General features: G+C 45.3%; 2 protein-coding genes, 1 long non-coding RNA gene and 1 pseudogene across 5 annotated transcripts; 3 read left to right on the top strand and 1 right to left on the bottom strand.

Annotated features, from left to right (window-relative positions):
• Window positions 1-5,242: 5,242 nt before the first annotated feature.
• Window positions 5,243-10,783, top strand: LOC125515526 (G-type lectin S-receptor-like serine/threonine-protein kinase SD2-5). Its single transcript, XM_087529155.1, has 3 exons — window positions 5,243-5,416; window positions 8,048-8,251; window positions 8,353-10,783. The coding sequence occupies exon 3, from the start codon at window positions 8,369-8,371 to the stop codon at window positions 10,781-10,783; it is 2,415 nt and encodes an 804-aa protein (XP_087385281.1). The 5' UTR covers window positions 5,243-5,416; window positions 8,048-8,251; window positions 8,353-8,368.
• Window positions 10,784-12,630: 1,847 nt separating this feature from the next.
• Window positions 12,631-27,913, top strand: LOC125513070 (G-type lectin S-receptor-like serine/threonine-protein kinase SD2-5). 2 transcript variants are annotated; one of them, XM_087529154.1, is made up of 3 exons: window positions 12,631-13,413; window positions 15,287-15,350; window positions 24,134-27,913. In XM_087529154.1, the coding sequence occupies exon 3, from the start codon at window positions 24,452-24,454 to the stop codon at window positions 26,885-26,887; it is 2,436 nt and encodes an 811-aa protein (XP_087385280.1). In that variant the 5' UTR covers window positions 12,631-13,413; window positions 15,287-15,350; window positions 24,134-24,451; the 3' UTR covers window positions 26,888-27,913. The 2 variants fall into 2 exon arrangements, 1 of the variants encoding a protein (XP_087385280.1); XR_007285651.2 differs by lacking the exon at window positions 24,134-27,913 and adding an exon at window positions 15,665-16,128 and having other exon boundaries at window positions 13,100-13,413.
• A 316-nt stretch (window positions 27,914-28,229) lies between these two features.
• Window positions 28,230-31,624, bottom strand: LOC125515524 (uncharacterized). The gene is made up of 3 exons (XR_007287048.2): window positions 31,400-31,624; window positions 29,843-31,297; window positions 28,230-29,719 (listed from the first exon to the last, which is right to left on the bottom strand). It is a non-coding gene; the product is annotated as an uncharacterized LOC125515524 (long non-coding RNA).
• Window positions 31,625-35,205: 3,581 nt separating this feature from the next.
• Window positions 35,206-39,473, top strand: LOC125513067 (G-type lectin S-receptor-like serine/threonine-protein kinase SD2-5; annotated as a pseudogene). Its single transcript, XR_015609096.1, has 3 exons — window positions 35,206-35,548; window positions 35,649-36,906; window positions 38,251-39,473. The product of XR_015609096.1 is annotated as a G-type lectin S-receptor-like serine/threonine-protein kinase SD2-5 (transcript).
• Window positions 39,474-72,089: the final 32,616 nt, after the last annotated feature.

Raw genomic sequence — 72,089 nt, 5'->3', positions numbered from 1 at the left:
AGAAGGTCCTAGAACTGTTCTGTTGCTGTCTATAGAACCATCGCAAAACCACTCATGTATAACAGCTATTGGGCTGGCCCACTCTGGTGAACTCACATTCAAGACCTACAGAAAAGGACCTTCAACAGACTGGTTATTTGGATCCCGGTTAGAGCTATCGTTTCGGTTAGGCTACAGTAGCTACGGCTTCCGTCATCACCAGAGAATTTTTGGTCCCTTCGCCTTCGGCTGCCATCTTGGCACCGGGAGATTGCGGACCTTGCATCTCCAACAGTTCTTTATTCTTCGTCATCGCCTCTCGTTCTTTTGACGGCGCCATGAGGTTAGAGAGTTTTCCATCCTCACAGGTCCATTTATTTGGATCTGATGAGCAGGGACGGAGCCAGGATTTGACCATAAGGAGGGCGAAGACATTAGCACAAGGCATTTTTTTCCTTTAGGTTAACCCGCTTTTCACTAAGTTCTTAATAGAATTAACCGGCCTATTACAGTGATAAGAGGAAACAGAGATCTGATCACTGATAGAAAGACAACGGCACAAGACACGTAGATTCATGGAATTTTATTTGTGGCATATATAATTTATTGATTAGAAGCTTGCATATCGACTAAATTAATTATGGCCAGGCTATTACCTTGGTTTGTAGAATAATAATCAGATATCACGAAATTTTAAATGTCTGAAATTAAATAATTCTTGCTTACCTCATGGCATCAATGGAATTCTTTAGCGTTAGTTAGGATTAGGCTTGTTCGCTTCACTAGATTGCACAATAGCTTCATTTTCTGATGGCTGAGAACATGAACCAACTGGTTTGAAAAAATAACGAATTGATTCATCTCTCTACATCTTCATGTCTACAAAAACACAAATAAATAACTAGAATGTTATAATTGTTGATTAATGCCTATAGTTTGTGTATGATTATACTTCTATATATAGTTTTTAAAGGCACAAACTAATCTGATGAGAAAACAAATTACCTTATTTTCCTTTGCGTTGTTGCCGCTCAACCGCCAGGTGTCCCGGCTGCCGGCAACTTTTCCGTGGATCCGGCGCAGCGGCGCCTGCATGTCCCGGCGTCCGCTTCCATCTTCGCTTCTCGATGGCGGCGAGAGGGAGAGATCTGATTTGAACGGCCAGCGGGTATCGTATCAGTCTCGATCGCAGCAGTGGGCAGCGGCTTGGAAACGAACAGACTAGCGACTTAGCGATATGTGGCTTCGTGCTATGACTAGCGGGGCCCTTTTTTCCACGATGGCCTTCTTGGCATTTTTGTGCTTCGTAACTAATGGGCTCTAAGCTTAAAAAAACTAATGGGCTATACCCGTACATGGGAGGGTCCACGTTAATTACGAAGGCAGAACGGAATAGGGGGGGGGGGGCGATGGTGTGTCAAATTTTTTCTGTGTGTTTGATTCTTTGTGGAGTTGAAATATTTTATTGACATCATGGTGACGATATTGTGATCCGACAGTCTGCATTTCTAGGGAATCATCCCCGGCTCAAGTACGTTCATCGGTCAAGGCCTCCCATCTTTTTGAATGGGCGACTTAAGGCGCTTTCAAAAACGATTAACGGTAATGTTCATCCAGGTGAAAGAGTGACAACATCATTGCTTCGATCCAACTGCAGCCCTCTTTACCGAAGTCTTTGGTATATTTCTTCTAGCAGAGATTGATACTTAGTCACATGAAAGACTGTGTTTTGAAGATATTTAATTGTAATTCTTAGTCACATGAGTTTTTTTTTAAAGGGTAAGATTTCATTCATCAGAGGATAGAAACATCATTTACAATTAAGAATGAAATGAAATCAGGCGGGTCATTATCCCACACACACGAACTTCTCCTTCTGTATGCTTCTTTAGCTAAGGCGTTAGCAACCTGAATAGCCCCACGATTGCATAGAACAAACTGTATCTGACCAAACTCATTTTGGCTATCTGCGCACACTCAGACGATAGTTGTTGATTGTGTTGCCAAGACACTAGAAGGGTCTTTAACTGCTTCTACCACCAACTGTCAGTGAGATTCAGATTCCAGTTTTGAGCATCCTTTATTAGCTCCGAGGTTCAGACCATTCCGGAGTGCTAATGATTCGGCCGTGGCTACATTTGAAACGTTCGGGATGAACCATATTGCCGCTGCTATGAAGTGTCTCCATGCATATCTAAGGATTGCTCCTGTTGCTCCAGCCATCTCCTCTACAATAAAGGATGCATCTACATTAACTTTGAAGAAGTCATGCCTGGGTTTTCTCCATTTGTGTTGTTCTTTTTTCCACTCTATTTTTGTATCTGCTACACGCCAAAAGTTTGGGGTATCTTCACAGATGACTATTTTTTGGCACGTCATAGAACTCTTTGATTTGGGATCAATAAGTTTTCATTATTTGAGCGAACACGGATAGAATAAGAGACTTTTTACGGTGCATCGTACTACTCAACATATTAGGTAGTATTTAGTTGATCCAACGGCCAATATGGATTGATCAAATTTTCGTTCAAGGATATATTGGTAATTCCCAACCAGACGTAGATCTGTTCTTTCCTAATTTAGTCCGAATTATTAATCTAACTAATTAAGTTAATCTCATCTCATCCGACGCAGCACCGTTCCTCTGCTACTAGCGACACCACGCCGCCGTAAAATCTCAATGCATGCGCGCCGGCGTGAGGACCTCCGCTAGCTATACCTACGCCGCAGCAGCCACTACATAAACATAGAATAACTATTTGGTGTGGCGTGCGGCACGCTAGCCGCTATGATTTTCATTTGATGAGCAGCAACGGCAAAGTGGCAGACAGTGCGATGGCGAGCGAGGCGGCGCGGGCGTGCGACGGCCGCTTGCGGCGGTGGGAGACTCCCTGAGCATCCTCGCGTGCGTACGTGCATTACGAGAGCAAACAGTGATCTGATTGTTGGGTACGTGCGTGACGTGATTGTGTAATCTGGCCGGCGGCGAGTCTACCGGTGATGTTAGCTTTTCTACATCGCTGTGTCCTGTGTACGTGGGTTACATACCAGCTTGGCAGCTTGGGGCACCAAGCTAGGCCATCAGCTTCGCTCCGTCATCGCCCGAAGCATATCGCAGAAAAATACATGGCGGCGTGGACAGGCCAAGAGATGATGGGAGGAAAGGTTGGTCATGGCGGGGAAGAAACCTGCCTGCGTGATTGATATATAGTTCCAAAAATGCCCCCAACGAGTAAATATACTACCGAAAAACTGGTGTAGTATAGGCTAATCTGGGCCCTAGAAGACAAAGAAATGAAGGGCCCAGGTTGATTTGATGTACCGTAAAATGTCTCTAGAATAATGTCATGTATAACATTGGTAACCTTAATGAGCAGATTAAGATAGCAGCACTCTTCATATCTTGGTAGCATATGAAGACAAGAGCTGTGGACATCGTGATATGGAAAATCTGCTCATCATCTACCACTCGTTTTGGTTTGTCTTGTTACAAAATATCACGATGGCTTCCACACTTGCTGCCGAACTATCTCGAGTCAGTCAAGATCAACGTTTTGGTTACCAAATCCCAAGAAAATACCGAGGGTGGGCGATAAATGCGGATACAACGGTTACCGTAAAATTCCGAGGAAACCCCGCTTGAATTTTTTAAACGTAATTTGAATTGAATTTTTTCTGAGCTCGGAATATATAAGTACTAAGCTCAATTGCTTCACAAAGTCGCTGTTGGCGCAGTGGCAGGTTCTCTCTGCCCATCCTCAATGTATGCGAGGTCGTGGGTTCGATTCACCTACTGTGTTTTTTTTCCGCCCGGTACCCAAGACCCTCAAGATGCAGAATTTGACACTGTTTTGTCTGTCAACAATTTCAGATAAGATTTCCAGCTAGAACCCGACCCGCCATTTAAATGACACGGCAGAAAACGAAGAAAGAGATAGAGAAATGTTTGTATTCAGCCGACTGATTTTGAAGGCCGCGTCGGCCGCCCGCTGCGCCGTCCGATTGACAAATTCGCTTGTTCGGTCGCGCGTGGTAGAAAGCGCATGAGAGGGCTGTGCATCTTTGCACTGCACGTGGTTAGTCCCCCACAACACGTTATCTTGATTGTTTTGGCTTTGCTCGTCCACACGAGTCGCTAGTGTTTGAAACTTTGAATGCAGGGTAGAGCACATGACCAGCCCACGGAGACTTTAGCGTAGGCTCCACATTGTCTAGCAATAGCATGGAAATGAACTGCTCTCTGCAGGCACAATGAAGTTCAGGCACAATAGTCAGGTTCAGAATTGCACATTGACGCGGAATGAAGTTCAGGGATACCCATACGGAAGCAGATGAGATGCATGGCACTGTCAACTATGCACCGCACTGCACTGCATTGTCATCCAAATGACATGTTTGCTACTAGTCCCACATATGAAAGCGTGAATATATTGGAAAATACCAAAAAAGGCTTCGCTCTGCTTTATAGATAAACCACCAGAACCAGACAACAACATCCACACAAAGCACATGTCCAAGTACAACAGACACCCTACACACACTAACGAAAAGTACGAAGGTTATGCTGAGGGAACAACTTAACAACCCCAAACAAGAAAAAGAAAAGGACGCCTCAAGAGGGCGTAGCAGCAGGACCTTGGAAAATAAGGTTTAATTATCCATTCCGAGACCAAATCACAGAACCACGTAGATTCCTGCGGGTAGCAAGTACATACATGCAAGATTTTGGTTTGGCTTCGACGCAGTCAACAAGTTCAGAGTTAGTTACGGATTGTCGCAAAAAGAAGTTCATAGATGCCCACGGCATGCAAACACAAACTGAAGAAGTTGCATCCCAACACAAACATCTTGTCATATATACAAGTGCAGGCTCACACCTGTCAAGCATGATGGAGATGCCCATCCTTACTGCCTTGAATGATTTTCGCTGACTGGAGCACATCATTTCCTGGCTAACAGGGAAGAGCCACATGACGAGTCGGCAGAGACTTGCACACACTAGTCATGGAAATCTTGGCCCAGTATAGTACAGCTAGCCAGTCAGCAGACCAATACAGATTCAAAATGACAAAAACACTCTTCCCCGCAAGTGAAGGCACCCAACACCGGCATCTTTTTCCGGATCTCTTCTTCTCAATTGGCGGCTCCGTATCATCACTGAATGCTCCTACTGACTGGAGCACATCCTTTCCTGCGTAACAGGGATGAGCCGTGGGTGGTAGACCACACAACAGGCCCGCGGAGACTTGTTGACTTGTACAAACTACAAAGGAAATCTTGGTTCAGCAGAATACAGCTCTCCAGTCAGAGACACTTGGGAACTAGCCAGACCAGAATATCCATCTCCAAAATCACAAAACACTCTTCCCGGAGACCCCACGCTGCCCAGGAAACATTTTCTCTTCCGGCGATCACATCGACGGCTCAGTATCATCAGGTGCGACCTTGTGATCTTGTATTAGTAATCTGCTAGTTCATCGCCAGTTTATGCTGGCTGCTGCATATCCCCTCTTCTTCCTAGTACTTACGACTGCGGCGTTGTTTCTCTCTACGGCGCAGCCCTTGAACTATCACATGGCCAGACCTTCGATGGTGTGGATCAACAACGCCCCCTCCTACTACTATGATTTACCTGTAGTGGACCCAATTGTCACTTGTTTTTTTACAACAAGCAGCTTACCCCCCCCCCCCCCCCCCCCCACACACACACACACTCCTTCGTGTTTTCCTTTAGTGCAACGTTCGTCACCCTGATTCTCGCCAGCTCCACGCATGCAGTAGCATGTACCATGGGTCCCAGCTCTGGTGGCAACGGTCGATGAGCTCCTAATGTACCTTGCCTCAACCCTCAGTTGCCGGCTGCAGCAGACAAACTCGCCTGTTGTAGCAAAAAAAATTGCCGGTTCCAGCAAAAACTGTTCGCCGTCATTAATCCCAGCAAAAAAATGGCTCGCCCTGATTCCAGCAAAATTACTCGCCGATTGTAGCTTACTGTTGTGCCGGTTGCAGCATCTCGGCTCGTGCTTGAACCGTCGCCTCCAAATGTTGCTACGTGTTGCAGTTGCAGCCGACTGAGGTGAGAAAGCTGCAATCACACGTGGCAGGTGCTGGGTCCGGGCAGCAAAAAACTGCAATCACAAGTCGTCGATGCTGGAACCGAATTGCAGGAAAGCTGTGACGGGAGGGGTGTTTTGTACCGACCGACGGGAAGTTTTGCTACAACCATCCAAGTGCAGCGTTGGTGTTCTTGTAGTTCCAGCTCATGACGACCGTGGTTTCATCTAGCCCCGTAAAGCCAGCAGTAGGCTGTGCCGTGTCGCCGATCGGGTCAGTGATACGGTCAGCTTCTCTGGCGGCACTTACTGCAGGAGGGGAGAGAGAGGCGAGGGTGGGGGTGCAGCGCTCTCTTGAGAAGAGTCCGGTGTGAGAGAGGAAGAAGGCGAGGTGGGTCAGGCTCATGGAGGGCCACCAAGTCAAGGAGCTCATGCCAAGCGGCAACCTCTGGCGGCCCAAATGGTCGCCGGAACGCGAGACGCCCTAAGTCAATAAGGGCCGACTCGACGGAGATCCTAGGTTTGACCGCTATGGAGAAGAGGTCAGGGAACCGGGCCGCGAAAGGAAGATCCCCGGCCCAGTGGTCGAACCAAAAAAGCGTGGCCGAACCGGTGCCAACCACGATGGATGTCCCAATGCGAAGGACCGGGAGGAGCTGAACAACAGACTGCCAAAACTGAGAGCCACCCGTCCTAACGCAGAAAGCGAGGGGCTGGTCGCGCAGGTACTTGCGACGGATGATTTGCAGCCACAAGCCACCATCGCCGTTTGCAATGCGCCACAGCCAGCGAGTGAGGAGGGCCAGGTTCATGCGTTTGGAAGACATGATGCCGAGACCGCCCTGGTCACGGGTCTTGCAGATGTCCGGCCAGCGTACCATGTGGTATTTCTGCTTCCCGCCCTCGCCAGCCCAGAAGAACCTAGCTTAGATAGAGCCAATCTCGTGGTGTAGCGTTTCGGGGAGGCTGTAGAAGCTCATGATGAATAGGAGAAGACTGGAGAGGGACGAGTTGATGAGGACCGTGCGGGCAGCCTTAGAGAGCCACCTGCCCTGCCATGGCTCAATGCGGTGTTGCAGCTTGTGGACCGCGGGACGGAGGTCGGCCACAGTAAGGCGCAAGTCACTAATGGGGATCCCCAGATAAGAAGTAGGGAAGGTCCCCAGCCGACAGTTCAGGCGGTTAGCAATACTCTGGCTCTCAGAGGGGGAGTAGCCCAAGACAATCACCTCGCTTTTAGCGAAGTTAATTTTGAGGCCCGACAAACGTTGGAAGCAGAGTAGGAGAAATTTGATGTTCGCGATCTCAGCCTCTGAGCCCTGCAACATAATGATGGTGTCATCGGCATATTGAAGGAGGGAGACACCCCCTCCCTCCACAAGGTGCGGGGTGATGCCGCGGATGTGACCTGCGGCCTTGGCTTTATCCAGGATAGAAGCCAAGGCATCAACCACCATGTTGAACAGGAATGGAGAAAAGGGGTCACCCTGTCTAACCCCACAAAAGGTGGGGAAGTATGGGCCGATCTCTCCATTAATGTTTACCGCGGTGTGGCCGGATGACACCAACTGCATGACCCGGCGGACCCAACGATCATCGCTGCGGTTGTACCGCCCCCTTTGTTTATTTTCAGGGCTTGTTGAGCTGTGCCCTCAGCAGAACCCCTTGTACTTCGTGTTGTGATACTCTGTGTGTGGGTGAACCTTGTTGTACTGTATGGCTCTGGTGGTTTGCTTTATTTATAAAGCGGGACGAAAGCCTTTTTCGGTAAGAAGGCGAGGTGGGGGTGAATCTGAGAGGAGCGTGTGGACGGTGAAAAGGAAGAAGAGATCGGAATCATTTACCTTTCAATTAGGACAAGACCAACCGCAATTAAGTCAGACGGTGAAAAAAAGACGAAGAATGGTTCAAGAAAACTGAGTTTATCACACTGGTTCCATGCGAAAGAAATTGCAGAAGATACATATGTACGTGCTGACATGAATTTTGTTGTTGAATGCTTCTGTGTTTAACAGGGATGAACGGTGAACCACATAACCAGCACACGGAAGCTTGCTGTCATCGCTGATGTACACTCCACAGTCCAGCTGCTAGCAAGCTAGCATGGGAATGCAAAAGAGCACAGCCAGTACAATGAACATATTCAACTAGTCAGACCAATCCATCTCTGAAAACCTCGGCGAGTCCATCCAGGCCATCATTTCTGGCCAAATATTGAGGTGCGAATCCATCCTGCTTCTATTCCGCAAGCCCATCCTGAGTTTGTTGCTGCCTTCTCGCAAGCTGGGAATGAAATTATTTTTCTTGATTATAATTGCAGTTTCCGCTAAAGCACCATGGGTCTTGCCGTTCTCTTCCTCCTCGTGCTCTCGGCTGCAGCACCCGTGCTCTTTGGGGCGCAAACCATGGGCGACAATTCCACATCCAAACCATCGAATGTTTGGATCAACAACAACGCTTACTTCGACAGCTCCAGGTACAGCCGCGACATCATCATCGCAAATCCACAGACTCACTCCGGCGTTGCAGCTTACTTCGCCGCAGGGTTCTTTTGTGTCCCCTCCTTGTCCCTATGCGACGGGTTCCTCTTTGGGGTATACGTTAGCATTTATGATCCGCAGGTAGTCTGGTCTGCCAACCGGGATCGCCCTGTTAGGGAGAATGCCACCCTTGAGTTTACCTCGGATGGAAATTTGGTCCTATGTGATGCTGATGGTAGCCATGTCTGGTCAAGCAACACATCAAACAGGTCTGTAGCCGGGATCATGATCACCGACATCGGTAATCTGGTGTTGTTTGACCACAAGAATGCAACCGTGTGGCAGTCATTCGATCATCCTACTGACACAATGGTTCCTGGACAGACACTTGTGGAAGGTATGAGGCTCACATCAAATACTTCTGCGACAAATACGACTGAGAATCAGTTCTATATCATGGTGCTCCCAAAAGGGTTATATGCTTATGTTGAATCCACACCACCACAAGTCTACTTTGAGTATACCACTGGCTATGAAAGTGAAGGAGAAGACTACATAGAAAATTATTCAAGAAATGTTACATTCACGAATGGAAACTTCACCCTTCGTTGGCTATTAGATGAAGAAGTATATAGTAGCAGTAATATTTCCCTGCCAACAGTTTACTCCCCACAATACATGAGATTAGATCTAGATGGACATCTAAGGCTGTATGATTGGTCTGGTTTCAGCTGGAATGTGGTTTCTGATGTACTGCAGGGAATAATGGATACTTGTGATTACCCAACTGCCTGCGGGGAGTATGGCTTATGCAACAAGGGGCAATGTACTTGTCCAGTTGATATTAATTCAAGTTCAAGCTACTTCAAATTGGTGGAAGAACGAAATCCAAATCGTGGTTGTTTCCCAATAACTCAAATCTCTTGCCAAGAAAAACGTCGGCATCGACTATTGACCCTTCCCTCCATTTCTTACTTTGATAAGAACTATACAGTTGTGAACGCAACAAGCGTCAACGACTGTAAGAAAGCCTGCTTGAATAATTGCTCTTGCATGGCAGTTATGTTCAGAGAAGGAGAATGCATGTGGGTAACGAAGGTCTTCTCCTTACAATCAATGCAGCCTGGTTCCGACTCCACTGCCTACCTCAAGGTGCAGATTGATGAAAACAAAAAAAAGTCGATTTTAGGTGCTACACTTGGATCTGTTATTGCTGTTGTATTGCTTGCCATTATTGCTGGTCTTTATCTGAAGTGGAGGAAGAAAAATGGAGATAAAGATGAATTTGATTTCGATCAATTACCTGGAATGCCGATGAGGTATTCTTTTGAAAGGTTGAGCGAATGCACTGAAGGCTTCATTAACAAGCTCGGAGAAGGTGGGTTTGGGTCGGTTTTTGAAGGAAAATTAGGTGAAGAAAGTGTTGCAGTGAAACGTTTGGAAGGTACTAGGCAAGGAAAGAAAGAATTCTTGGCAGAGGTCGAGACTATTGGTAGCATTGAACACATTAATCTTGTTAGTTTGATTGGGTTTTGTGCAGAGAAGTCTGAGAGGCTTCTGGTATATGAATATATGTCAAGAGGGTCGCTAGATAGGTGGATCTATTACCGTCATAACAACAGTCCTCTTGATTGGTGCACCCGTTCTAGGATCATATTGGATATTGCCAAGGGCCTGTGTTATCTCCATGAGCAGTGCAAGCGGAAAATTGCTCATCTAGACATCAAACCACAAAATATTCTCTTGGATGACAACTTCAATGCCAAAGTGGCTGATTTTGGACTATGTAAGTTAATAAATAGGGATCAAAGCAAGGTAGTTACCGTGATGAGAGGAACACCTGGATATCTGGCCCCTGAATGGTTGACATCGCGGATCACAGAAAAAGTTGATGTCTACAGCTTCGGAGTTGTTGTCATGGAAATAGTAAGTGGAAGAAAAAATATAGACCATTCTCAGCCGGAGGAGGAAGTTCAGCTTATAAATGTACTGCGGGAAAAAGCTCAAAATGACCAATTTGTTGATCTGGTTGACAAGCATAGTGATGATATGGTTTCACATCAGGAAGAAGTGATTCAAATGATGAAGCTTGCAATATGGTGCCTGCAAAATGACAGCATTCAAAGGCCTTCAATGTCAGTAGTGATCAAGGTATTGGAAGGTTCTATGAGTGTAGAAACTATCGATGCAAATTCAGTCATGCCTGTTCAACATAATGCTTCAACATGTTCAGTTCCACCACAAGCATCTGTATTATCTGGCCCAAGGTGAAATGAGTGGTTATGAGTAGAAATTATTCATCTTACGCACTCTAGCTTTTGTATCCTATTATATTTATACTTTGGAATTACGTTTGATATGGCACAAGAATAAACTTTTCAAGCCAATACAATGTTTGATTGTTCAATGAAGTTGTACCTCATAGTCTTATGGCTTTAAAGCTGGAAACTGGTTCTCCATGAAGAACTCCACGACAGCTTGTTCCTCACTTGGCCTGCCTAGGGGTAGGGGGTGCAGGCGCAAGTTATGCTCTACTAATTCAAACAGAAAAAAATATAACGGATTAGGATTCAGGACAAATGCAAGTATAAACTACTTGCATGTCAGGAAAAAAACATCGAACCTTACTCACGCAAGCAATCCCCATATGATGTGATGGGGCAGTACGACATGTAGTGCATGAAATAACAGAGAGTAGAGTTTGATAACTCTGATGGACTGAGTCAACAAGCTCCACAATTTTTCTCATGGTGCAAGGGAGCGTTTGCTCGAGACCAATAAGGTGATAATGAAGGTGATCCAAGAACCTGGCCAGTATCTAGGAAGTTGAGAACCCCTAACCCTGTCGTACTTATGAAGAATGATAAATACACACACTGAACTAAACTTCATTAACAGCGAGCAGAATAGTAAACTCTCCTTCACAAGGCACAATATAAATCGTGATGTATTGCACTGCCTCCTCTGTTTTCCCTTACCAGTTTTGTCAAATTTGACGACATGCAATTTTTCATCTGTGCTGTCAGGCGCAACAACATTATCTCCCTTCATTCATAAGAATGGCTACAGAACATGAAAGGAATGGTATATCCTACAAAATGGAGTCTGAATTAAACAAATGCGCCCAAGATGCTTTAATATTTAAGGCGTATCTGAAAAATGTTCAACCTGTGTTTGGAAAATGTTTAATATATATTTTAAAAAATTGACATGTAACTGAAAGAAGAAATAAAATAAGAAAACAAAAAATGAACAGAAAAAAGAAAAATAAATAAAATATTCCAACCTGATTTTAGTGAGCAAATTAAGATAGCAGCACTCTTCATATCTTGGTAGCATAAGAAGACAAGAGCTATGAACATCGTGAAATGGAAAATCTGCTCATTATCTACCACTCGTTTTGGTTCGTCTCAAGGTTTTGGATTCCGAATAGACGGATTTTCGGGGGGGGGGGGGGGGGGGGGGGGCGAGATTCTCGGTTACCACGGTTACCGAAAAATACCAAATATATTTCGGACGAAATTTATTATTGAAGTACATGGTTACCACCACGCCACAGCTAACTCTGGTTATACTCTTGAGATGTAGCTCTATACTACTATAGATTGGAGGTAAAAATTAAAAAAATTCGGGATTTTTTGCTCGGGATATGCCTTTCTCGTGGGGCGGCGAGAATCTCGGTAACCGCGCGGTAACCATTTTTCTCGGGCGGTACCCAAAACCATAGAGTTTCCTGTGTGAACTTGCTGGGAACTCTCCCAAGTCCCGAGTCAGTCAAAATGCAGAAAATGACATTGTTTTGTCTATTAACAATTTCAGATGCGATTTCCAGCTAGCACATTTATATCGCACGGCGGAAAACAAAAAGAGAATATACCAATAGTGGAGTGCAGCTAGCACATCCCATGTTTCCGTGTCCAACAGGGAAGAGCGGCAAACCACATGACCCGCCCACCGGGACTTTGTCGCCGTAGGCTCCACACTGTGTAGCTAGTTATCAGCGTGGGATGCACTGGGCCACTACAATGAAGCTTTTGCACTAGCCAGTCAGGCCGATCCATCACCGAAAACCCCAAGACACGTCTCCCAGTTGCCGGCGAGGCCATCTTTTTCCGGCGATCACATCTTCTCCATACATTACATCAACATTCAGTTGCCACTTGGATTCATTGCATGCAACTCGGACAGAGCAAAACAAACAGTGAGTAACTCATTGGGGAAGCTCAAGTTCTGGAGTATGACATTTCGGTTCGCTGTTCTGTTCTCTGCAGCCACGTACAAAAATTCAGTTAGGTTCAGAGTCGCACATTGCCACGGAAAGAAGTTCAAGGATAACCCACAGAAGCGGATCGGATGCATGGCATTGTCAATTATGCACTGCACTGCATCGCCATCCAATGTTGGAAAATAAGGTTAAATTATCCAACCCAAAACAAAATCACAGAAGCAGGCAGACTCCTGGACGCAGGCAGGTACATGCAAGATTTTGGTTTGGCCTCGACGCATTCAGCAGGTTCGGAGTTAATTCGCCATTGCTGTAGAGAGAAGTTCAAAGATACCCACGGCATGCATGCAGACACAAATTAAACTGAAGTTATGAAGAAGCTGCATCACAATAGCACGTCCTTTCCTGCCTAACAAGGATGAGCCGTGGGTGATAGACCACACAACGAGCCCGCGGAGACTTGTTGACTTGCACACACTAGTGCTACACGCCACAAACTACCATGGAAATCTTGGGTCAGTAGACTACAGCTAGCCAGGCAGTGACGCTTGAGAACCAGCCAGATCAATCCATCTCCAAAATCACAAAACACTCTTCCCGGAGACCCAGCGCTGCCGAGGCCACCTTTTCTCTTCTGGCGATCACATCTTCTCCATCGGCGGCTCAGTATCATCAGGTGCGACCTTCATCTTGTGTTCTACTCTGCTAGTTCTTCATCCCCAGTTTATGCTGGCTGCTTTATATCTCCTCTTTTTCCTAGTACTTACAACTGTGCGGCGCTGTTTCCAGAGGCGGATCTGGAGCTAATGTTACCCTGATGCACTACTTAACCATGACGTAAAATTTTCAAGTAACAATGCACTAATAAAGATGTGTTTCACAACTTGTAACATGAATTGCCAAATATAATAGATGTCAATTTATAAAAACAAAAGGCAATAGTCAAACTGCTTAATATAGTGCGACAAAATTACTTGAAAAGGATGTCATGGATACCTAATTGCGAATGTGATGGTGCCTTTCTCTTGAGAAGAAACTTGTTCATATCATCTGCACAATTAAAATTACAAATGAGAAATCAAAATTGTTAAGCCAATGAAGCATACCTAATTACAACTTAAAACAATAGCTGATGCCCCATGTTTTGCCAAAACACATACATTTATATATATTTCAATATAAGGTTTAACTTTCCAGCCCCAATTTAATACATACAATTGCTGCGACCTATAAAGGTATATGGAAAAAACAACACAAAAAAGGATACCGAGCAGAATTCGAATCAAGTAATGACAGTAATCTAAACAAAAAATTCAAAAACGTACTACTAATTAGCTAACAGAGGGGAAGAGAAATTCCAGCGTGCGCCGTGGCCATGACTCGTGAGGGAGGTGTGGTCACGTCGGCGCTGCAGCCTGCACCATCAATAGTTGATCAGCAGCCTGCGGCCTGCCGGTTGCCGCCCACCCATCAGGAACGGATCGATTCGTTCGATCGATCGCCGCCGCTGCGCATCGATTTGCTCGCCTCGCTTGCTCGGGACAGAGTACAGGAGACGAGGAGACGGATCGAGATCTCTTTTTTAAGTGCAGAAAAATGTGGGATTGGGAAGATGGATCGCGAGTTTGTTACAGACTTACAGGAGATTAGGAGAAGGGAGATGGGTCGATTCATCTAACGCTAATCGCGTGTGCCGATGTGCGTGTGAAGGATCGAGCATGTACGTGGGTAGTGGGCTGTTGGAAGCGAAGCCACGAGCCTCCCGCAGCCGCGCGGGCTGGTTTCATCAGACCTGTGGCACATTTGCTGGGCCACCCTGTTGCCTTGGGCCAAATGACTGTTAGTTAGCACTAAAAAATTTCTTGGACCCTGTAGCTTGTGCCACAGGGTTGGCCCATTGGGCTCCGCCCCTTCTCTCTACGGCTCAGCCCTTGAACTATTACACTATTACATGGCCAAACCTTCGATGGTGTGGATCAACAACGCCCCCTCCTACTACTATGATTTACCTGTAGTGGACCCAATTGTCACCTGCTTTTTACAACAAGCAGCTTACCCCCCACCCCCCCCACCCCCAGGGGCGGACCCAGGAAAATAATTGAGAGGGGGCAAAAATATATGGCCATATTCATAAACCAACAAGGCAAAAACATCCATGTAAACTAAAAATGCATATATAATCTCTTTATTATCCACATGGTAACCAAGTTCATTGAAAAGTGAAAGGAAACTCACCATTTGTCAATATAAAAATATCCTGTTATGAAGTTGCAAAAGAGCACATCGACACATTGTTCTAACACTGTAATCTGCAACCTGCAACAACAACGAAAAACATGATCAAAATTGAGGGGAAGTGCAAATGTTGAAAAAGGCTGGTATTAAAAAGGCAAGAGCTTTAGGAAGAGCATTACCTTCTGTTTCATCCCACAACGTTCTTTCACCGCATGAAAACATTCAACTATCACTTCATTTGGAATTTTTTGTTAACCGCATGTTCTTTCACCGCAATTCTTTTTCATTAAATCTTCACTAATTTTGTTACGTAGAGCATTCTTCACAATCTTCATAGCTGAGAAGCATCTCTCAATGGTTGCAGCTGCAACAGGCAAAGTAAGTGTTATAATCCTTTTCCTTTTAGATGGATCCCTATGAAGCTTGTCCTGATCAACTAGTTCAGGCATCGTGGAAGTTGTTGATTTCTTGAAAAACCTCTCCATTAGCTGTCCTGTAATATATTAAGTGCCAAAATTCAAACATCAATAGAAAAAAATGTTTGAACTGATCTAATCACACAAATTGATAAATTATACACATGAGTTAACAAGACTAAGATGGTTTTTAACATAGAAGCAAAGTAATAACAAGTTTGAAGAAAAATGTTCTAGGGATTTACCTTGATGTCAACTGAAGTTAGGGAATTGCAGAACTGGAGAGATGAGAAATGAGATCACCGTCGCCGTCGCCGTGCCGGTGTGCCGCCGCCCGCCGGCCAGGAAAACGAGCAGCAAGGGACGGACTATGGGGAGTCGACGATTCACGATTGCCGGCGGCGCTGCAGCGAGCCGGTGACTGCGCTGCGGTTTTAGATTGAGGCGACAGGCGGGGGCTTTCGTTCCAGTCCCGTGCGGGGCTGATGCGTCCGTGTTTTTTCTTAGGTTTTTTTTTTTGAGAAATGTGTTTTTTCTTAGGTTGTGTATAAAAGGCAGGGTTCAGATTTACGACGCTACGGGCTATGGCCTTTTACTGGGCTGTTTTTTGTCTTAGGTTGTGTATACGTGTGTAGGCAGGGAAAAACCTATGTGATGCTCTCTGCGTCAAAGTGTCGACCAGACGCACAGGGCCGCGATTGATTGGGCCGGACCATCTACATATCTGGCAGTTCTGGTTTTGGGAACGTTCCAGAAGATTCCTAGCTGGTTTTCTAGGTTTTGGGATCCTTTCAGAAGAATCCTGAACCGTTTTCTTTTCCTTTTTTTCTGTTTATTTTCTAATTTTTCTGTTTCTCTTTCTGTTTTTCTCTTTCTTTTTCCTTTTTGTTTTTCCTGATTCCTTTTCCTTTTCTTCTTTTTTGTTTCTTTTAGTTGTATAATTTCAAAATTGTTCCAAATATTCATCTTTTGTTTTCGTTTCCAATTTTCTTTCAGTATTTTCAAAATTGTTCGAAGCTTTAAAAAAATTTCGTGTAATACAAATGTTTTTTTTAATTTTAGAAAAATGATTTCCTTCTCAAAAAAATCGCTTAAAAATCATAAGATTTCGAATTGTATGAGATTCAAATTTTTTTATGTATTTGAAAAGATGTACCCATTTTCAAGTTTACTCACCAATTTAAAAAATGTTTGCATTTTCAAAAAATGTTCCGGAATTGTTTTTTCTCGCATTTTACAAAAAATGTTTGAAGTTATCGAAAAATGTTTCTATTTTCAATATTTTGTTCACATATACATAAAAGCTTCGGGATTTTCAAATTGTTCTCAGGTTCAAAATTTTGTTCTTCTTTCAAAAGTTGTACCTGTTTTCAAAATATGTTCATCAGTTTAAAAAATGTTTGCACTTTCCAAAAATGTGTCGGCATTTGAAAATTTGTTCACGTTTTACCAAAATGTTTGCATTTTCAATTTTTTTTGTTCACGTATACAAAAAAATCTTCATGATTTTCAAATTGTTCTCAAATTCAAAATTTTGTTCTGCATTCTAAAAGCTCTACCTGTTTTCAATTTTTTTCACCAATTTAAAAAATGTTTGTGTTTTCAAATCATTTTCTCCAATTTGGAAAATTATTCATGATTTATGAAAAAATGTTCGGTAAATTTATAAAATGTTTGCGTCATAGAAAATTGTTAGGATTTTCAAAAGATCTACAATTTTTTTAAGTTTTTGTACAAATTCATAAAATCTTCAGTAATTTAAAATTTATTCACAGTTTCGAAAGATGCTTGGAAATTTTATATTTTGTTCGCGTTTATCAAAAAGTATTCTTAATTTCAAAAAATTGTTTACAGTTTTCTAGTAATGCTCAATTTACGCCGTTGTTTTTAGGTCATTGCCGTGGAGCCAAATATTTACAACGAAGGCTCAGTGGCTGTCTTGGCTATTAAGATGCGTGCACACACGGCAGGTCTGCAGTTCGAATTGCAGCTCTGGTAATGCAGTTTTACGTTTACGAATTTTTGCTGGCGCGAGTTTAATCTTAATGGGCCGGCCCTGTCGCGCGCATCCTGTGCGAAGGTACGTCTGTTTGACGCAGAATGCGTCAAATAGGTGCTCCCTGTAGGCAGGGTTCATATTTACGCCGCGGGCTGTGGCCTTTTACTGGGCTGTTTTTCTTATGATTGGGCTTTTACAATATCCAACAAATTAGGCTTAGTGGGGGCACTAATGAATCACGTACGCTCTTCTATGCGTTTTCCCTCACGTTAGGGTTTGTCGTCCTCTCGGCGGCGTTTCTCGTTGCGCGTTGAGATCTCCTCTTCCCGACCCCAACCTACCGTGATCCCGTGACTCGGATCGACCAAGGGGTGATCTTAGTATCGCTACCCGATCTTGGGCAGGGTTTCGACGGGCGGCTGGAGGATTAGGGTTAGGTCACAGCTCGGCGGAAAGTTCCATCGGGCTAGGGAACAAGACTATGGCATCCAAAGCTTCTGGTTCGAGGGATACGGAAGACCTGGAGGTGATGATGAAAGAGTGGGGCTCCCGGAGGAGGACCTCGATGACGTGGAAGTTGATCAGAAATCGCTACCGCCGGAGGCTATGCGGTGGATGGCGATAGCTCGAGTCAATATTGACAGACCATACAGCCAGTTCTGGTTCTATAAAAACATGCGCGCGGCGTGGGATCTCGCCCAGAAAGTCAATATTCGCCCTCTTGAGGAGAATCTGTACACCCTCCAGTTTTCTTGCCTGGGGGACTGGGAGCGCGTCATGGAGGAGGGACCGTGGGCGTTTCAGGGTGATGCGGTTGTTCTTGCCCCTTACGATGGATTCACCAAGCCGTCGACAATCAAGTTGGATCTCCTGGAAATTTGGGCACAGATTCATGACTTTCCAGATGGCTTTGCATCGCAGATCCCATCTCTCGCAGCTAAGATTGGGGAGTTAGTATATGCTGAACCGGCCTCGCATGACTTTGAGGGAAATTTCTTTAGGGTTCGTGTGAAGATCGATGTCAACAAGCCACTGAAGAACGCCGTCTCTCTCAAGGTTGGGGAAAGGAGGTTGATCTTCCGAGTCAAATACGAACGCCTCCCGAACTGGTGTGCTGTGTGTGGCCGACTTGGCCACATGTACAAGGAACACGGGGATGGAGTGCATCCTCCGTCAGCGTTAGTTTTCAAGAACCTGAAGGCGGACTGGTTCAGAGGTGCTGGTCCAGGCCCGGGAGCAGCTAGAGGCAGAAACAAGGCTGCACCAACTGGAAAAAGGAAGCAGCAAGAATGTGCGAAGGAGGGAGTGGATGAGCAGATGATGGATGCGGCAAATAACAGGGAGCGAACCCAGGCTGCTGAGCCGCATGCTGCCACACTGTTGGCTCAGGGGACAAAAGGGACGGGAAGCAAGAGGAATACGTTGCTGGCTCTACCACCGCCGTCTCTTCCGGTGAGTCCACCACCCAAGCAAGATCCAAAGAGGCCCAAAACAGTTGACTCTAGTGAGAAGAACAACGCGGCGAGGAACAACAAGTTCAATGAAGCATTATCAGCGGACTCCCCGGAGGAGTACCGCCGGGCGCAATGAGTATCCTTAGTTGGAACTGTCGCGGTGCGGGCAAAGCTGCGACGGTTCGTGAGCTTCGCGAATTAGCGAGGAAATTTGCCCCTACCCTCTTATGTATTGTGGAAACTCAACTTGATAGAGTGAGGGTAGAAAGGTTAGCTAGCACTCTTGGTTTTGATAATGCTTTTCCTGTTAGTAGTCAGGGCCGCAGCGGTGGCCTGGGAATTTTTTGGAATAATTCAATAAAGGTGGAGATTTTAGGGTATTCTGTGTATCATATTGGTTGCTCGATAGAGGACCTCGGCTCAAGCCCATGGAGGGCCTCATGTTTTTACGGCGAGGCACAAACCAATCTAAGATACCGGACATGGGACACTTTGAAGGGGATTGCTACTTTGAGCAACCTCCCTTGGGTCTGTATAGGCAACTTCAATGAAGTGCTACGTCCGGAAGAACATGACGGGATTGGAGAGAGAAGTAATGCCCAGATCCAAGGGTTTCATGATGCGGTTGATATCTGCATGCTGATGGATTTGGGTTACATGGGCAATTTCTGGACCTTCGAGAAAAAAGTGACTGGAGGCAGTTACACCAAAGTAAGGCTGGACCGTGCTTTAGTATCTACGGAGTGGAATACTTTGTTCCCAGAGGCACACCTGAAACACTTGACGGCTGCTAGTTCAGACCACTGCCCAATTCTTCTGTTGTTACACGAGGAAGAAGTGCGGCCTCCAGCAAAACCTCCTTTTCGGTATGAGGTGATGTGGGAATCCCATGAGAGTTGGAAAGACACAATCACACAGAGTTGGGGTCAGAATCAGCCGGCGGCTACCATGCAACTCTTAAAGGAGAAGCTACAGGCTATATCAGGAAACCTTGGGAGATGGAACAAGGACACCTTTGGTTCGGAACGAAGAGAGATAAAAACACTCACGAGGGAGTTGGAGCGCCTTCGAAGCGATCCATTGAGGGTCGGCCCAACACATGCAGAGATTAAAATCAATGAAAAACTGGTAAAATGGTATCATCGGGAGGAATTAATGTGGAGGCAACGCTCCAGAATCGAGTGGCTAATAGCGGGTGACAAGAACACAAGATTCTTTCATTTGAGGGCTAGTATGAGGAGGAAAAAGAGCATGATCAAGGCGCTAGCAAATTCATTAGGAGCTATCATTGTTGACCCGGCCGAGCTAAAAGTGATGGTGGCAGATTTCTACAAAAAACTTTATACGTCCGAAGGGGTAACTGATGTTGATCGAGTCATCCAGCATGTACCAACAAGGGTTACTCAACAGATGTATGAGTCTCTTATGGCACCATATACTAAGGAAGAAGTGAAGACGGCTCTCTTCCAGATGTTCCCCACAAAGGCCCCGGGTCCAGATGGGTTTCCTGCACATTTTTATCAAAGGCACTGGGACTTATGTGGGGACGAGGTCACCAATGCCGTCCTCAGAATTGTGAGGGGGGAGGAAAGTGCAAAGTGTGTTAATGAAACAGTCCTTATGTTGATTCCAAAGGTGATAAATCCAACCTTCCTTACCCAATTTCGTCCCATTAGCTTATGTAATGTCATATACAAAATTGCCTCGAAAGTGGTTGCAAACAGGTTAAAGGAGTTTCTCCCGGAGACCATATCAGAGGAGCGGTCAGCTTTTGTTCCTGGCAGATTGATAACAGACAACATCATTTGTGCCTATGAGTGTCTTCACTTTATGAAGCGGATTAAAGCAAAATCCAACAGTTATTCTGCTCTGAAGCTAGACATGATGAAGGCTTATGACAGATTCGAGTGGCCTTATCTTCGAGCTATTATGTTAAAGTTGGGTTTTAGCCGGCAATGGGTAGATACAGTGATGAGCATGATCAGTTCAGTCTCCTTCTCTGTATAGTTCAATGGTGAGAAGCTTGAGAGTTTTAAACCATCTCGGGGTATACGACAGGGAGATCCGATCTCCCCCTATCTTTTCTTGATTGCAGCAGAGGGCCTTTCGTGCCTCCTAAAAACCAGTTCTCAATCGTCAGCACTCGGCGGGATCAAGGTGGCTCAAACAGCTCCGGTTGTAAACCATCTCCTGTTTGCGGATGATAGCCTGTTGCTCTTCAAGTCAAGTGTGGAGGGGGCAGTGGCAGTATCAAACTTGTTGGAAACGTACTCCAATGCCTCGGGGCAGCGAGTCAACTGTGAAAAATCTTCCATTTATTTCAGCAAGGACTGCCCTCAAGTATTAAGAGATAACATTAAAAACATTCTGAACATACAGGATGAATCGTTGAGTGAAAGGTACCTTGGGATGCCAACAGATGTGGGACATCAAAAATGGGCACATTCAAATATCTAAGAGATAGGGTATGGGAAAAGGTTAAGGGCTGGATGGAGAAACTCCTATCGTCTGCAGGCAAGGAGGTCTTGATTAAGGCAGTGGCACAAGCACTGCCGGTGTTTTCGATGACATGTTTTAGGCTGCCAAGGGGTTTATGTGAGAATATCATGGCCATTATTCGACAGTTTTGGTGGGGAAGTAAGGGTGGAAAAGAAAGCCGAGTTGGGTTGTGTGGGATGTCATGACAAGGCCAAAACATATGGGCGGACTCGGTTTCCGTGATATGGAGATTTTTAACTTGGCTCTACTGGCAAGACAGGCTTGGAGAGTAATGGAAAATCCTAACTCCCTTAGTGCTAGAATTCTGAAAGCGGTGTATTTCCCTAATGCTACACTGTTGGAGGCCGAACTAGGAGGAAGACCATCTCAGATTTGGCGGGCAATGTTAGATGGGAGAGATATGCTCAGACTGGGAATCATCCGGCGAATTGGGAATGGAAGGACAACTGAGATATGGCAACATAATTGGCTCCCAAGGCAGGGGATGATGCGACCTATCACTTCCTTGATGCAGAACCCTCCCAGATTTGTCTCGCAGCTTATCACACCGGCTACGCCCGCTTGGAACGAGCCTTTTGGTTCGGTCAGTCTTCTTGCCAATTGATGCAGAGGCAATTCTGCGTATCCCGTTATGCACAAGAAATATCAACACTAGTGCAGAATTGGGCAATAGCACCGGTTCGTAAGGCCTTTTAGTGCCGGTTCCGTAACCGGCACTAAAGTGTGGGCACTAAAGCCCCCCCTAGTACCGGTTCAGCACGAACCGGTGCTAAAGGGCAACCACGTGGCACGAGCCAGCTCCGGGGGCCGGGAGCCCTTTAGTACCGGTTGGTAACACCAACCGGTACTAAATGTTTGTGGGTTTTTGTTTTATTTTTTATTTTTCATTTAAATTTGTGTTATCAATTTAATTTAGGATTGTTTTACGTTATAATGAGTTGTTATACTTGATATGGATATGGATTTGGAATATATATATATATATCACTTAGCTAGCTAGGATCCATCCAGTTCAAACTAATTTGCGGTTTCTTTCATAAATGATATATATAATATTAATAACTCATCATCATCGTCATCATCACATATTAATAAATAAACTCTAGCTAGCTAAAAATCATCGTAGTCGTCATTAATTACCACTATTTAATCATCATAGTCATTACTGCTATCTAATCATCACCAACACTGGCTAGCTTAAAGAAGAAACATTTGCTTGTAACAGAAGCAAAAATATCATCGAGTTCAACATAATCATCACCAACATCGAAGTTCAGGACAATACGGATATGAAAGAGGACAAGTACTAAGAGCATGAACTAGCTAAATCACTCCTGCTGCTCCCTCTCAGGTAGAATAGCATAGAACATGTATAGCTCTCCTGATTCATCATACTGGAGCATGCAGATGAATCTGTCTTCTAATCTTGGGTTGCGCTTCTCCTTGCTGTCCCCTAGTACTTCTCTGCGATCGTTAACAATTTTGCTTCAATCTTTCACTATTAAGCATTCTTTGCTTTCAGAAATCCTGAATGCACTCATGTGCAATGTAGGAAATCTTGGTCGTAAGCTAACCATTGACATGCGATCTTTTGTCTCGATCCAGTGAGGCACAACTGTCATCGGAAGTCCCTATTGAAGAACATCATATAGTAATTAATATACTTAGCAATGAAAGTTTAACTTCAAAAATAATGTATGCAAAAGATGCACTAATTAAGGACAAATAGTAAAAATCTTACCATCTTTCGATTATAGATGTGACCGTAGTTCAATACGATCACCATTGGTTCCTAACGTAGGTCCGCCCCCCCCCTCTCTCTCTCTCTCTTCGTGTGTTCGTCACCTGATTCTCGCCAGCTCCGTGCATGCGGTAGCATGTACCATGGGTCGCAGCTCTGGTCACTGTTGGCGACGGTCGATGAGCTCCTAGTGTACCTTGCCTCAACCCTCAGTTGCCGGTTGCAGCAAACAAACTCGTCAGTCGTTGCAAAAAAAAATGGTGGTTCGAGCAAAAACTGCTCGCCGTCATTAATCCCAGCAAAAAATGGCTCGCCCTGATTCCAGAAAAATTACTCGCCGATTGTAGCTTACTGTTGTGCCGGTTGCAGCATCTCGGCTCGTGCTGGAAGCCTGGAACCGTCAGCCTCGAAATGTTGCTACGTGTTGCAGTTGCAGCCGACTGAGGTGAGAAATCTGCAACCACACGTCGCAGGTGCTGGGTCCGGGCAGCAAAAAAGCTGCAATCACAAGTCGTCGATGCTGGAACCGAATTGCAGGAAAGCTGCGACCGGAGGGGTGTTTTGTACCGACCGACGGGAAGTTTTGCTACAACCAGCCAACTGCAGCGTTGGTATTCTTGTAGTTCCAGCTCATGACGACCGTGGTCGTCATCTAGCCCCGTAAAGCTAGCAGTAGGCTGTGCCGTGTTGCCGATCGTGTTGGTGATACGGTCAGCCTCTCTGGCGGTACTTACCGCAGGAGGGGCGAGAGAGGGGAGGGTGGGGGTGCACCGCTCTCCTGAGAAGAGACCGGTGTGAGAGACGAAGAAGAAGGTGAGGTGGGGATGAATCTGAGAGGAGCGTGTGGACGGTGAAAAGGAAGAAGAGGTCGGAATCATTTACCTTTCCATTAGGACAAGACCAACCGCAATTAAGTCAGACAGTGAAAAAAAAAGAAGAATGGTTCAAGTAAACTGAGTTTGTCACACTGGTTTCGTGCGAAAGAAATTGCAGAAGATACATATGTACGTGCTGACATGAATTTTGTTGTTCAATGCTTCTGTGTTTAACAGGGATGAGCGGTGAACCACATGACCAGCCCACGGAAGCTCGCTTTCATCGCTGATCTACACTCCACCGTCCAGCTGCTAGCACCTAGCATGGGAATGCAAAGAGCACAACCAGTACAATGAACATATTCAACTAGTCAGACTAATCCATCTTTGAAAACCTCGGCAAGTCCATCGAGGCCATCATTTCTGGCCAAACATTTAGGTGCGAGTCCATCCTGCTTCCATTCCTCAAGCCCATCCTGAGTTTCTTGCTGCCTTCTCGGAAAGCAAAGAATGAACTGATTCTTCATGATTAATTGCAGTTTCCACTGAACCTTCATGGGTCTTGCCGTTCTCTTCTTCCTCGTGCTTGGGGCTGCAGCACCGTTGCTCTTGGCTGCGCAGCCCTTGTGTGCTACCATGGCCAAACCATCGACAGTTTGGATCAACAACAATGTTCTCTTTGACAGCTGCAGCAGCTACATGGCCAACGTCATCGTCCTACATTCACAAATTCACTCCGACCTTGCGCCTTACTTTGCCGCAGAGTTCCTTTGTTTCTCCTCCTCATGCGATGAGTTCCTCTTTGCGGTGACTGTTGACATTTCTGATCCGCGGATAGTCTGGTCTGCCAACTGGGATCACCCTGTTAGGGAGAATGCCACCCTAGTGTTTACCTTGGATGGAAACTTGGTCCTCCGTGACGCTGATGGTAGCCACGTCTGGTCGAGCAGCAGCTCGGGCCAGTCTGTAGCCGGCATGGTGATCACTGAGATTGGAAATTTGGTGTTGTTTGATCAGACAAATGCAACAGTGTGGCAGTCATTCGCTCATCCTACTGACACGATGGTCCTTGGGCAGTCACTTGTTGAAGGTATGAGGCTCACATCAAATATTTATGCAACAAATACGACTGGGAATAAGTTTTATTTGACTGTACGCCCAGATGGATTATATGCTTATATTGAGTCCACACCACCACAACTTTATTTTTCGTATACAATGATCCGAAACAAGACAAGCAATGATCCAACAAAGGTTACATTCCTGAATGGAAACATCAGCTTTTTTTGGCAGTCATTCTATCACGAAGCTGATAATTTTTCACTGCCAGTAGGCAACTCCAGTCAGTACATGAGATTAGAGTCGGATGGACATCTGAGGCTATATGCTCAGTCTGGTGACAGTTGGATGGTGTATGATGTACTGGAGTCCATGGGAATGGATGATTGTGCTTACCCAATAGCCTGTGGGGAGTACGGCATATGCAACGGAGGGCAATGCACGTGTCCAGTTGATAATAATTCAAGTTCAAACTACTTCAAGTTGGTGGATGAACGGGAGCCAAATCTGGGTTGCACACCAATAACTCCAATCTCTTGTTGGGAAATAAAACACCATCAGTTATTGACCATTCCTGACATTACTTACTTTGATGAAAACCCCACAGTTGTGAGTGCAACAAGCATTGAGGACTGTAAGCTAGATTGCTTGAAGAACTGCTCCTGCATGGCAGTTTTGTTCGGAGATAGCAAATGTATATGGCTGACAAAGGTCTTTTCCCTGCAATCAGTACAACGTGAAATTTTTGGCTACAACTCCTCTGCTTACCTCAAGGTGCAGCTTAGAGCCTCGATTTCTGCATCTACACCAAACAAACAAACATATACTTCAAACAAAAAAAAAGTGATGGTAGGCGCTACACTTGGAGCTATTACTACTCTTGCATTACTTGTCACTGTTTTCATTCTCTATCTACAAAGGAGGAAGTATGAAGAAAAAGACGACGAATTTGATTTTGATCAATTTCCTGGAATGCCGACAAGGTTTTCTCTCGAGGCATTGAGGGAATGCACAAATGGGTTCATTAAGAAGCTTGGAGAAGGTGGGTTTGGATCAGTTTTTGATGGGAAATTAGGTGAAGAAAGAGTTGCAGTGAAACGTTTGGAAGGTGCTAGACAAGGAAAGAAAGAATTCTTGGCAGAGGTCGAGACTATTGGCAGCATTGAGCACATAAATCTTGTCGGCCTAATTGGATTTTGTGCAGAGAAGTTTGAGAGGCTTCTAGTATATGAATATATGTCAAGAGGGTCGCTTGATAGGTGGATCTATTACCGCCATAACAATTCCCCTCTTGACTGGTGCACCCGATGTAGGATAATTCTGGATATTGCCAAGGGTCTGTGCTATCTTCATGACGAGTGCAAGCGAAAAATTGTTCATTTGGACATCAAGCCACAAAATATTCTCTTGGATGACAACTTCAACGCCAAAGTGGCTGATTTTGGACTATGTAAGTTAATAAATAGGGATCAAAGCAAGGTAGTGACTGTGATGAGAGGAACACCTGGATATCTGGCCCCTGAATGGTTGACATCACGGATCACTGAAAAAGTTGATGTATACAGCTTTGGAGTTGTTGTGATGGAAATAGTAAGTGGAAGAAAAAATATTGACCATTCTCGGCCCGAGGAGGAAATTCAGCTTATTAATCTACTGAGAGAAAAAGCTCAAAATAACCAATTGATTGATCTCATTGACAAGCATAGTGATGATGTGGTTTCTCACCAAGAAGAAGTGGTTAAAATGATGAAGCTAGCAATATGGTGCCTGCAAAATGACAGCATTGGAAGGCCTTCAATGTCAACAGTGATAAAGGTATTGGAAGGTGCGATGAGCGTAGAAACTTTTGATCCTAATTCAGTCATGTATGTTCCAGATAATATATCCACATATTCAGTTCCTCAAGCATCGGCATTATCTGGCCCAAGGTGAAAAACAGGGTAATGAGCAGAAGAAAGTCAAAGTATGTTCTTTGGCTTTGTATCCTATCATATTTGTACTACGGAAGTATGTTTGAAATGGCACCACAGGAAGTTTCCAGGCAATATATATGTTTGATTATTTGGTAAAGTTGTAAATCATGGTCTTGTACCTTTAAAGATGAAAACATGGCTCTCCTTAATGTAGAACTCCATGATTATTCGTCCTTCAGTAGGCATGTTTTGGTGTGAACAGACCATCAAACCTTGATCATGGAACACCTCCTGTTGCTACCCATATGATAGTACTTGGAAGTATAGCATGAACAAAAATTGTTGAGTTTGGTATTTTTCTTAGAATGGAAAGGACTGTTTGGTCAAGGCCATCAAGGTAAGAAAATTGTAGTAGCAGCTTATGCTGAAATAAACTTTACACTAACATAATAAGAAAGTTTCGTTCACAAGACAGTGTATAAAGTATGGTGTATTTCTATTCCTCCTTTTTTTGTTTCATGTAAGTGAAGCACGAGACCATTATTTTCTTGCAGCAAAATACATAAGAATGATGGCAAATAACTACTAATGCGGATGCATGTTCCCCCGCGTCGCCCCCCGCTCGGGCGACTCGGGGGCTCCCCGACCCTAGCCGCCGCCGGAACCCCGTTGAAGATTTTTAGAATCCTCAAAAACCTAACAGAAAAGAAGTTACGGGGCTTTCAAGATCTGGAGAAGCAAAAAAAATTTAAAAAAAATCAAACTCAGTAATGGCGCACCTGCCCATGGTGCGCCATTACTATCTTCCCGTCTTCAAAATTCAAACTATATCAAAAAAAAAAGTTAGTGCGCCATTACTATCTTCCCGCCTTCAAAATTCAAAAAAAAAAGTTAGTAATGGCGCACGTGCCCACGGTGCACCATTACTATGCCGTATATATGGCTGGGCGGGGTCCTCTCCTCCTTACCTCTTCATTTTTCTCCTCCACTCCACCTTTCCTCCACTCCATCTCCTCCTCTCCTCCACTCCATCTCCCCTCCTCTCCTCCACCATACTCCCCTCCTCCTCTCCGGCGACCTCCTCCTCCCTCCTTTCCTCCCCTCCCCTCACAGTTTCTCCTCCCTCCTCTCCGGTGAGCTCCTCCTCCCTCCTCTCCGGTGAGCTCTTCCTCCCTCCTCTCCTCCCCTCCCCTCAACGTTTCTCCTCCCTCCTCTCCGGTGAACTCCTCTCCGACGACCTCCTCCTCCTCTCCGGTGATGTAGGCGAGCTCCTCTCCGATGACCACCTCCTCCTCTCCGACGATGTAGGCGAGCTCCTCTCCGGTGACCTCCTCCTCCTCCCTCCTCTCCTCCTCACGGTCTCTCCTCGACCCTCCTCTCTGGCGAACTCCTCTCCGGCAAAAGAACGTACAAGATCCAAAAACGAGAACACAATTTGAAAAAATATCGTGCAGAAAAAACGAGCAAAAAAGGGCAAAAAAATCGCGATCCAGATCCAAATTCAAAATTCAAAAATAGCAATGGCGCACGGTGGGGGTTAGACGGTGCGCCACTACTATTTTCCCGCCTTCAAAATTCAGAAAAAATTCAAAAAAAAAGTTACCAGTGGCGCACCTGTAGCAATAGTAATGGTGCACTACAAGGTGCGCCACTGTTACCTGCAATACTAATGGCGCACCGGAGATGCGCCGTTAGTATTTGTTACTAGTGGCGTGATAATAGTGGCGCACCTATAGTGCGCCATTAATAGCCAAAATAGGTGCGCCACTAACAGCCTTTTTTCTAGTAGTGATCGTGCAATTCCCACATCTTACAGGAAGAACTCGACTTACTGTGGGTGGGTTAGTCAGGTCTTGAGTGGTTGGTTTGTTTGTGTTCATAAAGCATCTGTTCACACATATGCCTTGCACATGGCCAAGCACAACTTTCGGGGACTTTGGGACAAGTTCAACTATGGCTATCCCCGAACTTGTCTTTTTTTTTTGTGATGAGATTTGTCATTGCCGTATGGAAGACACTGGGAACAACCATTCGCACGTGAAGGACACGGCACACTTCTCAAATTCGTATAATGGTGGACACGGCACACTAACTAATACTGGAGAGAACGATACTAATCCTTCCGTTCCTAAATATAAGCCCTTCTAGAGATTCCAATATGGACTACATATGGTGTAACTATAAAATATGTCTTTATACATGAGTATGTAGTCCGTATTGAAATCTTTAAAAGAGCTTATGTTTATAAACGGAGGGAGTATTCTCATAGGAAAAAAATGACAAATTCTAAAGTATACTTGGAACCTAGCTGGGGCATATGCACTTATCGATCTCTAATGGTATCTTTGTGGGTGAACTGGTAGGTGTATTACAAAAAATTCAAGACAGAAATTAGGACATATTCACTTCATTAGTTTCTTACATTACCATACATGGTCTCTCTTTCATGAAATGCCCTGTTTGGGATCACTCCCACCCGCTCCACTCCGCGGAGTTGTGGAGCTGGGCTTGAGCCGCTATGTGAAAACGAGCTACAGCCTGCTCCACTCCGGGAGCGGAGTGGAGTGGAACCGGACAGGCATTTGCATCTTCTTTTCATTCGTTTTCTCAATTCTCAGCACCGTTGTTTGTCTTGCAGAAGAAATGACAAGGATGATGCCAAATAACTGTACTTAATAAGAGGGGCATATGTAATGTAGAAGCAGAGCAGAAGACCAAATGGTGATGTAGAGTCCAAATAATCTGAATGAGCAAGCAGAGCAGAAGACCAATGCACCTTATTAGTGCAGAGCACTGCTGAAGACACATTGCTCTGAGCCTCGGTCTACGACCTTCATGTGCCCAAATCAACCTGCAGGAATAAAACACAAGGATATACTGCAATTGATTAGAGCAGAAGAAGCAGACTTGAGATCTGAACTAAAGAAGAAGCAGCAGCAGAAATTGGACACTTGACATGACTGAATGGAAATACCTATGCCGTCCCATTCACAATGTACAGAAACCATTACGATGCTCCTTCGCTGAATGTGGTGTATCCCAAATAGACAACCAGGATAAAAAGACGCTCCATGGGACTAGACACAGCAATAACAGTAGCAGCAAAAGTACAGAATCTGCGTCATCCGTCAGTTGAGCACCGACGCGCGGTCTGATTGGCATGGCGGCCTGTACAAGTAGGATCGGCCGGGCAGGACCCACCGGCGGACGCGGCGTCCCAGCAAGCAGAGCACCCTCCGTTTTCGCCGCCGCCCTCTCGCCCCCTTCTCCCCGTCTTCAGGGGTCGTCAGCGCAGTCCACCGCGGCAGTGGCCAACGCGGTATCGAGACTACACAAAGGAACCTAACCAGTTCCAAAACATAAATAAAAAATTTAACCAATGATTTCATCCAGAGCAGGCTACACAAAGGAACTTTTTCCGCTCTCTCCCTGGTACAGATGCATTCATCTATTGGGCATGTATATATACTCTGACACCAATGAAATCCAGAGCACAGTTGATTCATTCATCTATTCAATCTCTTTTACTCTTAGGGCATTTCTAACCGATCTCCTAAAAATAGCGGAGTATCCGGTGGAGTAAATTTACTCCACTAAGTTTTGGCAAGACCTAGCCGATTTCCTATAAATAACGGAGACAATTTTTATTTTTTCTAAACTTTGCAGTTCTAGTATAAATTGCAACTGTGTATTAGCACACATATAGCAACTAAATATAAATTCGAATGTTCAAGCAAATCATGAATTTAGTTGGAGCTGAGCATGAAGTTGAGGGTTCTCTATCTTGTGATGCTCCTCAAGAAATGTCAGGTTCCTGTTCGAATCACACTCTGGCTCAATCGGAGTCCCGTTGGTGATGTACCGAAAGTTCGCAGGCATATCCCTCTCGTCTTCAATGATCATGTTATGCAATATGATGCAACAAATTATGATCCGCCAGAGAACCTTGGAGCTCCAGTACTCGGCAGGACCACGAACAATTGCAAATCGCTTTTGAAGCACACCAAAGACACACCAAAAAGACTTGTGTGCATCTGAAAGCGTCGGTGAAAGTACTTCTTCGGATAGGTTGCCTTTGGATCAAAGTAGTCTCTCATGATCTTGGCATGGCCCTCTGCTCTACCACGGTTGATATGTATGCGGCCAAACTGTGATCTTCTCCTAGGCCGCCGAATATCATCATTGGAAGTCATGCCTAAAACAGTTTCAAAGTCATCGTCGTCTTCTTCCTCTTCGGATGACGACGAGTCCTCCAAGAATATCTCCCTCAACCTCTTCATCTACAATTCAAACGGCTTGATTTAAAAAGAAACGAACAAAACAAAAACTCACCTTGGCAATTCGTCGAACACTTGTGATGCAGTGGTGGTGCACCAGCCGGCCGGTGTCGTTTTGACCAAACCGGCGGGTGGCAGCACATGCGAATGACCTGCAGCAGTGTGCAAGCAAGATGAGATGCGGCGACCGACAGAAAAAGAAGAAGCAACAAAGCAATCCGACGAATCAACACAAAGAAAAAAACACATGAAACCTTTCGAAAACTAGGCAGAAGGTCCTAACTGGTCTGTAGCGGTCCATAGAAACTTCCCACTCGGGCGGACTCTATAGTCAAGCGCTACAGACTGAGCAAGATATATATAGCATTTGTGGTTTTCATGGGCACGTCCCTGTATTTGGGGTATCTTCACAGATGACTATTTTGGCACGTCATATAACTCTTTGATTTGGGATCAATAAGTTTTCATTATTTCAGCGAACACGGACTAGAATAATGTCGTGTATAACATTGGCGACCTTAATGAGCAAATTGATATAGCAGCACTCTTCATATCTTGGTAGGCATATAAGAAGACAAGAGCTGTGAACATCGTGATATGGAAAATCTGCTCGTCATCTGCCACTCGTTTTTGGCTTGTCTTGCTACCACATAGAGCTTCCACAGTTGCCGCCAAACTATATATCTCGAGTCAGTCAAGATGCAGAAAATCACACTGTGCTGTCTATCAGCAATTTCATGTGCGATTTCCAGCTAGCAATTTCTATCAGCAATTTCAGATGCGAGTCAGTCAAGATGCAGGATTTGACACTGTTTTGTCTATTAACAATTTTATCAGATGTGATTTCCAGCTAGCACCGGACCTGCCAGTTAAATCACGCGGCGGAAAAAAAAAAGAGATATCGTTGTTGAATGCAGCTAGCACATCATGCATCCGTGTCCAACAGGGAAGAGCGGCAAACCACATGACCCGCCCACGGAGACTTGTCGACATAGGCTCCACACTGTCTAGCAATCAGCGTGGGATGCACTGGGCCACTACAATGATGTTTTTGCTCTAGCTAGTCAGGCCGATCCATCTCCCACTTGCCGGCGAGTCCAGGAACCCGCCCCTTGCTGGCGAGGCCATCTTTTCCGGCGATCACATCTTCTCCATCGGTGGCTCGGGATCAGCAGGTGCGACCGTGTGATCTTCAATGTAAGGGTTACTAACAAAACCAATCGGTGAGGAAGAGAAAGAGTCACGAGCCCCCGCTGCCTCCCGGGTCGCTCTCGCGACTCCGGAGGCCCCCGTCGCCGCCAACAACAGGGAGCAACCGCGCCGCCCATTCCCGTCTCGCCGTCTCCGGAGGAAGCCTAAGGGCAAAGCCCAGCAGCTGACGGCGGCGGCGAGGACACCACCCTCACCGGTCCATCTTCACTTGCCAGATCCAGATCCATCTCGTCCTCAGCTTTCCGGGCATGCTCCGGGCCCTGCTGCGTGCCGACGCTCCACCGCCTCCCTGCTACTGCCTCACCCCATTTGCGCTGCCGCGCAACGTCCACTTTCACAGTGGCCGTCGGCGTCCTCCTCCGGTCAGATCCGGCCGGTGCTCGCCGCTCTCGACCTGCGCCGCCATCCTCCACGTCGACCCTCCTCTGCTGGCGCTAGGTGGGCGGGCGGCCTGGCCCCTGGTGCCGGCGGCGCGCGCGGCTGCGTTTCGGTCTCCTGGCCGTCCGTTTCGGCTGGCCGGCGATGGATCCGGCGGTTCCGGGTGCGGATCCGGCTCTCCCTCGGCTCGCAGCTCCCATAGCTCCCCTCGCCACCCCCATCCTCTCCGGCGGACGATGCACCCCGCTCCACCTCGCCTCGCTCCCCACGGATCCTCCTCGACCCCGTCCTCCTGTGCGACCGAAGCCGGGCGGCCGCAGATCCGGCGCCGGCGTCCCCTCCCCTCTAAATCGACAACCCGTCCTGCGCCTCCACCCCGCTCGCCCTCCCCGTCCCCGCCCCCCTGCGCGCCCGTCACGGACGGGCTGCGGCTAGTCCGGTGGATCCAGCGACGGACCCCTCCTCGCCTCCACCACCGCCGGTCCCTGCCGGGAAGAACCTCCACTCTGGTGCCCCCACCCTCTGTCCACCTCCCACGTCGCCCCACCTCGTCTCCACCCTCCTCACCGGCGGCCTGCTCCACTCGTCCTTCCTCGGTTCACCATCCACCTCACATGTCCGTCTCGGTCCTGTCCTCTGTCGCCCTTTCGCCCTTCGACTCCACTTGGATGGCGGCCCACCATTGACGGATGTGCTACGGGAGAAATCCCCGCTGACCTTGTCAGCTGACCACGGCGGCGCTACTCCAGCGTCGCTTACCCTCTTGGGGGCGTGGCTCATGTGCCACTCCTGTCTCTCGGTCCGGATTCGCAGCTCTCGGCTCTGCCCTCTAAGAATTTAACCGGTTATGCTCCAGGCGAAAGCTCTGTGATGGTGTCATCCTCGGATGTCGTCCACCTTCTTGAAGGCGTCGCTAGGGAGCTCCTTGCCGCCATTCATCCTCCGTTGCCCTTGGGGGTTGGTCATCCTCTGCTCTGCTAGCTCAAGACCCTCTCATGCCTGTCGTCTGTTTTGGTGAGCTTCGTGCTCTTCGTGCTATCTCGGTTCATCTTTGCTCAACAACGATGCAACTATGCCTCCCCACCTTGCTAATCGTGCCGACTTGCTGTGGCGGAGTTTCCAGTTAAGGTTCGTGATGGGTCACTCGTTGATTGGTGCTGCTCCTCTGTTGTGCCAAGGGGTTGGTACGCACGCTGGTGTGGTGCGTTAGGATAGTTGTTTAGTGTTGGTATTGTGTTTCCTCGATGACACACCACTTCCACTCGACTTTTATGGTGGTGGTCTCTTGGCTTGCTGGCTAGGTAGTGCCTTCTTCGGGACGTCCATATGCCCTCACCCTATGTAATCTTTCCCTCCTGTGTGGTTTTTTCGGCCCGGTTTCCCTTATAAACGGGGTCAACCTGTTAAGGTTTTCGATCCGGTTTTCTTTATAAACTGGATCAAACACTTGGCATTTTGGCCACTTTGAGCAATATATTCAGTTGGGGAATCTCCCCCCCCCCCCCCCCTCCCCGGTGACCGTTAAAAAAAACTAACAAAACCAATCCATTATTCATTCGGACGATTTTTTTTTTTGAAATTTTCATTCAGACGATTTCAACGGCCCACCAACAAAAGCAATCCATTATTTCGACGAAATATCAGACTAATGACGTAAAATAATGACAGTTACTACATTCAGTTACCACTGGATTGCATGCAACTAAGACAGAGATAAAATAAACAGCGAGTAATTCATTGGGGAAGCTCAAGTTCTGAAGCATGACATTTGTTGTCCCTGTTCTGTTCTCTGCATGTGCACCGAAAAATTCAGTCAGGTTCAGAGTTGCACATTGCCATGGAATGAGGTTCAGGGATACCCACGGAAGCAGATGAGAAGCAAGGCATTGTCAACTATGCACCATACTGCACTAAATGATCATCCAAGCGACATGTTGCTCCTAGTCCCACAAATGAAAGCATGAATACATTGGAAAATATAAGGTTGAATTGTCCATTCCGAAACCAATTCATAGAAGAACTTAGATTCCTGCGGGTAGCAAGTTCATACATGCAAGATTTTGGTTTGGCTTCGGCGCAGTCAACAAGTTCAGAGTTAATTACTTATTATTGTTACAGAAAGAAGTTCAGAGATACCCATGGCATGCAATTGCAAACACAAACTGAAGAAGTTGCATCCCAACACAAACTTGTTGTTATACAATTGCAGGCTCAGACCTGTCAAGCATGATGGAGATACCCATCCTTACTGCCTTGAATGATTTTCGCTGACTGGAACACATCATTTCGTGGCTAACAGGGAAGAGCCACATGACGAGTCAGCGGAGACTTGCACACACTAGTCATGGAAATCTTGGCCCAGTATAGTACAGCTAGCCAGTCAGCAGGCCAACACATCTCCAAAATGACAAAAACACTCTTCCCCGCAAGTCAAGGCACCCAACACCGGCATCTTTTTTCGGACCTCTGATCTTCTCAATTGGCGGCTCCGTATCATCCCTGAATGCTCCTACTGACTGGAGCACATCCTTTCCTGCCTAACAGTGACAAGCATTGGGTGGTAGACCACACAAGGACTCCACGGAGACTTGTTGACTTGTACACACCAGTGCTACACGCCACAAACTACCATGGAAATCTTGGTTCAGCAGAGTACAGCTTGCCAGTCAGAGACGCTTGGGAACTAGTCAGACCAATCCATCTCCAAAATCACAAAACACTCTTCCCGGAGAATCCAGTCAACCAACGGTGCCGAGGCCACCTTTTCTCTTCCGGCGATCGCATCCTCTCCATCGGCGGCTCAGTATTATCAGGTGCGACCTTGTGATCTTGTATTCTACTCTGCTAGTTCACCCCAAGTTTATGTTGTCTTCTCATAAGCGAAGAATGAACTGATTATATTCTTGATTATAGGTTCTGATTCCGCCCAAGCAGCATGGGTCCTGCCAATCTCCTCTTCTTCCTGGCAATTGCAATTACAACTGTGGCGCAGATTCTCTCCACGGCGCAGCCCTTGAACTTTTCCATGGCCAAACCGTCGACGGTATGGATCAACCATGCCCCCTCCTACTACTACGGTTTACCTATAGTGGACCCAGTTGTCACCAGTTTTGTACAAGAAGCAGAATACCCCTCCTTTGTTCTTGCCTTTAGCGCGGGGTTCGTTTGTGCCTCCATCCCAGTGTGTGATGTGTCCTTCTTTGCTGTTTCTATTGTCAAACTCCACTGGGGCATAGCGGACCACATTTATCTGGAGCAGGTCATCTGGTCTGCAAACCGGGATCACCCTGTCAGGGAGAATGCCACCCTTGAGTTTACCTCAGACGGAACTTGGTCCTTCGTGATGCTGATGGTAGCCACGTCTGGTCAAGCAACACCTCAGACATGTCTGTAGCTGGCATCATGATCACTGACATTGGCAATCTAGTGTTGTTTAATCACAAGAATGCAACTGTGTGGCAGTCATTTGATCATCCTACTGACACAATGGTCCCTGGACAGTCACTTGTGGAAGGTATGAGCCTCACAGCAAATACTTCAGCAACAAATACGACTGGGAGTCAGTTCTATATCACTGCACGCCGAGATGGATTATATGCTTATGTTGGATCCTCACCACCACAACTCTACTTTTCATCACATAATGTTCCCTACATGAATAAAAACATCATCATGCCAAACAAGAAACATCATATCTCAGCGTTCTCACTGACAACAAATAAATCCACCCAATACATGAGATTAGATTCAGATGGACACATGAGGCTATATGAGTATCAATTATCTGAAGGAAATTGGACCGTAATGTATGATGTATTCCAAAAGGATGATTGTGCTTACCCAACAATATGTGGTAAGTACGGCATATGCGATCGAGGGCAATGTGGTTGTCCTGTTGATGATAATTCAAGTTCAAGCTACTTCAAGCTGGTGGATGAACGGAAGCCAAATCTTGGTTGCGCGCCATTAACAACAATCTCTTCTCAGGAAATACAACACCATCAGTTATTGACCATGATCGACATTTCTTACTTTGATGAAAACCCCATGGTTGTGAATGCAACAAGAATCGTTGACTGTCAGCAATCCTGCTTGAAGAACTGCTCATGCATGGCAGTTTTGTTCAGAGATAGCAAGTGTATATGGTTGACGAAGGTATTCTCCTTGCAATCAACACTAGTAGAAAACGGAGCTTTAAAACCGGTTCGTAAGGGTCTTTAGTGCCGGTTCCATAACCGGCACTAATTGGTGGGCACTAAAGTGCCACCACGTGGCGTGAGCTCGTGCCCTGGTATGGGGGACACCAACCGGTACTAAAGGTTTTTTTAAAAAAAAATTGGAATTTTTTTTTGATTTTTAATTTTTCTGAATTATTTGGTGATTTAGTCTCTAATCACCTCTCTTAATTGCTCAAGTGTGGATCACTCATTTCAAATCATCTAACTTCGCGACCGGTCACCCATCCCTCTCACTACTCCAGCCCGAGCACGCTTAACTTTTGGGTTCTATTCTCCTTCGTTTCCAAGTCTGAACTTGTTGTTTTCCTGACAATAGTAAGATGCCAATCCTATTAATCCTCAGGAGTTTAGCTTGAGCATCAAGTCACACATTTCACTGTTTGAGTTTGAAACTATTATTCTAAAAACAGTAATTATTTAGTAACACTATTATTTCTTGAATAAGTTTGACCATAGTTTGACCACAGTTTGACCATAGTTTGACCAAATTTGACCAAAATTCAAAAAATTGAAATAATTATTTAGTAACACTAATATTCTTGAATAATTATGTAGTAACATTAATACTTCTTGAATAAGTAGTTTGACCAGATTTAACAATTTTTTTTAAAAAAACTTAAATTTGACCATATCTTTTTTTTCCTTTTGGAATTTGAGAATTCTAAAAAATTGCAAATAGGCCGTAGGCGGTCTTCATCGGATGCGGATTTTCATGCTGAATTTTTTGATATATTATACGTTTATTCCGACATCGTATGCAAAAGTTATAGTGGTTTTACATTTTCCCTACACTTTTTGCAAAACATGTCCAAATTTAAGTTTTCAAATTTTCCTAACATGTAGATGTAGTAATATAACTACCTCTCGAAGGATTTTATTTTTTGAAGTTTTTATCATTTTCTTTTGATTTTTTCAAAACTGAAATGGCGATAGGGGGGGGGGGGGGTAGAGTTTGAAAATTACCCTATAGTGCCGGTTTGAGTCTTCAACCGGGACTATAGGTTAAGACTCTGTAGTGCCGGTTGGTGACACAAACCGGTACTATAGGTTAGACCTTTAGTACCGGTTTGTGTCACAAACCGTCACTAAAGGGGCTCGTGGGGCCCTGGCCTGACGCCAGCCTGCCACCACCCCTTTAGTACCAGTTCATGGCACGAATCAATACTAAAGGTTCATTACGAACCGGCACTAATGCATAGCCATTCGAACCGGCACTATTGATCACATTTACAAACCGGCACTAATGTGCTTCAGGTTTGACCCTTTTTCTACTAGTGCAATACAACCTGGAAATGTTGGCTACAACTCCTCAGCTTACCTCAAGGTCCAGATTAGCCCCTTTAACCGAAACAAAAAAATTGTGATGATAGGTGCTACACTTGGAGCTATTGCAACTCTTGTATTCCTTGTTATTGTTGCCGTTCTTTATCTACAAAAGAGGAGTAACAATGAAGTGAAAGGCGAAGAACTTGATTTTGATCAATTACCTGGAATGCCAACAAGGTTTTCTTTTCAGACATTGAGCGAATGCACAGAAGGATTCAGTACAAAGCTTGGAGAAGGTGGATTTGGGCCGGTTTTTGAAGGAAAATTAGGCGAAGAAAGAGTTGCAGTTAAACGCTTGGAAGGTGCTAGACAAGGAAAGAAAGAATTCTTGGCAGAGGTTGAGACCATTGGTAGCATTGAACACAGCAATCTTGTCAGCCTGATTGGGTATTGTGCAAACCAGTCTGAGAGGCTTCTGGTATATGAATATATGTCAAAAGGGTCACTAGATAGGTGGATCTATTACCGCAACAACAATGCCCCTCTTGATTGGTGCACTCGATGTAGAATAATTATGGATATTGCCAAGGGCCTATGCTATCTTCACGAGGAGTGCAAGCGTAAAATTGCTCATCTGGACATCAAGCCACAGAATATTCTTTTGGATGACAACTTCAACGCTAAAGTGGCTGATTTTGGACTATGTAAGTTAATAAATAGGGATCAAAGTAAGGTAGTAACGTGATGAGAGGAACGCCTGGATATCTGGCACCTGAATGGTTGATGTCACGGATCACAGAAAAAGTTGATGTCTATAGCTTTGGTGTTGTTGTCATGGAAATAATGAGTGGAAGGAAAAATATTGACAACTCTCAGCCAGAGGAGGAAGTTCAACTTATAAATCTGTTGCGAGAAAAAGCTCAAAACAACCGGCTGGTTGATCTGATTGACAAGCCTAGTGATGACATGGTGACACACCAGGAGGACATTATTCAAATGATGGAGCTCACAATGTGGTGCCTTCAAAATGATAGCATTCAGAGGCCTTCAATGTCAATGGTGATCAAGGTATTGGAAGGTACAATGAGCGTACAAACTTTTGATCCTAATTCAGTCATGTCGGTTCCAGATAATATATCTGCTTATTCAGTTCCTCAAGCATCGATTTTATCTGGCCCAAGGTGAAATGGGCCTTAATGATCAGAAGAAACTCCATTTATGCACTTCAGCTCTTGTATCCAACCCTACTTTTTACTTTGGAAGTACGTTTGAAATGGCATCAAAGGAACTTTCCAGACAATATTTATGTTTGTTAGGTGAAGTTGTAATAACCATAGTCTTGTACCTTTAAAGCTGGAAAAACAGGTTCTCCTCCGAAGAACTCCATGTCCATGCGTCCATGGTAGTTTGTTCTTCAATTTGGCTTCATTAATAATAGTAAGCAGAATGGGTAACTCTTCCTTACGATGAAAAAATATAAGTTGTGTTGTTGTTTCTATTCCTCCTTTTAAGTTCCGCTTGTCTGGGTTTGTAAGTTCTTACAACATGCACCTTTTCATTAGCTTTCAGTTATGTTTGGTATAAGAATGGTGGAAAATAACTAATTAAAACATGAAAAATGCATGGTTTTACCTACAAAATCCATGTCCAAATTAAAGAAATGCACACGGAAATATTAACCAACCAAGTAAAGAACGAATACAAGCAAGGGCAGTCTAGATAACTAATAATAATTGAACCATAACTTGATATCTAGGACTAGAATGGTTGTTCCCATTTATTGAAAGGCATGTTACAAATGGGACTGGCTTGTCTCCAGCCCAGAGATGGTTTTTATTCACCAAAAACTAGCTTGCATTTCATAAGGCCAATGAAGACTCATAAGATGCCTTGAGGGAGGCACTCTTAATGGCTTGTCTCTAGCATTTTATCTAGGAGCCGGGATATGACCCTTTGGATGGCTTTTATCGTTGCACACAAGTGATAAAAAGATCATTTTAATCATGTGTCCTGTCCTGCTTGTGGCAATGCAAACTAGAATAACTCATGACCTGCTGGTCAGTATGTGTCAGATTCAAGCACATTATTCAGTGAGTTCTTAAATGTGGTGACTGTACATAAGATTTCGGCAATTGATATACTCCAAATGCAACGCCCAAACGTGAACGGGGACGTAGAAGAAACTCAACACTAAGCCGTACACGACTGAACTGAAAACATTTGAAGTTTTCTGTATTACAATACTTCTTAACTGAATGTATTTAGTTCATCTCGAATAGCCAAGGATAAAAAAAGCACACAAATAAGCCTACAAAACAACTGAAAAAGATTATGACTCCACTGACCCGAACCATGTATCCCATATGCAAACAGGTAACTGATTTCCCCCTGCATGCTTAAGCATCTCATCGACACAAAAATAACAAACCATCCAACAGAGCTCACCACTATCCATCCATGAACGGAAGTAACCAATTTCCATTTGACCTTCACATTATCTATCTACCCACATTTCAGAAAGTACAGAACAAGAGACCCGCTTTTGTATCCTAGCCTATTTTTACTAAGGAAGTATGTTTAAAATGAAACTAGAGGAACTTTCCAGCCAATAATTATGCTTGTTCGGTGTAGTTGTAAATTCATAGTCACATAACTTTAAAGTTGAGAAAATTGGTTCTTCTCCCCAATACACTCCACATGTCGATGGCAGTTCGTTCTTCGAATAAAGGGAAAGGTGTGAGTAGAATGGGTAACTCTCCCTTACAAGATAAAATATAGACGGTGTAAGAGCATCTATAGCCGGACTCCTCGAACGCCCTCTATATGTCCGGTCGGATGGCCTGGTCAGTGACCGTTCAAGAAATCGCCACCCATCATATATAGCCCATGTATGAGGTGGATATGGGAGGACCAGACGCGTCCGCCACGACAGCCCACCCCGACCCCACATATATTCGCCCCTATCCGCATCCCTAACGTAACCCTATCCACTCCACCACCAAGCTCCTGTCTGGCAATCTCCGGCTTTTTTGGCATGGCAGACAGTGGATCCGACTCCGAGATCTCCCGATTCGTCGACTGGGACCTCGTCCTATGTGGGGTACAAGGAGGAGATGGTCGTTCGCATGGCTCTCCGCCGCACCCCGGAGGAGTGCACCTGACCATGATCCGACTCGATCCGGCGGGAATCCATTGCGTCCGCACAAATGATGTTTGGATCCGCCGGGGCAGCGGGGCTGGTGTGTGGAGGCGTGTGACCACGGCCTCGCCAAACGTGACGACCACCGGCTGGCGGCACACTTCAGGGTGGGGTGTAACCCCTTTGGTGGCGCCTCATCCCCGCGGTGTTGGGCTTCGAGTCGGAGGTCAACCCCGGCATGGTTTACGACCCAACTGGACAGGAGGCACGGCGTGCCCGCCATGCGAGGAACAAGGCGCGGGAAGCCGTGGCAGCCCTCGAGATCGAGACCGCGGAGGCGGAGTCACACACCAACTTGGACAACGATGAGGAAGCCCTTTTTTTAGAACGGAGATGCTAGAAGCGTCTGGCTTTAACTTAATAAAGCCCACAAATTTAGGCAGCGTTTACAGACGAGGACTAGGACAAACTGCACGAGCGCGGAGGCTCAGGTTACGCTGGCACGAAAGCACAACAAGGTCACGAGTGCGGAGGCTCAGGTTACGCTGGCGCGAAAGCACAGCAAGGTCACGGACCGGCCAGCGGCCAAAAGAGATCAAAGCGAGTCTATTACAGGCCAAAGGCCAAGAGCATAGAGCACGCAGGCTCGCTCGCTAGACAAAAGAAACCACTTCACATCGTAGAAGCGGCGGACGGCTCCCTAGCCATAACGTAAACTTGGCGAAGACGATCTTGAGCTTGCTTCATCTTCTCAGCATCCTTGTGCTTCGCCAACGGACTCCACTGCTGCATAAGAATGTTGCATTTGTAAAGAATATTATCAGGGTGTGATGGGAAGATTCCCTCGATGGCAAGTTTGTTCCTTGTAAGCCACATTGCCCAGGCTAGGGCACCGAGGCAGCTCCAAAGCACGCGTTTACTGCCACCCGTCGTCGACGCAACTATGGCCGCTAGGTCAGCGGCCGATTGCGGGTCCCAATTGGTGTTGGTGGCCGCTCAGACTGCGCTCCAGGCAAAACGCCTTGCATCCTTGAGAAATGCCAACGGAGGACGGCGCACTCCCTCGCAAATGAGCAAGGCACGTGGGCTGGCCCTGCCTGGCCTGACTATTAAACGTGCCACGGCGGGCCGAGCCGAGCCGGCCCGTTTGCGGACGGGTTCAGGCATGTCCACAGACGTTTTTTGTTGGGGGGGGGGGGGGGGTAGATTTGCTTGGTCCGGTTGTAGATGCTCTAAGTGTGCGTATTCCTCTTTTTAAACTCCCTTTGTCTTCTAGATTTGTTATGTTCTTAAAATATTCATATATTTCGCTAGTTTTGTTGTTATCTTCGGTGTAAGAATGGTGGCAAGTAACTACTTAAAACATGAAAAGGTATGGATTATCCTACAAAAGTCCAAAGTCCAAATTAAGCAAATACAAACCCAAATAAACAACCAAGTAAATAAGAAATACAAGCAAAGAAGGGCAGATAACCAATCAAAGTCGAAGGATAACTTCATATCTAGGACAAAAATGTTTGGTTCCATTTACTCAAGGGAATTTTAATGTCCATCAATTATTTATTTATTTTTTGCGGGGTAATGTCCATCATTACAAATGGGGCCGACTTGTCTGTACAGAGTGATGACAGAGTGATGGTTTTTATTCATAAAAACTAATTTGCATCATAAGCCAGGGAAGAACCTCATTACTCATAAGATGCCTTGAGGCACTCCCAAAGGCTTTATATTTATAACTGTATCCAGGTGCATGGATATATGGACATTTGGATGGCTTTTATTGTTACATAGAAACGAAAAAAACATTGTAATCCCGTGTGCTGCTTGTGGCAATGTAAACTAGAAAAACTCATGAGCTGTTGTTGGTATGTGCCAATTCCGAACACATTATACAGTGTCTTCTTAAATTGTCTAAAGGTGAATGCATATGGGATTTCAGTACATGATGGGCTGCAAACTTAACATCTGAACCAAGAAGCAGAAAAAATCTGACACTTGACTAAAACCGTACTTAACTGAAGTGAAAACTGTTGGAGATCTCGGCATTACAATACTTCTTAACTGAACCTATGCATATGTAGACTCAAATATGCATATGCAACAACAGAACAAAATCACTCGGCTGGCCTAAATCTGACAAAGATTCCACTAAATAGAGCAAATTATGCACTTGGAGTTCACTACTACTCGTTCATATGAACTGAAGAATCAAAATCAACGGAGCTTCATCATATTGTAAAATTTATTCATCGACTAATGAGGAAGTGACTTGCAGCAAGTAGAAAACAACGGACTAAAACTTTGGGATCCCACTTCTGTTAAAAATTAATAATCAGAAGTACCATTGATGCGGAGTCAAATTGCAACCGGCAGGAATCAGCCGCGACGGAACCACCGGCAGCCCAGCATGCACCGGACGTGGCGATAGCAGAGCAGTTCCCGCTTTCCATTGAGGCGGTGGCAGCAACAGACGAGCAGTTCCTTGACTTTCCAGCTTGATGATGGCTGGATTTGTAGCGGATGGGAGCAAGAATGGGGATTTCGGATGAGAGAAGATTTTTTTTGTCAGTTATCTTGGGCATAAGACTGGCGCTTGCAAAAAGGTCTCATATTGTGGGACGGAGGGTTTACCTTACAAAAATCCAAAGTCCAAATTGAACCAATGCACAACCAAATTAATCAGCCAAGTAAAGAAGGAATACAAGCAAGGAAGGACGGATAACTAACTAAAACTAAAGAATAACTTGATATCTAGGACAAAAATGGGTGGTTCCGTTTGCCCAAGGGCATGTTAATGTCTGTCACAGATATGAATGGGACTGGCATGTATGAAGTATGATATATGGTTTCTACTCACCAAAGACTAACTTACGATTTCACAAGGCCAAGGGCCAGATATCCAATGGCTTTGTATCTATAACTGTGTCGGTGCAGGGACGTGACCCTTTGGATGGATTTTATCATTGCACATAAGGGATCAAAAATACATTTTAATTTGGCGTCCTACTTGTGTTAGTGTAAGCCGGAATAAGTCACGAGCTGTTGATCAGTTTGTGTGAGATTCAAGCACATTACTTGGTGAGTTTATTAAGTGGTCGGGTGATAGTTGTACATAAGATGATGGAGTGACATCTGAACTGAGGCGCAGAAGAAACTCAACACCGGAACCGTATATGACTGAGCTGAAGCCACTCGAAGATTTCTGTGTTACAATTATTCCTAACCGAATGCATTTAGTTTATCTCGAACAGACATGCATGCATAAAAAAGAATGCTTCATCTATACGCTCAAATATGCATCTAAAACACAGCTGAACAAGATAATCACTCCCCTGACCTGAACCACGTATCTTAAATGTAATCAAGCAACTGATTTCCACTAGTATAATTAATCAGTGCATCGACACGAAAATAACAAATCATGCGACACAGTTCACCACTATCCATCCATGGACGGAATTAACCAATTTCCATTTGACTCTTCACATCGCAAAATCCACCCACCCGCATTTCAGAAATTAAAGAACGGCAGACCGAGCTCAGAGAGTCAGAGGTACGTACCATTTATGTGGACCCAGATTGGAACGGGAGGGGCCGGCCGCGACGGCCGAGCAGTTCCTCCCGTCGTCCTCCCCTCTTCTCCCGGTGAGGTAATCCACTGAGGGCGGCGGCTGCGGCAGTCGAGCAGCTCCGCCTGTCATCATCCCGCCGAGCACGGCGACCGGATTTCGAGAGGAAGAATGAAGGGGATCCGGGGGCAGGACGACAGCAAGATTTCAGTTCCAAGGTGGTTGGGAGTGTCGACGTGGCCACAAAACAATTGAGTTGGCATCTCCAACGCTGGCGTGTAAACCGGACACGCATCCGTCCGTGGCCAGGGGATCAGTCTGTAGATACGATTCGAGAGCCCGATCATCGAACAAACGAGTTTAAACAAACCGGATGGTTTTCATAAAAATCGGACAAAAACATTTAGAGCACATTTATATTCCAGGTATATTTTAACTGAACTATACCGAACTAGGGTAAAACTAGTCTATGGCCGGATGCGACAGATCTCCACTCCAAGACATGTCTTCCATATGTCTGGCGCCCGATTATCGGATTGTCAGAAACCCTGGAGGGATATGCTTTAGCGAGAGAGAAAGAATAGCCTCCCTCTGCTTCTATGAAGCACGGACCAGGGTTGGTTTTTGGGCGGGGGAAAACAGTCGCGCGGTCTATGCCCTGCTCACCAGGCAACACACCGGTTCTGTAACCCAGCAAAGCGGTGGCAGTGGCCTTGGTGGGACCTAAGTGGCGGCGGCCTACCATGATCTACTTTTTCTTGCAGTTTGCAATGGGCGCAGACCGGCCTCCGCCGACATGGCTTCTTTCCGCACATGATTGACGCGTTCCCGCCATTGCTCGCGGCGGATTTGCCGGGAGACCACGTTGTCTAGCCTGGAAGAGCGACGACGGGGTGGCAACGGCGATGGTGGTGGCGCTGGATCCGGAGGGTTTGCCGGCAAGCCAACCTGTATTAGCCTACCTCGTCGGGCAACCCAGGCAACTGCAAAGCCGGAGAACTCCTTCTTCTATTCGTCGGAGGCCATGGCCGGTGTTGTACAAGGAGGACATGGAGAGAGCGGAGGTGAGGTGTGGTTCTCGCCCGGCGCCTGGACACATTCATATAGTGGGCAGATGCGAGGAGCCAGTCGGAGAGGTGTTCAATGCCGGTCAGCATTGGAACAGACATGTGGCGCTCAGGGAATCGGTGTAGGTTCCTTGATACACGCATCGGTTTTATGGAGGTAGGCGGGCAGACGGATGTCGTTTCAATGTGGAGAGAAGATGTGTGCAACAAGCGACCAGCGGGCGGCGCTCTCGGCCGGTGAGCCGCTTGAATGCTGACTCCAGTGTGCGGTAGGGTCCGCTCTGGGTCGGTATGAATGCATGCAGCTGGCTTTAGGCGGGAAAGCGCGCGGGCACGAAAAAAGGGTTTTTATGGGCAAAATTTTCTAGCTTATTTGGCTTGTAATATTAAAAGAGAAGAGGCCCTCGCGCACTCCTCCTCCGCCGCCCGCCTCGCCACACCATGCCTCGTCACAACGCGACGCGCCGCGGGTTGCGGGATTGAGCCGAGCCGAGCTCACACCTACGCGCTTATTTTTGCCAGTCACTAACGGAGAGTTTTCTGACAGCTGGGCCACGATCTGAGACGTCGGATCGTGGGTTGTCATGGACTCGGACGTGGGTCGAGCCCACGTCTCTCCACGCGGCTGCGCCTATAAGTATGCGGTGTCTCCTAACCCTAGCCGTCACGAACAGATCACATCTGCTCACGCGCACGCCCACCGTCGTTCCTTCGTTGCTGCTGCCGCCGGTGACTCCATCCCGTCCGCCGCGTACACGGTCGACGGGAGAGCAGGTCTTTGAAACCCCACCCTTCTGGTTCCTGTACGGGGTGAGGGGCGAATAGGTTTTTGGGCAGCGATTACGCGACTGCTCGCTTCCGATCGTCTACTTTCTCTACGTCCGCATCATCACCATGTCCACCGACACCGACCGTGCCGCCGCCGAGAAAGCTGAAGCCGACAAGAAGGCCGCCGAGGACGCCGCTGCTGCCACCAAAGCCGCGGCCTCTGCGTGGCCTACTGGAGGGTATAACTCGTTTATCTCGCTCCTGATTATTTTCATATTAGCAGTACTAGCAGTATGTGTAGATTTGTCTACTGTTTGCTTAGTACGTGCATGTTTAGATCAGAGTCAGTACGTCATCAACTGAGTCAATGCCATGCTAGTGATTTACTCATGGATTAATTTAATCGAGAAATTGCCTATTTACTCAACAATCCAAAAACCTATTATGTGTAGGAATTTCTCGGCAAGTGGCTTTGCCGCTGCACTGAAACCGGATAAGTTTACCGGTACAAACTTCAAGCGTTGGCAGACTAAGACCGCGTTATGGCTCACGGCTATGAACGTGTTCTGGGTCACCGGTGTCTCCACGGGAATGATTGCTCCTGAACAGGAGAAGGCGTTCAAGGAGGCTACCGTTGTGTTTCTCGGAGCGGTTCTTAGCGTGATCGGAGATAAACTGGTCGACGCATATTTACATGTGCATGTCGCCAAGGACTTGTGGGAGGCGCTCGAATCTAAATTCGGGGCCGCCGATGCAGGGAGCGAGATGTATATTATAGAGCAGTTCCATGATTACAAGATGGTTGAAAACCGTCCTGTATTGGAGCAGGCTCATGAGATAATATGCATTGTTAAGGAACTTGAGCTTCTCAAGTGCGAGTTACCGGGCAAGTTTGTCGCGGGCTGCATAATCGCTAAGCTCCCTAATTCCTGGAGGAACTTTACCACCACTCTGAAACATCAGAGGCGTGAATTCTCTGTGGAGGATGTCATTGGCCATCTGAGTGTTGAGCAGAATTCGAGGGCAAAAGACTCGCACGGAAAAGGGGCCGAAGGGACTTCTGTTGCCAACATGGTGAACCAGAAGAACTTCAACTCCCACAAGTCCAAGGGAAAGAACGGTGTCCAACACAATACCGACTTTAAGAAGAAGGGTAAGAAGACCTTCAAGAAGAACAAGAAGGACGAGGGCTGCTTTACTTGTGGTTCGGTTGAACATTGGGCCAACAAGTGCCCAAACAAGTACAAGAAGTCAGGACAGGACTCCAAGTCTGTCAACATGATTGTGGGCAACAATGAGAATGATGCATCTGGGTACGGTAATTTATGTACTGTTTTTTCAGTGTTTCAACCCAACGATTGGTGGGTGGACACAGGTGCAGGTGTTCATGTGTGTGCTGACATTTCATTGTTCACTTCTTACCAGGTCACAGGTCACGGGTCCGTATTGATGGGGAATGGCGCGAGTGCTTCTGTTCATGGTGTTGGCACGGTCGATCTGAAGTTTACTTCGGGAAGGATCGTGCAGCTGACGAACGTGCAGCATGTCCCCGCCATCAAGAAGAACCTCGTTAGTGGCTCCCTTCTATGTAGAGAAGGGTTTAAGTTGGTTTTCGAGTCTAATAAATTAGTTGTTACAAAATATGGACTCTTTGTTGGAAAAGGTTATGAGAGCGGAGGGATGTTCCGCCTTTCCCTCGCAGATTTTTGTAATAAAGTCGTGAACCATATTCATTCGAATGTTAATGAATCTGAAGTTTGGCATTCACGTCTTTGTCACATTAGTTTTGGTGTTATGACGCGGCTAGCCAAGTTGGATTTAATCCCGAGTTTCACTTTAGCCAAAGGTTTTAAGTGTCCTTCATGTGTGCAAGCTAAGAAACCTCGGAAGCCTCATAAGGCCGCGGAGGAGAGACACCTGGCACCATTAGAACTCATACATTCTGATCTTTGCGAGATGAATGGTGTGTTGACTAAAGGTGGAAAGAGATACTTCATGACATTGATAGATGATTCCACTAGATATTGCTATGTGTATCTGGTAAGTACTAAAGATGAGGCTCTACACTACTTTAAAATCTATAAGGCAGAAGTTGAAAATCAACTTGAAAAGAAAATTAAACGAGTCCGGACAGATCGTGGTGGAGAGTACTTCTCGAGTGAGTTTGATTCCTTCTGTGCGGAACACGGCATTATTCATGAGAGGACGCCTCCCTATTCACCCCAGTCAAACGGGGTTGCCGAGCGGAAAAACCGTACTCTAACTGATTTGGTTAACGCCATGTTAGATACATCGGGTTTATCCAAGGCATGGTGGGGGGAGGCTATATTGACGGCATTTCATGTCCTGAATAAAGTTCCGATAAAGGATAATGAGATCACTCCCTATGAGAAATGGGCAAAGAGAAGGACGGCACTCTCGTACTTGCGCACTTGGGGCTGTTTGGCGAAAGTCAACGTGCCGATCCCCAAAAAGCGTAAGCTTGGACCCAAGACTGTGGACTGCGTTAATTTGGGCTACGCTAAGAACAGCGTTGGCTATAGATTTCTAGTAGTGAAATCTGAGGTACCTGACCAGAAGGTCGGTACAATTATGGAGTCTAAGGATGCTACATTCTTTGAGGATATTTTTCCTATGAGAGATATGCAAAGCACTTCTAGACAGGAATCTGAGGAGACTCCTGAACCTGCCATCCCTATGGAATATTATGAACAAACACATGATGAAAATCCTGAGGAGGATGACGAGGAAACCCTTGGTAGGGGCAAGAGACAAAGGACTGCAAAGACCTTTGGTGATGATTTCTTCGTGTACCTCGTGGATGATACTCCCACTTCTATTTCAGAAGCGTATGCCTCTCCAGAAGCTGACTACTGGAAGGATGCGGTCCGTAGCGGGATGGATTCCATCATGGCTAACGGGACATGGGAGATCACTGACCGTCCCTATGGTTGCAAACCACTGGGATGTAATTGGGTGTTCAAAAAGAAGCTTAGGCTCGATGGTACGATTGAAAAGTACAAGGCTAGGCTTGTGGCCAAGGGCTATGACCAGCAAGAAGAGGAAGATTTCTTTGATACTTATTCACCTGTGGCTAGACTGACCACCATTCGAGTATTACTCTCGTTGGCGGCCTCACATGGTCTTCTCGTCCATCAGATGGATGTTAAGACGGCTTTTCTAAATGGAGAGCTAAAGGAGGAAATCTACATGCAACAGCCTGATGGCTTTGTGATAGATGGTCAGGAAAGAAAGGTGTGTAGGTTGATAAAATCTTTATATGGCCTGAAACAAGCACCTAAGCAATGGCATGATAAGTTTAATACAACTCTGACATCTGTTGGTTTCGTTGTTAATGAGGCTGACAAATGTGTATACTATCGCCATGGTGGGGGCGAAGGAGTTATACTGTGCTTGTATGTTGATGACATACTGATATTCGGAACAAACCTCAAAGTCATTGAGGAGGTCAAATCGTTTCTATCTCAGAACTTTGAGATGAAAGACCTTGGTGTGGCTGATGTTATCTTGAACATCAAGCTACTGAGAGATAATGAGGGTGGGATCACACTTCTGCAATCCCATTACGTTGAGAAGGTGTTGAGTCGTTTTGGATATTCGGACTGCACACCATCTCAAACACCATATGATCCTAGCGTATTGATTCGAAAGTCCAAAGGCATGGCTAAAGATCAATTGAGATACTCTCAAATCATTGGTTCACTAATGTACCTAGCGAGCGCAACGAGGCCTGACATCGCGTTTGCTGTGAGCAAACTGAGCCGGTTTGTTTCCAAACCGGGTGATGTACATTGGCATGCTGTTGAGAGAGTTATGCACTATCTAAAAGGTACTATGAACTATGGACTTCACAATACCGGATACCCATCGGTACTTGAAGGGTATAGTGATGCGAATTGGATCTCTGATGCTGATGAGATGAAGGCCACAACTGGGTATATGTTTACTCTTGGAGGTGGCGCTGTTTCCTGAAAATCTTGCAAGCAAACGATCTTAACAAGATCGACAATGGAAGCAGAATTAACGGCATTAGACACATCTAGTGTTGAAGCGAGATGGCTTTGAGATCTTTTGATGGACTTGCCATTGGTTGATAAACCGGTTCCGGCTATCCTTATGAACTGTGACAATCAGACTGTCATCACCAAAGTGAAGAGTTCAAAGGACAACATGAAGTCCACCAAACACATAAGAATGAGATTAAAAGCTGTCAGAAAATTAAGAAACTCCGGAGTGATAGCGTTGGACTATGTCCATACGGCTAAGAATCTGGCAGATCCCTTTACAAAAGGGCTATGACGTGTTGTGATAGATAATGCATCGAGGGAGATGGGTATGAGACCCACATGAGTTGCCATGGTGGTAACCCAACCTATGTGATCGGAGATCCCGTGAACTAGGATCTGGGAAAACAAGCCAGTGGTGAACTGAGGAGAGTAACTATAGTAACCCACTCCGTTGGAGATGCAATACTCTCGATACTGTATGGTAGGATGACTACGGTCTTAATGTGTTCCAAAGCTTATAAAAGCAAGATGCTATCCTACAGAGCGATCTTTGGAGGAACACACCTATATGAGCCCGACTGCTGGTCACAGTCTATGAGATTGGGGTGATCTCTAGTAAGCTCATGAATAGGCCAGGAGTGTGACTTATATGCTCCACCCGAGGGGTCAGCCTTCGGCAGCCTAGTACTAGTAAGACATGTAGTGAAACTTCTTTACGCTAAACTGACAATTCAAGGCATAGTCCATTGTTCAGTTGTGAAGGAGTGTAGCCACTTGTTCTAGGTGAAGTTCAACCTTAACAGGTCTTCACTAAAACACTGGTATATCGAAACACCAATTGGAACAGAGGACACAATGGGCCCTCGAGATCTGGTGGGGGATTGCTGAAATCTGAGATGGGCTCTAGGCCCATATTGCAATTTCTGAAAAATCTCTAAGGGCCCATGTGGGTTATATGGCACTAGGTGTAGTGGGAAGTTTAGTCCCACCCCGGAAGTGGAAGGAGAGTTGGAGTGGTTTATAAGGGTTTCTCTTCTACATGCTATTGGAGCTTGAGAAGAGAAGAGGCCCTCGCGCACTCCTCCTCCGCCGCCCGCCTCGCCACGCCACGCCTCGTCACGACGCGACGCGACGCGGGTTGCGGGATTGAGCCGAACCGAGCTCACACCTGCGCGCTTATTTTTGCCAGTCACTAACGGAGAGTTTTCTGACAGCTGGGCCACGATCTGAGACGTCGGATCGTGGGCTGTCACGGACTCGGACGTGGGTCGAGCCCATGTCTCTCCACGCGGCTGCGCCTATAAGTATGCGGTGTCTCCTAACCCTAGCCATCACGAACAGATCACATCTGCTCACGCGCACGCCCACCATCGTTCCTTCGCTGCTGCTGCCGCCGGTGACTCCATCCCGTCCGCCGCGTACACGATCGACGGGAGAGCAGGTCTTCGAAACCCCACCCTTCTGGTTCTTGTACGGGGTGAGGGGCGAATAGGTTTTTGGGCAGCGATTACGCGACTGCTCGCTTCCGATCATCTACTTTCTCTACGTCCGCATCATCACCATGTCCACCGACACCGACCGTGCCGCCGCCGAGAAAGCTGAAGCCGACAAGAAAGCCGCCGAGGACGCCGCTGCTGCCACCAAAGCCGCGGCCTCTGCGTGGCCTACTGGAGGGTATAACTCGTTTATCCCGCTCCTGATTATTTTCATATTAGCAGTACTAGCAGTATGTGTAGATTTGTCTACTGTTTGCTTAGTACGTGCATGTTTAGATCAGAGTCAGTACGTCATCAACTTAGTCAATGCCATGCTAGTGATTTACTCATGGATTAATTTAATCGAGAAATTGCCTATTTACTCAACATCAATGTCAATAGTGATCAAGGTATTGGAAGGTTCTATGAGTGTAGAAACTATCGATGCAAACTCGGTCATGCTTGTTCAACATAATGCATCAACATATTCAATTCCACCACAAGCATCAGTTTTATCTGGCCCAAGGTGAAATGGGTGGCTATAAGTAGAAGTTATTCGGCTTACGCACTCTAGCTTTTGTATCCTATTATATTTATATTTTGGAATTACATTTGAAATGGCACAAGATTAAACATTTCAAGCCAATATAATGTTTTGGATTAGGATTCAGGACAAATGCATCTATAAAATTACTTAGGTGGCAGGAAAGGAAATCGAACGTTATTCACGCTAGCAATCCCCATATGATGTGATGTGATAGTATAGCAGGTAGCTAGCTGCATGAAAGAAAAGAGAATAGAGCTTGATAACTCTGGTGGACTGAATCAGCAAGCTCCCCAATTTTTCTCAGGGTGGAAGGGACCGTTTGCTAAGGCCCATTAAGGTGATAATGAAGGTGATCCAAGAACCTGGCCAGTATCGAGGAAGTTGAGAACCCCTAACCCTGTGGTACATATGAAGAATGATAAATACACACACTGAACTAAACTTCATTAACAGCGAGAAGAACAATAAACTCTCCTTCACAAGGCACAATATAAATCATGATGTATTGCACTTCCTCCTCTGTTTTACCTTATCAGTTTTGTCCAATTTGACGAGATGGATTTTTTCATCTATGCCGTCAGGGTAACAACATTATTTGTCTTGCAGCACAATTAGGGTCGCTTCATTAATAAGAATGGCTACAGAACATGAAAAGAAATCGTATATCGTACAAAATATAGAGTCTGAATTAAACAAATGCAGCCAAGATCGAGAGCACCAACCAGCCAAGTAACTAAGGAACGAAAACAATGATAAATAACTATATACAGTAGAAGAATAAATTGATGAGTAGGTCAGAAATTGGTTGGTTTCATACTGAAAGTCGTGTTAATGTTCATCATAGTTAAGAAAATGTTTGGTTTTCATTCCCCAAAGACTAAGCTGCAGTTCATATGCCCAAGGCAAGAATCTCATAAAAATTCCTTGAGGCATTCGGATGATGGGTGCAAACTTCCACATCTGAAGTGAGAAGTAGTTCAAGTAGATGAAATTTGACACCGAAACCGTACATGAACAAAGGAATTAATCAAAGCCATCGGAGCTTACAATACCTCCGCCTGTGTCCATCCATCAATTTATGCGGAGAATCTAGTTGCGGAAATTAAAAAATGGCATATCAAATTCCTTTTTTTGCTGGAAAAGAGAAAGGCAGATAGAATTCAGAGGCAGTGGAGGGGTTGGCCGCCATTGAAGCACCGGCGAACCAGCACGCAGAGCAACAGAGGTGTGGCCGCCGAGCAGTTCCTCCTGAGCTCTTCGTCCCTTGGTGAACCCTATTCGGTGCAAGTTGCGTCGGTTAAAGGCATCGGCACACCCCCTGATGCATCGATGCTTCATGGGCTGGCCAATTAAAGGTATATATATACGAGGGAGCAAGATCGCTGTTTTGGGGATCATGTTTTTTCTTTTTATCTTTTGTTTGCTTCTGGACCGATTTTCTTAGGCTTTTTCTGTCTTTTTATATATATTTTCCTTTTTTCAGTGTAGTTTTTTTCAAATCAATGAACTTTTATCAAAATTGGTGAATTTATATCAAAACTGATGATTTTTAAAATGATTTTTTTCAAATTCAATGAACATTTATTAAATTTTCAACTTTTTTCAAATTCAATGAACATACATATGGAAGCTTCATCAGACGTATGTTTTTCGAAAATTAAAAGACCAGATTATCTATTTCCAAAACCAAATCACAGAACCACGTACATGCAAAATTTTGGCTTGCCGCAGTCAAAAAGTTGGGACTTAATTACCCAATTTTGCAGAAAGAAGCTCAGACATATCCATGTCCGACAGTCTGAAGATGTGAACAAGCTGCATCTAGCAGACTTGATTCTGTACCGGTGCAGGCTCAGACTTGTCTAGCTTGACGGAGATACCCACCTTACTGTTTCAAATGATTTTGTCGACAGGAGTACATCATTTCTTGGCTAACAGGGATAGGCCGTGAGCCACATGGCTGACCACACGATGAATTATTTGCGATGCACACTCAGCAACTACCATGGAAATCTTGGTGTGGTCAGGAGAGCAGAGCACAGCACAGCTGGCGAGTCAGCTCTTTACTCAAATTCTCTGAGTTGTGTAAACAAGTTGTCAAAATTATTTGGTTGCATCGACATGTCAATTAAGGCGTGGCCGACCTGCTGAAGTTTCAATAAAGAAAAGGCGGATCGGAGGAATACAAACGAGATCGCACCGGATCAGGAGAGAACCACGACAGCGGACGTCATTAGCGCGTGCATATTAAACACCATCTTAGAGGGTGCTTGGATACGTTTTAGTCTTATGGCTAAAAGTAGTGGGACTAAAACTTGCTAACCCCACCCATGTTTGGATTCAAATATTAAAGAGACTAAAATCAAGTTAATGAGCATTTATTATCCTCCAAACCCTCCAATCCAGAACTCGCATGTGTTAAAGGAGATGAGTTAAATAAGGAGAGAGAGGACTAATCCATATTTTAGTAGAGGTACCCCTGACTAAAAAAAATTAGTCTCAAGACTAGTTTTAGCCCCTTTTATAGTCAGGGGTGTTTGGAACTTTAGCCTCTTAAATAGACTATTTTTAGTCAAACTAAAATAAGTCCCTTGGATCCAAGCACCCTCCTAGTTAACCTTGAGGCTCATATAGGTGTATGATAGGTGATGGGAAGTTTAATATCACTTTGCTAGTTTAGGAGGATTAAGACCCATTTATAAGTTATGCTTTATCATTTGCCATTGTGTAACCCTAGCCGTCATCTACTTTTTCTTTCTCCCTGTCTACACCACATGGCCGATGACGCTGCTGCCAAGAAAAAGGCCACCGACGATGCCAAAGCTGTATGAGTTGCGTATTTCAGCATAATTCTAGATTGGTATATACAGTATACACTAGCGCAGAAATTACTATCTCCAATATTATTTTCTTGTTTTTTAACTAGCTCCTTTGTTCTAACGTCCAAAAGAAAAAACAGAGGGAGCAGAGGAAAGTGCATCCCAGCCTCAAGGAAGCCACAAGAGGAACTTGAAGCAAAATGATAATAGGAAACAAATTCAATTTTGTAAATCATAATGCAGAATAGTCAATTGCCACTGGAGACAAATTCATTTTTTTCCTTGACGCAAAATTCTGTGTTCATATAATGCAAGCGCATCAGGCATGGGAGTGGCATATGCGCCTCCTAGCATCCACATTGGTGTGCCTTTGACATTGGTTGACGTAAAGGATGAAGATATATCATGTACCTTGCTGAGTTCTACGCCTTGAAGCGCAATCTAAAGGTGAATCGTAATAAAAAAATACTACAAACACATTAACAATTTGCGGGAGCTAGACCTATGAAAGAGATGAAGTAAAACAATCTGGTGAGCATACTAACTCCAATATCACCTTTTACATATCGAACTCCTGGGTATTTTTTTCATGAACGTGGAAAAAAAATGCTACCCTCATGTTACGCACAGCTCACGAACAGAGTTGCCTCACGGTTCTTCTTTATGCAAAGCCAAAGGAAAGAACACACTATGCCAGTTGCTTCGGCGGAAAAGAAGCTTCTTTAAACTTAAGTTGGTGAATCAAAGCATTAGCGACAATAGCACTTGAAAATGATATATTGGAGAAGTATGATGATATAATTGAAATTTTCACTTGAAGAAAATTTCACTTGAAGGTACCATGCATGGCTAGAGCTATCAGCGTGATTGTTGTGACCATATTTAATTTTAAACTCCCCTATCATTGATGACAAGGAGGGCAGTTGGGTGTAACTGCAGTCGCTGTGCGTGCGGGTGTGGTGCAGGCGTAGCACGTGGCATGTCTTTATTGCGGGGTATTAATGGCCTCCCTGCTTGATGGTGTATTTACATATCTCGTTATTGGGGTTCGCCTAATAATTATGTAAAACTCGATGCACACAACCGTTGGAGATGCATTATTGATAGGCGAGCCTGCTGCGCACGCAGCATAGAGTGGTAGATACACGCAGTGCGACGGCGGGGGGAGGGGGGTAGATTCCGAGTTTTCGCATGACCAGCAGGTTGCTGACGCCAGGATGAAAATGTGCTTCAGCCGTGCTTGATTCTGATTCATATACATACATGCAACCATTTTCTTTCTTCGCGTGGAAGAAAGAAGACCCTTTGGCTAGTGTTTCTCGTGCCTCCCGTCGGTGCTGCCGTCGGTCTAACTCATCTCATGTGGATCCCGGCCTTTGCCTCAGGAGGGCTTCATTTTTTCGTGAAGATGGAATAAGTTTCTCTCCGCCTAGTCCCCGTTCCACTGGTGTTCTTGCATCGTCGAATATTGAGTGGAAGTTTTTCTCCGACGGATCTCTCGGGAGCCGGTCGACGTTTGTCTTCGATGGATCCGTTCTTCGTACATCTGTGTTCTTGTGTCTATAGGTTGGATCTTTTCAATCTACGATTTTCTTCATCGGCTGCGGTTGCTGTTCTGATGCGCTGGTCCTATGGTGCCTTAGCACGACGACTTTCCAACTGTCTACTATAACAAAGTTTGCCCGGCTCCGGCGAGGGAGGGGCGAAGACGGCGGCGCTCCTTCGGCTTACTTCTGGTGTTGTTTGTGCTACCTTGACTGTTGATGAGTAGATGAACGTTATCCTCGCAAAGAAAAAACCCGATGCATGTGAAGTGAGATGTCCCCACAGCATGTCGAAGTACTGTGTGTACTTGGTCCCCCACTTCCAGAAACTGCACCCCCCCGCACAACAAATGTTTAGAAAGGCGTAGAGAAGATGGACGGGAAGGATCTTGAGAAACTTACTCCATGCTATTCACACTTGTAGAAATGCCATCCTGGGTTTTCTTCCGTTCCTGATACAAATTAAATCACGTAGCCCGCGTTGCATTCCGGGCAACGGATGAGAGGGAGTGGCGGCACTTGGTTGGCGGTGTGGTGTGATGCAGGAAGTGTGGAGCTACACTGGGACTTGGATGTACACATGGCCGAGCTGGGGTGAGACTGAGAGAAATGGAGAAGGAGCAGTGAGAAGATGGCTGGGCGGCAGCGAGAAGCAAGCACGAAGCTTAAAAAGACCGTGTGAAGCGTCCGTGTGGTGCAGCTACCGTTGGGACTGGTTGCAATTGACACGTGCCTCACTTCAATGCTCGACGTGCCTTGCCGGCCATCTCCTGCCGATGTCAGTTGCAAATACGGGAGCTATACCAAAATATGGAAACTTTATACCAGTCATAAGTATTGTAGATACACGAGTCATGTGGTAACATGCGGTGTGGATATCGACCAGGCATGGCTGCATGTCCACTCCTAATACGTAGTGGTTATATGAACCATCGCCTATGCATGCCTACAGGAAATACTCAACATCGTATGATCAGGCTAGGCGAACCTGCGTAGTTTCCCCTTGTGTTAGCAGTCGGGACATGCGATGATCTGACTACTGATCGACCAGTGATGGACGAAGCACCAGCGTTAGCTGAATCATCACTTACGTAGCCACAGCCATGGCTAGAGCTATCAACGTGATTGTCGTGGCAATATTTAATTAATTTTAAACTGGCCTACAAGTTTCAAAGGACGTACACGTATGTGTTGTGACTGAACGTGCCACTGGAGACTCGATCACTCGCTGCCGATAGATCGACACTATAAAAAAAAGATGAAGAGGGTAGCTAGCTTAGGGGTTGTTTGGATAGATGGAATATAGAGAATCGGTTCTATATAAAACAAAAAAACTGTTTAACCGACTAAAACCACGTTTGGGTTTTCTAACTAATCCACGGATATGCGAAACTGGATTCCTATAAACCTGGAATTTCAGGTTTGTACAAAAACGACTATTAGTCATTTTTCTATAAACGCGATTCCTATATCTCTCTCGCTGATCCTCGTGGGCACGTTCATCAGCCAAAGAATTAGAATCTGCAGATGTGCCCGTGACCGGCGACAGCCTCGATGGGCTCTCACTAGTGTGCCACACCTCGACGACGTCATCCTCTAGCGCCGGCCGCCTGGCGCCTGCCGCCGCTTCTTCTGCGCCGTCCGTCTTGTCGTTGTCGCCGCCAAGGTCAGCTCCTTGAGCGTGTACATGCGTCGGAACTCGGAAGCCAGCAGATCAAATCGATCCAGCTTGTTCCCGTCGGTAGCTAGCTTCTAGATACACATGTGGGCGGCATCGTTTCGTGAGTTCTGCAGCCGGCTGATAGAATTGATCTAGCCATCGCTCTAGGCAGCAAGATTCTACATCTGTGTGCGTGTTCATGGCCGTAATTTCGTGCGTCCGGCAGCAGGCGGATTGAATTGATCGAGCGCTTGCCTCAGTAGCTAGCTTCTACATGAGCGTGTACACGGCTGTCCGGCGAGATCGATGAGTCAACTCTCCTGTATTTGCGTACCTCGACGGAATGTGACGGAAAAATAAGAAGCTCACCGCAGAATAGGAATAGTACTTTGAATCATTATCGAATAAGGAACTGACAAACACACTCTCCAACCCAAACGTAGTCTTATACAAACTCATTCTTAACCGAAATAATAGTAAAACTGTTTTTGCTAAAAATCAACTAAAAACTCATTTTCTATAAACCAACGCCTAATATTTGTTATCCAAACAACCCCTTATGCATCTTGAGGCATGGAGGACTGGGTGTACTTTTTTTTAAAACGTCAGTACAGATACAAGCGCTGAGTGTGATTGGGTGTACTTACTCCCTCTCCATCGGCTTGTGCCTGACCCTGTCCCTCGTATTCTCGTCCTTGTGCAAGTGCAACATTCACATGTTAACGGACAAACCTTGCTGACGGCTTTTGGCCCACTGCCGATGCTTGTCTGGACAAGCGTCAACATCGAGTCGGTAGTCCACGTGGCACGGTCATGGTACGCCTCGTGTTCACGCTCAAATTATGTGAAAATATGAAATGTGCATGTGTACTTCTTCTCATGTTAAGCTGATGTGGGATACTGGGTCTTTGTATTTTCAACCGCCTTGCATTTTCTTCTGGATTTGGTGCATGTGCATTTTCACATAATTTATAACAAATCAATTAATATTTTCGTCACAGATGAATAACCAACCTGGCGCAGATTATGCGAGCTAACATGTGGTTGAATGGTTAGGAGGACAGTGGTAACTCTAGCCCACTAGAGTTCAAATCCTAGTGCTCACATTTATCTTTAATTTATTTTAGGATTTTCGGCGATGCGAGTCTATTGTGTTGTGCCCCGGTTTACGGACATAACAAACACGCATACCGGTGCAGGCTCAGACTTGTCAAGCATGACAGAGATCCCACCTCATTGTTTGAAATGATTTTGTCAACAGGAGTACATCATTTCTTGGCTAACATGGATAGGCCGGGAACCACATGACAACTACCATGGAGATCTTGGCGTGGTCAGCAGAGCACAGCACGGCACAATTAGCCAGTCAGCTCTTTATTCAAATTCTCTGAGTTGTGTAAACAAGTTGTCAAGTATGGGTTGCAACGACATGTTGATTGAATATAACACATATACTCCCTCCGCTCCTAAATATAAGTCTTTTTAGAGATTTTAATATGGACTACACATATGAAGTATAATGAGTGAATCTACACTCTAAAATAAGTCTGTATACATTCATATGTAGTTCGTACTAATTTTTTATCCTCTATATATTTTAGATGTTGCCACATTATATTGAACAATTATAAATTCTATATGTTGAACAATTCCAAGTTTTGATCATTTTTATGAATATATGATATTATGCTAGATCTTTTATATATTTTACAATTAGTACAATATGGTGCGATAATCGGATATAATCGCCACAAGTCTATAGGCTATAGGCTATGTGTATTTTTTTTTCATCCTTTGGTTGGTTGCACCTTCAGGTGTTAGGCATTGAATGTTGACATATCTACTTTGTTTAGGGGAATGTTGTAGTACAATGAAAAATAATGTATTGATGTACAATAAAAAGTGGTTGCTTTCCCTTAATATGTGAAATAGTAGTATTGATGTGCATGTTGATTCTCTGTTGGTTCATGCCACGTTAAAGGTTCTCAAACCTTGTTAAAATACTTTGCCTCGTCCTTTCCATCAGTTCGGACTTTTGAGAAACATGGCTAGCGCATCAGTTCAATATGGTATCGGAGCCACAAGGTCTCGGGATCAAATCCTAGTCAATGCACTATTTGGTATAAGATAGTTGCGATCTAATCTCGATCCTGCGTCTAAGGTCTTCCTGTACGTCCATAGCATAGACGAGAGGGGGAGTGTTCAAATATGTTGCCTGGTCCTTTCCATCAGTTCGAACTTTTAAGAAACATGCCTAGTGCATCAGTTCAATAAACCTTGTGGTTTTGTCACGTACATCCCTTGAATTGTGACATATACTGCGGTGTATACTTGTAAACTTCATTACTGGCTACTCAAAATCTCTTGTTTTGTCGATTTATACTGAATGATATTTGCAATTCTACATAATGATTTACAGAAGAAGTTTCATACGCTAGCATTATTTGAATTTGCTGAAGGATCTCAAACCTTGTGGTTTGTCGATTTATACTTTATTCATCAACTGAATGAAATGTGCAATCCTACATAATGATGTACTCTCTCTGTCTGCGAATAAGTGTACTTCTACATTTTTTCCTAAGTCAAAGTTTTAAAATTTTGACCAACTATATAGAAAAGAGTAGTAACATATATGACAGCAAATTGGCATATTATGAAAGCACATTCAAAACGTATCTACTGACACTAATTTAGTGCCATAAATGCTACTAATTTTCCATATAAAGTTGTTCAAAGTTTTAAAACTGACAAAAACTAGAGGTACACTTATTCGTGGATGGAGGGAGTACAGGTTATTTGGGATGGCATTTGCTGGGTGAGCACTGAACTAAAAGGAATTTCATGCCATAGCATTATTTGAATATGTTGCACATTCCGTGGTGACAAAAGAACATGCTGAGATAGGTCACACATTTTACAGTTACAAGCTAACAATGGTTGAATCTGTTGCACGTTCAGTATGGTTTAGTTTGTTGCCTTATCGAGCTTCTGGAAAGAAAGGAACTATATGGTATTTGCATAAGGAAGCAGATTTGTAGCACCTGGGTGCTCCACACCCCTATACGAACATTAAATTAAAAAAACCGAGAAATTTGAAAAAAAAAATGAGATTTTGGGATATCAAACCTGGGTTCCTGATCTATCCCGTGTGAAATTACGTGAAAAAATACCAGGAAACATATTCGTGGCAAAAAAGACAAAAAATTCCCATATATAGAAAAAAACTGTTTGGATGGATTTTTGTTTGGAGAGTATTTCCTTCATCACGGATATGTTTCCAGGTATTTCTCCATGAAACTTCACACGGCAATAGATTGAGAATCCAGGTTTGATATCCCCAAATTCAGAACTTTTTGAATTTTTTTAGTATATTTTAGGTTTAATACTTGTATAGGGGTGTGGAGCACCCAGGGGCTCCCGTGTGTTTTTCATTTGCTTAAACAGTTATTTGACTTGAAGATTATTTTCAACGAGAATACCACGGACCAAGTTGGAGCCTTTGTCAGAATATTAACATGCGGCAGTTCGCTACTATATATCCATATAAAAGAAGATTGGCGTTACATTATGTAAGTACAAGATTTTGTTCTTGCCCTATATTCTTTCTTTGAAACTTGCTAAGTATCTATTCCTGATAATATATTAAGACGGCATGGAAAATCCAGAAGGTCATGTTCGCAATGTGAGCTTTTTTAAATCTTTAATTGAATTACTGAGATTCAGTACTTCTAATGTTCTTCAGTCTTTAGAATAATTAATCAATTGCTGAGATCTGATGTTGCATTTTTTTCTCTTTGCTCTTGAAGGTTGGTTTCATATGGAGAGCTAGGCCCATTTTGGATATCAATGTTGGTTTTTTACTTTTGTCGATGGTTCATTGCATCATATGTTCCTTAGAATTTGATATGCAAGGTTTTGATGCTAGTGACTACATCCTTAGAGTGTGAAGGGAAACAAGAGCGGATATCAGTAGCAGTTCTTGATCTGTAACCAGTCTACTCTTCTTCAACCAAGGTAATCATATATATGGACTGCAATATTTTCCAAATTTTAAATAAAGGTGGGTGGTTTCTTACAAATCAACCATACCTTGTGAATCTTGATGTTGTTTCTTATATAGCATAGCTAAATGTGATGTTTTATACAGGTGTGATGTTTCTAATAGGAAAGCCAAATAGAAGGGGAATATGTGAACTTCCAAACATGGGTAAAGGGGCGAGATTATAACAACATTGGCATTGGCTCTATTGGTTTGATGTTGCCGATTTATTAGTTGTCAACGATCGGACTCACATTTGATAGCAAGCGCACCCAAGCGTTGTTTGTCCACCTCCAACAGTTTTTGATTGTTTCATCTTATTCTTCATAGTCCCTCAAGGCAACTATCACTGAAGTCTGACAATGGCCTCTTCTCACTTTTGTGAACAACACTTGCATCTTCTCAATTCTGTGAACCGACACTTGATTTGCCATAGTAATAGTTATTTACTATTGTTGATACATAAATGGTTCTTTACTTAAAGGTACTTGTATGTGTGTATGGAGAATGGTAACGAGCCTTTTAAATAATTCATTGTCCAACAAGGGGATACTAATATTTGATTAGATTGCACTATAACGATATGATTAGCAAAAAATCAAACGTTTGTATTTGACACATATTGCAATGGGCCGAAGCCCGCCTGGATATTTTTCTTAAAAAAAAGTGTCGTGACTTTAGTTAACTGAACTAAAGTATCATTTACGTATGCATGGCTAGAGCTATCAGCGTGATTGTCGTGGCCATAGTTAATTTTAAACTGCCCTACAAGTTTAAGATGATGTACACGTATGTGTGTTTTTATATACGCACGCATTATATTAATATACACAGTGCAATCCGTACAAACATACGTGGAGACTGCTCGACAAATTAGACGAAGACATATATCCCAAAAATTATGCAGCAAGGATCCCAGGAAAATAAAATTTACAAAAGGTTTCAAAGAGATCTCTGCACACATCGAAACCAACAGCTGCCTCCACACTCCAGTATGTGTTGATGCCACTGGCCACTCAATCACTCGCTGCGGATTGACACTACTCTATAAATAATAAGAAGAAGGTGGCTAGCTTAGGCATCTTGAGGCATGGAGGACTGGCAGTTTGGTTCGTGACCTGGGTTGCATGCCTGGTAAAAAGCAGTGCCTGAAAGTAGCCTGGGAGAGCAGCCATTTTCTGCCCGATGAGGCACACATGAAGCTGGAGCGTTTGGTTGGAGGCCTTGAGCCTGGGCCTGAGAAGAATTCATGACACATGAAAAAGGTGTACTAGTTAGAATAGAAAATATCACATCACATCCAAATTCAAGGGATTAGCAATCCCAGGCAGCTGCTGCTCCCGCCAGGCATGTGAAAAGCCCAGGCTAATGAAGCTGCCAAGGTGCCAAGCCAGGCTAACCAAGTTGGTTGTGCATCCACGCCAGGCAGCTCTACATTCGTTCAGGATAGCAAACAAACACACATCAGGCACATCTCAGAGAGACTTCAGGCCAGGCACTAAATAGTGAGGATAAGAACCAAACAGCCCCCAGGTGTACTACTCCCTTTCCATCACCTTGTGCCTGACCCTGTCCCGTGTATTCTCGTCCCTGTGCAAGTCCAAGGCGGCTGGCTCTTCCTCGTCCTTCCTCCCGCCTGGGCCGACCACGCTGACGGCTTTCGGCCTGCTGCTGATGCTTGCCTGGACAAGCGTCAGCATTGAGTCGGTAGTCCGCATGGCATGGTCATGGTACGGCCCGTGTTCACGCTCAAATTATGTGAAAATATGAACTTCCCGTGTGTACTTCTTCTCATGTCACTAGTAGAAAACGGGCCATTAGCACCGGTTCGTAAGGCCCTTTAGTGCCGGTTTCGAAACCGGCACTAACATTTCGGCACTAAAGCCCCCCCCCCCTCCCCCTTTAGTACCGGTTCAGCATGAACCGATGCTAAACGGCAACCACGTGGCACGAGCCAGCTCCGGGGGCCGGGAGCCCTTTAGTACCGGTTGGTAACACCAACCGATACTAAAATGTTTGGGGGATTTTTGGTTTTATGATTTCTTTTTCATTTAATTTTGTGTTTTCCATTTTAATTCTTTTTCGTTTGCTGGTATTTTACGGTACTACACATTGTACACGTTATGCATATATATATATATATATATAGAATTTCTAGTAGAACCAATCATATATATATATATATATATATATATATATATATATCATCAATGTCTCACAAACCACCATATTAATTTATACATACACACATGTATAGCTATATACAATTTCTCCTACATATGCATGTTGCCTTCGGAGCCAGTGGCATTAGCCTAATTGGTGCCTTCGGAGCACGATGACAATTGGAAGTGGTTCATGGGGGCGGTAGCGGGTAATAGTATTCTCCCTTCGGATTTATGACCTGGTCGAGCAAAAATCCCGCTATTTCTTCTTAAAGTGCTTCTACGCGCTCCGTTTCTAGGAGCTTGTCCCGCACCTCTTTGAACTGTTAAGAAGGAGATCAATATGCATGTGTATTAGTTGTGTGATTAGATATCTATAATGGTGTAAAAATTGTGAATAGTGTTCTGACAAGCGTACCCATTCCTGTCTTTGAGATCTGCTCCTTTCGGACGCTATCATGCGAATGTTCTCGCAAACGCAGTATGCATACAGATTAGTCCCCTGCGCCTGCTTCAGGGCCTTTATTACGAGAATGGAATTTAATTTGATCAGATAATAATTAATCAAGCATGATAATTAAAGAGATGGCAGCTAGCTAGCTAGCTAGTACTACTTAATTACTTACCTTGGATCGAAACCATTTCAGCTGTGGTTTCCATTCGCCTTCCGTGACGCTGATGAACCTTGCCCAAGCCCTGCCCGCCGACAAAGAAAATGAATAAAGGGGTTATTAAATAGTTCATATGATGAAATGACGAACTAAATAGGCCGAGATATATAGTTAATAATGATTGAAATTACCTATTGACTATCCCATACAAGATGTTGTAGTCACTATTTGCTTTGAGTAGCGAGTCCAGTATTTCAACTGTTCCGGCGTCAACTTTAATGATACACAAGATCCAATAAAATCTGCATGCACACACGTTTGCATGTCTTAATTAAGCGGGCATATGTAAGCAAAAACATGTAGCTAGCTAGTAGGCAAAAACAGAGAATTTGTAGTACAAGAAAGTGTGACTCACTCGAAGTTGTAAGGAAGTAGTATATCTTCATTGTATTTGAGGCCCTTCAAGAACTCTAGCATGCTGTGCTCTACCTGCTTTTCATAATACTTGCTCATTTTCCATGTGTATTGATTAACGGTGTTTGGGTCAATGAACCCAATGCCATAGCGTCCACCTTTTCTCATTTCATACATCTTCATCCTGCATAATACCACAGAAAAGAATATAGTGAGGATAATTACAGGTAATGATTGATCAAAGGGATCACTACAGCTAGCTTGAGACTTAAATTAATTATAGAAAGAAATCACTTACAGACAATAGCAATTGACGATAGATTTGTCGAGTGCGTCTTGATTGTATAACTGAAACAGTTCAGAATACTCAACAGCCACAGCTTTCTCATGGTAGTAATGATCCTTCTTGACATACACCATGAAGGACTCTCGATCGGATCTCTTGGTAATGTCCATGTACCATTGATGCAATTCATACATTCTCGTTGGGAGCTTCTTGACATCTTATGGCTTGACCAAAGGTTGGCCCCGGACATATTTCTGTTTTATTTCCTCCTCTGTAATCACAGGCATGTCCTCGATCTCGAGGAGTTGTCCAACAGTGATCTTGAGTTCTTCAGCCTGCATTATATGCTCCTGGGTTATTACCACATCGCCCACCTCGGGAACGTAAACTGTTTGGCCACAATAATATTGGGCGCGCGTACTGTCACGTGTTGTCGGCACAACAAGCGGGGGGGGGGGGGGTCGATTGCGCCGCCTGTTCTCCCAGCTGGGCAACGGTTTTCCCGCATTTTTCGACAGCTGCTTGTTGTTTGCTCGAGCTCGAGCTCGCCTCCTTCTGTAGACGTTGTCGATGTAACTTCCTGATGTGGCGCTCATAGTCTGTGTCAACAGGCTTAGGAGCTGGTGGTTGAGCCATACGAATGAAGTGGTCAACTACTTCCACAGGCACTTTCTCCCTTGGCGGCGGTGGCGGTTTCGGTCCAAAATGGGCGTCGACTTCTGCCCGCACTATGGCATTGGTTTGCTCCTCGGTCCTGTCGTAAGCCCTCACAGGAAGAGGAGTAGTGAGGTTTGGACCATATTTATATCGCTTGCCTCCGCCTGTACTTCCTGTACTATGAACTCGACTGGTACCGCTACGCACCATAGCTGCGGGGTGTCTCTTCTGCGATTGCTGAGGCGGCGGAGACGGCTGACGGGGCTGAGTTGGACGAGGAGGAGTGGCCTGAAACTGTGCCGGACTTGGAGGAGGAGTGGCTTGACACTTTGCCGGACTTGGAGGAGGAGGAGTGGCCTCATGCGTTGGTGGACTTGGAGGAGCGGGAGTCTGCTGACTCGGTGGCGGACTTCGACGAGGAGTCGGGTGACGCGGTGTCGGTGGCCTTCGAAAAATGATGCAATCCTTTCTCCATAGGATGATGCGATGTTTGGCATCTCCGAGTGTGTGCTCCTCATCACCTCCAGGAATGTCAAGCTCTAGCCCCGAATATTGGTCCACCACCTCATCAACCAAGACACGAGCATAGCCCGCTGGAATCGGGTTGCAATGGAAGGTTGCCTCGGGGGAATTTGAAAAAGCAACGGCGTCCGCCACCTTCATGGATATGTTCTTCATTTTGAAGTGTAGCTCGCAGTTAGTGTTCTCCGTGATGTCGTCCACGGGGTATCTATCCAGCACTACTGCGTCGCCCGGGGCGGAACCCACGCTGCTTCTCGGCATGGATGGGGCGGTGGTATCCAATGCTGGATCATCCGCTAACTGCTGCAGCTGCTGAGACCCCCTTTGCTGGCTAAGTGAGTCGATCTGCTCCTGCTGCCGCTGGAATTTAGCTGCCAATTCCGCTTGACTTGCTTCTAGGCCTTGAAGGCGTTCATAGTCGAGCTTCCTTTGCTCCTCCTCCATCTTCCTCTTCTTCTCCTCCGCAATCTTCTTTCTCGCACGGGTTCTGTAGTCGGCGTTCCAGTCCGAAAACCCCTCATACCACGGAATAGCGCCCTTGCCTCGTGTTCTTCCCGGGTGTTCAGGATTTCCCAGGGCACGCGTAAGCTCGTCGTTCTCTCTGTTGGGCTTGAACACCCCCGATCGAGCCTCTTCTATTGCAACAAGTAGCGCATCGTCGGCTCCGTTCAGACATGTCATCGTCGAAACATTGCCTGTCTTCGGGTCCAACTCCCCCCCATGCGCATAGAACCAAGTCTTGCACCTGGGGGGCCAGCTCTTACTAACCGGAGTGACACCTGCATCCTCCATCTCTTTCTCAGACTTATCCCACTTAGGCATTGCCACCGCGTAGCCACCTGGCCCCAGCTTATGGAACTTATCCTTTTTTCGGCATTCTTCTTGTTTATTCTCGACCGTTCCTTAGCTAATTCTGAATCCTTGAATTTCACGAAATCGTCCCAATGAGCACTTTGATTCTCTAGTATCCCCTCGAATACTGGAGTCTTCCTTCCTCCCTTGACGTACTTCTCCCACGTCATTCTCTTGTGGTTCTTGAATGCACTCACGAACGAACTTGTCCGCAATCTTCTTAGGCGCTAATGGTTCGCCATTAGGTCTGATTGCCTCGATATTGTACTTTACGCCCTCCTTCAACTTTTTGTTCGGGCCTCGTTTCGTCCTTTTGCCTGAAGATTTGCTCGATCCGGATGGCTAAAAGAAGAAAGATCGATTCGTTAATATATCTTCAACTCATTTAAAACATGCGATGATCACCAGATTCCTGCTTATATAAATATATATACCTCGCCGGTGTTTGTTGTTTCAGGATCAACATGTTCTTCGTCGTAGTTCATGACTTCATCTTCTCGGTCGTCGCGATCGAATATCATATCACCCTCTCCAGTGTTGTTTAGAAATTCGGAGCCGTCAAAATCTTCTTCATTCTGATCATCATCTGGCCCGCGTATGATATCGAGCATGGTCTGTTCTCTATCTCTGTCGGTATTGTCCGCCACAGCTTTTATTTAACTATGCCAAAAGAAATATAAAACAATTTAGTATAATCTCGAATAATAGATATAATCTCGAATACATCGTCTCGAATAATAGATATAATCTCGAATACATCATCTCGAATAATAGATATAATATTGAATACATCACTAGCTAGCTAGCTAGCAAGCTAATAAAGATCGAATAGTACAGAGTAATCTAGGCCACTCGCGGTTCCTGAGGTGCGGGCGGTGGAGACGCAAAGAGAAGGAACCATCACTGGATCATAGCTCGGGTGATCTCCCCAAAGAACCTGCCAGGTATTGGAGAACCTGACGTCCATAGCAGCCATGTAGCGATGGACGTGCTCGTCCTCCTCCCTGACACGGCGACGTACCACCTCCGGCGGGGCCGGCTCCCTCCGCACCGAAAGTGGCCCACGTGAATGCCACCAAAGGAGATGAGGGTCGACGACGGGACCCGGGGCCGGGCTCCTCACCAAGCGTCGCGCCCCTGAAGGTAGCACCTCCCAGTGCCAGCCCGGCGGAGCCCAGTCCCGGACATGGGTCCTCTGAAGCAGGACGTCGTCGCGGACGTGTCGATGGCGAGGATGCGGGCCGGGCATCGTCGACAACAAAATACTATATGCCGCAAAAGTAAAGTAACATTTTTTAAATGATGGATTGTGATGATTTCATATATGCAAATTCTAAATTTTATAACTAAAAATATAAGAAACTAAAAAAACATCGATCATCGTCTAACAATTTGAAATTAATCTAATTCATCTAGCTAGCTAAAACTAACATTTCCAAAATTTCTAACATTTCTATATAACTAACATTTCTATAACATTTGACATTATATATATTATAACTAACATTTCTACATACTATTTGACATTAATCTAATCTAATTAATTAATTCATCTAAAACTTTGTATGAAAAACAGAAAAACAGAAAAAACTAAAAGCTAAAAACAGAAAAATTGTGTGTGTGCGCGTCTAGTGTGTGTGTAGTGTGTCTGTCTGTGTGTGTGTGTGTGTGTGCATGTAGTGTGTGTGTGCGCGCGCGTGTGTGTGCGCACGGTCGGCGCCGGCGCCGGCGCCGGTGTGCGCTACGAACGATTGGAGGGAGGAGAGGGACCGGGGGAGGGGCTCACAGCGCGCGCGGGCAAGGTCGAGGCGACGGCGACGGCGAGGGCGAGGTCGACCCAAAGGCGACGGCGACGGCGAAGCGAGGGGATCGGCGACCGGGACGGCGATGGGGGTGCCGCGGAGTCGACGGGGACGACGCGACGAGGACGGGGGCGTCGCGGAGTCGACGGGGACGGCGCGACGGGGGCGTCGACGGCACGGGACGGGGCAGCGGCAGAGAGAAGTGGAAGATGAGAAACTGAAAATTTTCGAAGTGTTACTTATATAGGGGACACCTTTAGTACCGGTTGGAGCCACCAACCGGTACTAAAGGCCTGTTTTGGCCAGGCCAAGTGGGGGAAGCACCCCCCTTTAGTACCGGTTCTTGGCTCCAACCGGTACTAAAGGCCCCCCCTTTAGTACCGGTTGGTGCCACGACCCGGTACTAAAGGGGGTGCGCTGCCAGGCGAGGGGCGCAGAAGTTTAGTCCCACCTCGCTAGCCGAAGGGCGCTCACACCTGCTTATAAGCCCCGCCGCCGCTGCTGTCTCGAGCTCCTCTCTAAAGCAGGCCTTCTAGGCCTACCTCTGCTACTCTGCCCTGTGGGGCCTATTGGACTTGCGGGCCTGCATCCTGGCCCAACAACAGGTTGGGTTTCTAGTCGTATGCAGGCCGCTGTGGCCCGGTAGGTGGGCTTTTTTCATTTAGTTTTTTCTTTTCTACTTTATTTATTTTGTTTTATTTATTTTTAGTTGTTTTTTGCTGTATTTAGAGTTTCTTTGTGAATATTTTTGATAGTTTTTAGAAACTTTCAGTTAGTGCCGGTAGTTTTTAAATTTGAATAGTTTAAATTTTGAATTATTTGAAATTTGTGTGAATCACTAGTTTGTGAATAACTTAAATTTAAAAATACATTTTCTAGTGATTCTTTTTTATTATGTTTAATATTAGTGTGTTTTATCATTATATTCAATTTGGTAATGCTTAAGTTATTTAAAAATGAAATGCCTTTGTAACGGATGAGTTTTCGTCCGAAACCCTGATACTTCGAAACAGATTGTCCATTTTGTACACGAAGTGTATCCAGTTTTTGCGGTAACCCTCTCTACTTTTTTGCACATGCTATGTGGGTGAAATTATGATACCATGCCAACTTTCATCCTTTTCTGAGTTCATTTGAAATGCTTTTCAATTTCAGGGTCATTTAGCTGAAAAAAATCAACAAATGCATGAAAGAATTTGCTTGCACATAAAATTTCTTCGCGTTTCAAATGCCAAAACACATAACTAGCTACCCTAACTATTACAGAGATTCCCTCCTGGGTGTGAAACACAGAAGAAAGTGATGATAGCTAAGCCGATCACATCCCAGATCTTTGGGTGTGAAACTTTTTCTTCACGTGTGTCCCTTTGCGTCGTAGCCATGGAAAATTTTCATCATTTAATGGGATGCTCGGGTCAATATTCACTGTGAATGGAGCAATTTCATCAAACTTTTCATAATCTTCTGACTTGTCTGTCTTGTCATCCACTCCCACGATGTTTCTCTTCCCAGAAAGAACTATGTGCCGCTTTGACTCATCGTACGATGCATTCGCTTCCTTATCTTTTCTTTTTCTTGGCTTGGTAGACATGTCCTTCACATAGAAAACCTGTGCCACATCATTGGCTAGGACGAATGGTTCGTCTGCATACGCAAGATTGTTGAGATCCACTGTTGTCATTCCGTACTGCGGGTCTTCCGTTACCCCGCCTCGTGTCATATTGACCCATTTGCACCGAAACAAAGGGACCTTCAAACCATGTCGATAGTCAAGTTCCCATATGTCCTGTATATAACCATAATATGTTTCCTTTCCCGTCTTGGTTTCTGCATCAAAGCGGACACCACTTTTTTGGTTGGTGCTCTTCTTATCTTGGGCGATCGTGTAA

Source organism: Triticum urartu, chromosome 6A, assembly GCF_056163025.1.
Source record: "Triticum urartu cultivar PI428250 chromosome 6A, HENAU_Tu73, whole genome shotgun sequence".
Taxonomy (NCBI): domain Eukaryota; kingdom Viridiplantae; phylum Streptophyta; class Magnoliopsida; order Poales; family Poaceae; genus Triticum; species Triticum urartu.
Note: the sequence above shows the minus strand (reverse complement) of the source record. Positions and strands in the feature narration are given on the sequence as shown.

Excerpts from the sequence above, each read along its gene's own strand:
- LOC125515526 (XM_087529155.1), top strand. The coding sequence starts at position 8,369 with ATGGGTCTTGCCGTTCTCTTCCTCCTCGTGCTCTCGGCTGCAGCACCC.
- LOC125513070 (XM_087529154.1), top strand. The coding sequence starts at position 24,452 with ATGGGTCTTGCCGTTCTCTTCTTCCTCGTGCTTGGGGCTGCAGCACCG.